General features: G+C 36.2%; 2 protein-coding genes across 3 annotated transcripts; one reads left to right on the forward strand and one right to left on the reverse strand.

Moving 5' to 3' along the window:
• The first annotated feature begins 1,474 nt into the window (after positions 1–1,474).
• Positions 1,475–26,663, forward strand: LOC121413059. The gene is made up of 17 exons (XM_041605820.1): positions 1,475–1,535; positions 1,830–1,949; positions 3,228–3,299; positions 5,429–5,533; positions 9,208–9,267; positions 9,708–9,812; positions 10,439–10,703; positions 11,069–12,740; positions 18,852–18,937; positions 22,059–22,276; positions 22,996–23,131; positions 23,573–23,680; positions 24,101–24,266; positions 24,527–24,698; positions 25,306–25,518; positions 25,629–25,779; positions 26,312–26,663. Exons 2-17 carry the CDS (start codon positions 1,863–1,865, stop codon positions 26,554–26,556), a joined length of 3,861 nt encoding a protein of 1,286 aa, XP_041461754.1. The 5' UTR covers positions 1,475–1,535; positions 1,830–1,862; the 3' UTR covers positions 26,557–26,663.
• A 6,646-nt stretch (positions 26,664–33,309) lies between these two features.
• On the reverse strand, positions 33,310–60,641 carry LOC121414289 (organic cation transporter protein-like). Of its 2 annotated transcripts, none has more exons than XM_041607417.1 (11): positions 60,346–60,641; positions 41,960–42,226; positions 40,674–40,777; positions 39,775–39,929; positions 38,644–38,812; positions 37,647–37,785; positions 36,566–36,657; positions 35,725–35,933; positions 35,107–35,215; positions 34,475–34,684; positions 33,310–33,809 (listed from the first exon to the last, which is right to left on the reverse strand). In XM_041607417.1, exons 1-11 carry the CDS (start codon positions 60,493–60,495, stop codon positions 33,695–33,697), a joined length of 1,719 nt encoding a protein of 572 aa, XP_041463351.1. In that variant the 5' UTR covers positions 60,496–60,641; the 3' UTR covers positions 33,310–33,694. The 2 variants fall into 2 exon arrangements, with proteins under 2 accessions (XP_041463351.1, XP_041463350.1); XM_041607416.1 differs by lacking the exon at positions 60,346–60,641 and adding an exon at positions 53,678–54,071.
• Positions 60,642–68,622: the final 7,981 nt, after the last annotated feature.

Below are 68,622 nucleotides of genomic sequence, written 5' to 3' on the forward strand. Positions count from 1 at the left end.
AGAAATTTGAAGGTCTACCAAGGGCATCTATATTGGGGACGGATACATAGAAGAGATTGGATTTCCATTCCTCGCAGTGCTAAGGCAGGGCCCTGGGAACAATTTTTCTAAAGGGCTTCCTGATGTAAATTTGACGATCAAAAGGAGAGTTTCACTTTATAACGAAGGTCATTTTGGTCCGGAGCCCTAGACAAGCCCCTCCCCAACAAAAAAGGTAATAATAATGATATTAATAATGAAAGATTAAACAAAATAGAAATAACAGTAAAAAATAATTGAAAAATATAAAATGTAAGTCATTTCGGTCGCGAGAAATTTGACGAGCACACAAAAAAAGATTTTTCATGTACAAAATGTAGGTCATTTTGGTCGCTAGAAGTTTGAAAAGCAAAAAAGGTTTCCATACAGAATGTTAGTAATTTTGGCTACATTATGTTCTTGATTTTGTCACAACGACCAGAATTCCAGGGGTGTTGGCTATATGGAGAATAATACACGTAGCACCCCCGATCGGGGGGGGGGGAGGTTGCCCCCGGGGGTGCCCAGGGCCGTGTGCTATAGTGGATTAACGTGGAGGGTCAATGCTCCAATGAGAGTTTTTGCACCGGTATACGCGGAATGAATCCTACAATGTAGAAAATATATTAAAAATACAAGTCAAATCACATGGACAGTTGGGAGGTTTCTATCGAAAATTGTCGGCGAATCAGAACTGTGGTTTGGTTGCAGACGAAATTTGAAAAAAAATGAAAAAAACGAAAAAATGCACTGTAAAAACTGTGGTGTTAAAACTGACACCAGTTGGTGTTAATAGAGGACCAATCCATAAGGTGTTAAAATTACACCCTATAGATTGAACGTAACACCAAAGAGTGTAAATTAACAACCAAATGTGTTGTATAACACCTATAGGCATGATAGGTGTTAAACTAACACTGTCAATTTAACACCGGTGTAAAATAACTGATGTGGTCCTCTATATACACCGGTTAACACCACAGTTTTTGCTGTGTGTCGTTTGTCCAGAATCCATGACCATTGAGACAAAACTGCCCTCTCGATTCACTGACCCTCGACAATAACTTCATTGTCATGAATGGCATTTGATAAAACATTATCTATGTTCCAGAAAGAGAACCGATAAGGGGAGGGGGGGGGGGCTCTATGAATAGAATTCATTTCAATTCAATTGAAATTGATATTTCGTGTGAGATATCGGCCTATATAGTTTGTACACCGCCCTATTTGCACTGAATCAAAGGGATAGAAGAGAATCATATATCATATTTTGATCTCTGGCCTAGTTATATAGAGCTGATAAGAATTTATGACACAAGCCACTGGGCGTATTACAGATCTAACCAATCACGTCACGACGGCTAACAAAGTAATACACATCTTAACAGAACAACAACCTTGGAATTTCCATACAAAGTCTCTGAAATACATGTTTTCTGTTAGTTACAGGATACATCTTCAGGATCATACGATCTCAAGAAGAAGATATATACTAGTCAGAACCCCTAGAATCGAAGGTATGAATTAATTGATACTTGTTTTCGTAACATGATTCACTAGATTATAGCCGAATTATTATTATAATTATTTTTTAGATATATAATCTTGTGAAGTATAAGAAGGCGAATGGGATAGGCCTACATCTGATGTAGCTCCTTTGTGTTTTACAAAGTCAGAAGCAATACTATTTCTAATGCAGCACCAAATGTTTTAGAAATTTAGTTTGCTAACGAAATGTGAGCCAATATTTGTTCCTAATTTCCAAAGCCTCTTGATTAAGCGTACATATTTTTTGTCTTCCTCTTCTTCAGAACTCCGTTTGAGCTGGCCAAGTAAAAGTTTACATGATGGCTGAGGTAGCTGTTCTCAATACGTGGGACTACGTCGCAATTGTGTGCTACTTCATGATCGTGATTGGAGCCGCAATTTATGTAAGATCGATATTTGTAAACGCTTGAATGTAGTAGAAAGAAATAAAACAGGGGAAGTAAGGTTGGCCCCAGACTCTAATACCACTCTCGATAGATCCCGCTGAACATACACCAGCAGTATAATTAGTAATCATTTACATAATATTCAAGGGCGGTTCAACGGGGGAGGGGGCGACCGATTCCTTATATTTCAAGCAAGAAATTAAGAGACAGCTAGAGAGAGAGAGGGGGGGGGAGGATAATCGGTGGCAAGAGGGAAGGAAGAATGGTATAATCAGAGAGCTATGAGCCGTCTAACGCTATAATACAATTGAGAGTTGGAAAATGTGACGCCCCCTTTAGGTTGCCCCTATCAAAATGTTCTGGGGCTGACCAACCATATAGGCCTGTACAATCTCTCCTTGAGCTATGGCAGCCGCTGATTAGTAGCATGTCATTCTAAACCATGCTAACGGTAATAAGACATCAGTTGATAGGAGACCAAATTGGTTAAGCCCATATGGAGTTAGACTTAACCGAATGCTTGGATGACCAAGTGACTATTGAACTTGGTAAGTAAGTAGTTTGTTTGTCTCGGGAAATGAGATACGAAAATTGTATGTGCTTTCTCCTAAGCTTTGCTTTGAACTGTAGAAGAAAAAACAGAAATCGGTAACTGGATCGCCACGGATTATAATTGAAATATCAAATAGATCCTAATCATTCATTTGTAACGTCTATATGACCATTAATTCATTTTTTCCTACGCATAGAGCTAATTATTGAGCGAAGAAATGACACATACGGTGATAAATGGATCTTGATACATTACATTGTATTACAATGCATTATAATCAAACAATTACGATTACCATTATGAAACTTGGACTTGACCTTGTCTTTAGTTCCCGCAAAACAGATCTTGAAGGGCATACGAGCCAGCAGGCCTATAACATCTCAAGTCCTCAACTTCCCAGTAGGTTTAACCATCATGCAACATTCTCGGAACTATAGTCTTTTAATAATAGGCCCATTTTTTTTAACGTTCACATTACAAAAAATATTTTACAAAGTGAACAAAGCAGGTACCTTTCCTTTAAAAAAACATTTTAATTTTTCTACACAACCACAATTGTAGGCTTGACCCAACCTCCTCGTTTCCCAATAGCCTATCTCCAAAGGTATCAGCCAGTCAATGTGGGACAGCACACATCGTGTATTATGTTCCCTTCCCCTTAAACACAAAGAAAAAAATGTATTGCCCATTCAAATCATGCTAAATTATTATTGTTTATTTAGGCGCTAGTGACGACAAACAGAGGGACTGTTAGCGGTTATTTTCTAGCTGGAAGGTTCATGACATGGCTGCCTGTGAGTATTCAACATTAATCACTTTTGAATTGGATGTGTGTAGGTGTGAGTGTGTGCGTGTATGGGTGTGGACATGACGTCACCCACGTGCACGTCGATTATGATAGGAGAACCGCAGAATGGATGTAGCGAGGTTCTCAGTTCTTAGTTTAGTAAGTACAGAGTAATTAAAATGTTTTTTTATTGTCATCTGATTGACTCTATTCACATGTATGACAGCAATTTCCAAACTCATTAACATTCATAAGTCACATGACCAGAGCTTTTAGAGGTGTAAGATTCTGTTCACAAAATTCAACATTTTTGCACATTTACCAACTTTTTGAAAAATGAATCGAACAAAACACAAATTCCAAAGATTGCTTAACCCTATGGGTAATTACGGATCAAACTGTGACATGATGAATTTTCAGATCTAAAGGTAAAAAAGTGAAATTTAAGACACTTTTTCCACACTTTGTAATTGTTTTTACAGGGACATATTTATGTACAAAAGACATATCAGCATGGAGACTTGTGAGGAACATAGTCTTGCACATAATTTGCACTAGTTTTGCTTCTTTGAAATGCTGTTGGACTAAGCCTGTTCGTCGATCAAAGTAGAATGTCGATTGCTGTTCTCCTTTGGACAAAATTAGATGCACCACTTGTGTTGGCTTAGAATATAGGTGCACACCACAATTGAAATTTTGATCTGACGACACTTTTAAAATTATTTCGTTCTTCAGTACGCCCAATATAACTATTATGCTAAACTTTAATTCTACTTTCTCATGAAATGACGAAATGATCCCCCAAACTAGTTAAGCTTACTGAGCCCCCTGTATAAGAGGTTTTCCGTCTACATAATGAGCCTCTACATTACGAGATTATATTTGCACAAAGTAATAAAAGAGAAATATTGGCCGACATCGTGGTCAAAGAAATGTCGGATATATATATTCAGTTCTATTTACTGTTACTTGTTTTTACTGTCTGGTCGTATCAAAATCGCATACGTGTGACCCATGAGCTGATATCAAGGGGTGGGAGTAGGTATGAAGACATCGGGAGAGAGAGAGAAAAGAAGAAAAAAATAATATAGAGGAGACAGTCGGAGACATAAAACAGACAGGAATATTAATTGTATTACGACCGAGTTTTAACTGAAATAACATTTTAGACACAACTGTCCTCCTGATATTGATCTTTTATATCACGCTCTTCAGGCATCCGTCAATATTGGACGTAATCCGGGAATGGGGTGCAGAGATCGACACGCCCCTAAAAATTATGTATTTGAGCACAAAGGCCGCCCCCCTCCCCAATTTTTATTTTTGTATTTATTTATACATTTTTTTGCGGTGAAATATAACTTGAATTCTGTACAACTTTGGCAAAAATGTCAGCAAAAGAATACAATGTATTTCATCAGGAAAAATAGAACTTCGACCTATTGGCCTATCTATAAAAAATGATGGTCAATTCACAAGACTGATATTTACATCCCCCCCCCCCCCTGTGTGCCGAAACATTTTCACATTTTAAAATGGTACGAGTAAGGAATAAGGTCTCCAAGCCGCAAACAAAAAAATAATACTTGATTAAAATTAAAGCGATTTCTTTCGCTGGGATATTGGCAATCTACCACTGGAACTGAAAATTAAAAAAATCCAAAAAATAGCTGGAAATCAATGGCTGAAAATATGTAGTGTACCTTTTCAATCATATTTGGTTTTACTTAAGTCCTTATTTTTCTTTTCAAGTAATTGACTGGTAAAACAGAGAATCGTTTTTGTTTTTGTTTTTTTGGTGGAGATGCGATAGACACATAACACGTTTTTGATAACAATCATGCAAGACTGTTACCACAAAAATGAAGAAGAGTAATTTATATATTTCTAAGTTATCCACCTTGTTTAGATCATCTTTCCCTCCAGGCTGTGGTTAGGGAATGCTAAATAGGGGCAAGACTATAATAACAAGCTTCTCAATACATGAAATGATTGTTTACAAGGTAAGTGATTGGGCCTACGTTCCTCAACGAATATTGAGTACCCCTTCCCAACCTACCAAAGCTTGTTCATTCGTTATTTCTGTTGATAATATGAATTTCTTAGGTATTTCGATGACTTACTCTATTTGTTCAGGTCGGAGCCTCAATCTTTGGTAGTAATATCGGCAGTGAACACTTTGTTGGTTTGGCAGGAGATGCCGCAGCCAGTGGTCTAACACCAGGAGCTTTCGAATTGAATGTAAGTTAAAGTACCTTCATTCTGCATGCAAGAATTGAAAGAGTAAGTGGACGGAGCTCATTACATACTGAAATGTAGACCAAGCGCCTCAAATTCTTGTACAACACAGTCAGATTTTTTTAAAACCTAATTCAAACAATTTATTGTGCTATCCCTTCGGGGAGTGATCAAGTGGAAAAGGATCGAAGACACACCTTTTATTATTATTTGCACCCTAAAAGGTGCATCTTTTCACCAGTCAGGGTGAATAATACTTAACATTTCAAAAGCTTAAAACTACACAACTTGCAAGCAGCTTCGATCAGTTGGTGTAGACTTATTGTGGAAGCATTCAACGATGCTAAGTTGGTCAATATTTCAATATTATTATTTTACATTCATGTTCACCATGTTCACGATGGTATTTCTCCAGTCAATGCAATCTTTATTTCTAGTTTATATTCCTTTACAAAGTCAATTAAACTGTCGAATTATCGTACTAGTTCTAGATTCAAAGGCCCTCTCGCATCCATGGCATCGGTGGCGCGACCACTGACGTTGCCACTGACCCGTATTTTTAACACATAATCTGATGATACACCATCGGCTAGTTTAGATTTGGTTTCAGTGATCTGAATTAAGTATAAACGAGACTCCTCTGGTCTCTATGAGTGTATTGTAAACATATAAATTTAAATATTACCCGAATTCACTATTGATTCAACGACCAATAAAACTCTTTGTGTAGTATACTGCATGAACTATGATCTATTGCACTTCATAAAACCATCTTCTTATCAGAGAGAATACATTGTTCATTTATTTATGAACATTGTCAGGAATGAAAAGAAGTTAACATGTCATTAAATGTTAATATATCGATTAAGGGGCAATCCATTTGGCATATAATGTAACCAATAAAGTTTTTTTATAACGGATTTTGTATAAGTTAATGTATTCTTTTATTCACATTCAATTGTATTTGTTTAAATCACTCATGCCTCATACTACTCGACAGTTTCTATTGTAAACAGAATCCATTATCATTATAATCAAAATAATAAAACCTACTTGCATGTAGCGAATAGATTGTTTGTATTTGCGAGTTTCGATTGTATCAATGTCATTACTCTTCGCAGTCTTCCGCCGTTGATTTGGGGTGCTGCACCGTTCATTCACTTTTGAACATTTCAGTTTACCCCTAGTAAACATCGTTTTATCATTATTAAACTCAGAAGTCATAATTGAAATACACTTTCTCTAAAATGTCATAGAAAAAATGCTGATGTTTTTAAGAGAAAACAGATGTTACTTTTTTTTGTTATTCTACAATTCGAAGGGATTTGAATTGAGCGTCGTTGGCGAGCTGAGAGAATAGACATAAATAGAGACAAATTTACTAAACAGCGCCTCTTAGTTTGGCATATGATAAAAGATGCCAAAGCAAAGTACTTGAAGGAACAGCTGTCCTATTGTAAAAAAAAAAGATAGCGGACAGTTTTACAGAGTTATTGATAGTGCTCTTCATCAAAAGAACAACCAAAATTGCCGGAACATATATCTCAATTAGACCTAGCAGAACGTTTCACTAATTTCTTTGTATCAAAATTATCCACTAATCCGGGATAATTTAGACTCAATGCAGGGTACCTTAGCTCATAGTGTTGAAGAATGTGATTCCTCACATACAGCTACTCCTATAATGAAAACATTTGAAATGACAACTGATAAAAATGTTAAGAATATTGTGACCTCTTATCCTGCTAAATCATGCTCATTAGATCCAGTTCCAACCTGGGTTCTTAAGAAACATATGAATCTGTTGCTTCCAATAAATCACAAAAATTATCAACTTTTCTCTTGAAACTGGTAATTTTCCTCATGATTTCAAGCAAGCACTTGTCACTCCTCTCTTGAAAAAAATCCTTCGTTAGACTCAGAGGAATTAAAAAACTATAGACCTGTCTCGAATTTAAAGTTTGTGTCAAAGATATTAGAAAAGGTTGTTGCTGTGCGTCTCACCAACTATTTCTTGGTTAATGAATTGTTTGAACCTTTTCAATCTGCATATAGGAAATGTCATGGGATAGAAACTGCTTTGGTTCGTGTATCAAATGATATTCTTCGTGCTTTTGATGACAACAAGGCTGTTTTTCTCCTTCTGCTTGATCTTTCGTCAGCATTTGATACTGTTGACCATGATTTGCTATTGGATCGTTTGAAATATTGTGGCATAGGAGGAGCTGTTCTTGATTAGTTTTCATCTTATCTTCATGATAGATCACAGGTTGTCAAGATTGGTGAAAATATGTCGTCTCCTGTTAAACTTCCTTTCGGAGTGCCCTAATGTTCAGTCCTCGGGCCGTTTTTTTTTGCCATCTTTTCCAGTCCTCTGGCAAAAATTGCGCATAAACATGGCATAAATATTCATATGTATGCGGGTGATACACAGTTGTATGTGTCGTGTGATCCAAAACGACAAATTACAAAATACAATAGATGATATGCAGTCATGGATGCTAAACAATAAGTTGAAATTAAATGAATGTAAAACAGAGTTGTTGATTATTAGTTCTAAATTAGAAATTCATTTGATTAAGGACCGGACTATACAGGTTGGGGACTCCTTGATTAAAGCCTTGTCTTCAGTTCGAAATCTCGGTGTCGTATTTGACGAACATATGTCTATGGATGCACATGTAAAGAAAATGTGTCAATCAGTATACTATAATATTCATAATGTTAACAGCATTAGGAAAGTCCTTGACCATAAGTCTGCTGCTATGCTTATACACTCATTTGTACTATCTCGATTAGATGTTGGAAATGTTCTTATTTATAATATAACCTCACGCAATGTTAATAAACTTCAGTATGCTCAGAATACAGCTGCCAGGGTTTTAACTGGTACGTCAAAATATCAACACATCTCACCAATTCTCCAAAAGTTACATTGGTTGCCAATCCGGAAGCGTATAGAATTTAAAATACTTCTTCTCACTTGGAAAGTGTTAAATGGTTTGGCACCAAAATATCTACAAGACTTTGTCACGCCTTATGCACCAGCCAGAAGCCTGAGATCATCACACCAGCAACTTCTTAACACTCCCAAGACACGTGTAGCATATGCATTGGCGGCGGAAGCCAATAAATTTAGAGGGTGTCCACCTGAAATTTTGGGATGGACACATGTAAAAAATAGGACAAGCGCCCCAAAAATTTTTGAGAAGCAAAAAAAAAAAGGTCATCAACCTAAATTCTAGGGGGGGACAACACACGTGTCAAGGGGGCCGCCTATGAGCATATGGTGCACGAGCTTTCTCTGCCTCAGCACCTTCTCTCTGGAATAATTTGCCATTAAATTTAAGAATTATACAATCACTGGAGACCTCAAATCCAAACTGAAATCTTATCTTTTCTAACAGTATTAGTTATGGGTACTTTGATACTCATCCAAACGTTCTCATTCTTTCTTTTCTTGTGCGCCTCGGAATAGAATATTTCTAGATAGATGGCGCTATATAAATGCCTATTATTATTATTATTATTATTATAATTTGTTGTGTTAATAGTCAGAAGTATGATAATTGTAGTCTCTGTTTTTTTTTACAAATTCTTCTATGCATTTAAAAAAAGGTTATAGTAATATCAAAGATGAATAAAATACACTATCACACTTTGTTCTCGATTTTTAGGCGCTGAGTCTTCTTCAACTAATGGGGTTCCTATTCATACCAGTGTACATTGCATCAGGGGTAAGAACTTTAACTTTGTGATTCCTATTGGACTGATCCCTTGTCTCAACATTTGAAGGGTATGATTAGGGACCAGATGAGATCTTTTGCATTAGAGAGATATAACTTTCTCATTTGATATTCCATTAATGAGTGAATTAGTCGTATTCTGACATAAACACACCATGTACGTATATATTTACAATTAGCACATGGATTTGATGAAATAGGCCTATGATTCAGAATTAATAAAACAAAATGTCAAATAACTCACAAGATACTGCTTTTGTGGTAAATGTTCAATCTAGAACACTCTGGCGAATCAGAATTATGAATTTTCTGCTAAGGGCTCGATTGGCACGAAAACTGACTACCCCAAAGGAAACAAACGTACATGTAATGCAAATAATTTCATTGATAATCACGGCATTTTGTTTTCTTTCTCTTCTCTTTTTTATTAGGTTTGTACATTGCCTGAGTTTATGATGAAGAGGTTTGGTGGGAGAAGGATTCGGGTCTATCTTGCGTGCATGTCAATCTTTGTTTACATTGTAGCAAGAATCTCGGTAAGATTATTCTAAATCTTATTAAGAGTAATGTGTATCCCCTTGAAAAAGACTATAACAAGAATCTTGTCAAGGGTAAGAGTGTGAACTTTTTTTCTTGTTCGAAGAATCATAAGAAAAATCACTTTCAAACAAATTCCAGTGTTCCGGGTGAAAACAATTGACGAGCAATATCCGGGTGTGCAGTGTGTCCCACAAAAATGTAAGTCTGTTTGAGAGTAAGATATCTCAATAATTAAATATGTGTCGATTATAAAACTAGCATTACTGGTACGAATGGAATCTCTCTTTGATTCGAGACGAAATACTTAGCTGCAATGGCCAGGAGATGATATAAGTTTATTGGCCAGTCGTAATAAGAAAGTTTGAATTCTGTCTGATTTATATCAACAGCCGGAATAAGATTTTTTGCCAATGTAATTTCTTTTTATTTTGAGTATAACAATAAATTTTGAATAATAGTACGGAAGATGTTGATCATCGTGGTAGCTGAATCTGAGTAAAGAAATAAATAATCTGTTGTCTCACGATGCGGCAAACTGAAATTGCGACGTTTCGACTGCTCCTGCTAGTCTTCGTCAGGCAATGAAGTGGACACTCGCTGCGCGCGCCTTTTTATACCGTAGGCTACGGGCCGTCGGTGCCGTAGAGATGTCAAGCACCGACGCATAGATAGTTCGGCAGTTGCAGAGCATGCTTGGAATGCAGATCACCCTCCCAATTGGGACGAGGTAAGCTGTATAGCGCGGGATAAGCACTGGTACACACGGCGTGTTAAAGAGGCTATCCAAATTCGTCTTCATCCCAATAATGTGAACAGGGATAACGGCATTGACATCCCTGAAGAATGGCTTCCGACCATTCGCCGACATGCGCCCCCTACGACCGCCCGTAGTTCACCGGTTGACCGCCCTCCGACGTCCGCATCCAACCCCATTAGTTTTTGCACAGCTACCGCGGTTCACTCCTCGACGTCCGCAAATTGCCCGCTTTCTACGCCGACTGCAGCCGACGGGTTTTCCCCGACGTCCGCAAGCCCCACGGCGATCGCACCGTCCGCGGCTTCTGATTGGTCGGTTGCGCCGACCAATCACACCACGGCGGTTCCGGCACCGACGGCCCGTAGCCTACGGTATAAAGGCGCGCGCAGCGAGTGTCCACTTCATTGCCTGACGAAGACTAGCAGGAGCAGTCGAAACGTCGCAATTTCAGTTTGCCGCATCGTGAGACAACAGATTATTTATTTCTTTACTCAGATTCAGCTACCACGATGATCAACATCTTCCGTACTATTGACCTTACGTATGGGCGCCCTGCCCTAAGGCTAGCACGTAGACACGAGCGCTGTTCGAAGAAACTCGCGAGATTCACCAACCACCTGACGTTCCTTACGCGCTGCATCAAGAACTCCGTCATCCCGAGAGACCTGAAGATTCGCCCGCCAGTTCCTACCAAGACAGCAAGACTCATCGCTTTGAATACCTCCCGCCGCTTTCTCCGAGAAAGAATCCGCCTGACTCGCATGACTCTGAAGAGCATCCAATCCGAAGTAGAATCTACTACCGCGAAAATCAAGGCCATACTCAACAAGGAACTTTGCGACATGACCCTCCGTTACAATGGCAACACTTACCGCGCCGAGTTTGAGAAGTGCAAAGCCCGCCAACAAGGCAAGTATAACAAGCTCACTGAGCAGGGTAAGTCTGATTCCGCGTGTACCGTTTCCGACACTAGAGTAGTCAACTTGTCCTCGCGTGTGTTGACTGCTGACGAGACCGCGCTGCTTAGCAAAGGGCTCAACTTTGCTATAGCTCCCAAGCGCATACCGGCTGTTGAGATTATCGCTAAGATCGAATCATCCGTCCGTTGCCGTGATGCCGAAACCATCGGCTCAGTTCGCAGAGAGGTCAACGCGATCCTCGCCTCCGCCAAACCACCGAAATCCAATGTTACACCCGGCATGCACAAAGCCTTGAAAGCGCTCAAGGAAGATAGCACCATTATGATTCTGCCAGCCGACAAAGGCCGCGCTAGCGTGGTAATGGATACCAGTACTTACCGTGATAAGATTTCCGAACTTATTAGCTCGGGTCCTTACCGCGCCTTACGAAAGGATCCTACCGATTGTCTTGCTCGCAAGCTTGCAACCATTCTCCGCGATTTACACAAGAATGGTGATATCGACGATGCGACCTACAGGGTACTTAGACCCACGCAAAAACAGCCTCCTAGGATTTATGGCTTACCGAAAATTCACAAACCCGATGTTCCGTTACGCCCGATTGTTTCATGCATAAGCTCTTTCGCTTACAACACTTCTAAATTACTAGCCGACATACTCGCGCCGCTTGTTGGTAATAATCAACATGCCGTCCGTAACTCCGCTTCTTTTGTGGATTTCTTGCGCAATCAGACCGTACTTGAGCATGAAGTCATGGTCTCTTTCGACGTGGTATCTTTGTTTACCAATGTACCCGTTGAAGCAGCATGTGATGTCGCCCTCCAGCGCCGGGAGGCCGACGCTAGCTTACCCGACCGTACCGATCTTTCTCCTACCCAGGTCACTGAACTTCTTCGTTTCGTGTTGAAGTCCACGTATTTCATGTACGATGGACGCTTCTATGAACAGCAAGAAGGCGCGGCCATGGGTAGCCCTGTTTCTGCTGTTATTGCTAACCTTTACATGGAATCCTTTGAGGAGGATGCGCTTCACGCTTGCCCACCCGAATTCAGTCCGAGAATTTGGAAGCGCTATGTTGATGATACTTTCATTGTTACCGACAGGTCTACAACCGATTGCCTATTGAATTACGTGAACGCGCAGCAACCGTCTATCCGTTTCACTATGGAGAGAGAAGACAATAACCGCATTGCCTTCCTTGACACTCTTGTACACCGGGATGATGAGGGCCGCCTCACCACTACAGTGTACAGAAAGCCTACGCATACAGATCAATATTTATGGCCAATGAATTGGAGTCACCAGTGAGCTAGGCTTTGCATATTTTATGTTTTTTTTTAGTTCTTCTATAAGAAAGTAATCTGAAAAGACTGAAAGGGAAAAAAGCCAGCTAGACATCGATTTCTTTTTTAAAGTTAGAGCTATATTTCCTTCAGCAAGAAACTGATCCACAATGTGGTGCACTCAACCCAGGTGAGGTAAATGGGTACCGGTAGGAAGTAATTCCTTGAAAAGCTGTGTGCGCTATGAACGCCTAGCTTAGCCGGGTAATATAGGAGCGCCTTGAGCACCTAACAAGGTGGATATGTGCGCAATATAAATACCCTATATTATTATTACTATATCTTTGTAAAATTATCCCAAAGAACTTTTCTTTGATAGTGTTTTGTAATATGATTGGTGTAATTAAAAATGAAATATTATCTGGAAATTTCCTGTAAAATAATGCGTTTATTATAATTTCATAGTTTATGGCAAGTGCCATTAGCGCCCAATCAAGCAGATTGAACTTGGTGTATTAGATTTACTTTCTTCATCTACTTCGAGTTATCCTTAGGCCACATTGAATAAAGCTCTTTAGGCTAAAATGATTCTTTGCATTTATTTCAGGTGGCCTGGCAGCAGTAATGTATACAGACACAGTGCAGGTCTTCATTATGATACTTGGTGGAATGACGCTCATGATTCTTAGTAAGTAATATCTATGGTAATATACAACAGCAATAAACTGAAAACGACTTTTGTATCTAGGTTTATATATAATATATATAAACCTATTATATACATATATATATATATTTATATATATTTATATATATTGAAACATATCAGGCTAACAAAAACAGTTTACACATCCAGCATCCAGGTTATGGTGGTTTTGGAAGGTAAATAAAAAAAAAACAAGTCAGGGGACGTTGAAGAAATGCACATGTTTATGAATTGTTTGAAACTTTTTTGATAATGACTAGTAATGAAGAATAATTTACTATAAAAAAGGTCTACATTTACACTCAGTTGCAATCAGGCGCGCCGGAACACTTTCAGTTTTGGGGGGGCAAAATCCCGAAGGGGGCACAATATTTTTGACAGCGTGAGATACCGAAGCGATCGAGGGGGAGAGGGCGTGGGACCCCCCCCCCCCCCCCCGATAAGGACTTTGTGTAAAAATGGAGTTTAAAAGTTGCGTTTCTAAGAGAATTCAAAAATAAATTTCTTGAGAATTAAACATAGAATTCACTACAAGACTATACTCAGAGTTTATGAGAACCTATAAAATCTACGCGCAAAACGATCGCTTAATTCGGAATGTGGTTTTCGTGTCTGATCAATTAAATTACGTAATACGCTTATATTGACTCAAAATACCAGAAATTACATTTTTCATGCAATATCCTTTCAGAAATATTTATTTATGTACATTTACATACACGGACGACTCGAGAGAGCGCAATTATCATAAGCTTCAAGGAGTGTATTAAGCAGAAGAAGCGTATAACAACAGAAACAAAATACATTCTAATGAATGTCTTTTTAAATTCAAAATGTCATACTGTTCTGACGTGGCAGACGACGATAAGCGCTTAAATCCCCATTCTATTTAAATCATTTCTGACCTCAGCATTGGAGAGAGTCCCTGATTATCCATGCATAGGCAAAACGTTTCATATTTTGTAACTGGAGGAAAAAGAAATATGACCTGCTTAATTATTGTCTAACAATTTAAAACTTTTCTGAAAATTTAAAACATTACTCGATTTATGTGTTACCTTTGGCATGTTTTGTATGGCTGGGAAGCACTGTTGGATGACCCCTTCAAAATCATCTTTTTTTCTTTACATATTTTCTGGGGAAAATGTGACCACAACTAGGAAATGATGAATATCAAATTCCAGGAAATATTCATTTGTAAATAATCATGAACTAACAAACTACGGCAGTTCATAATGTATATTATGTAACATTATTTAGAAGAAAACAATTACATTCCAACAGCGGGTGCGGTTGACGGTACACCATGTGGAGTTTTCGAAAAAAGTGGATAGAGGAAGAAGTAAAATTGATAGGAGGAAGTAGACAGTTGATAGTCGAGTAATTTTTTGTTCAAACGAGCGTAGTCCTGATAAAGACAGTAAACCAGAAAAGGTTGAAGAAAAGGCTTGATTAGTTGATAGAGGTACTCCTGCTCTGCACTCCATTCGCCGACTCAAGCTAGCATCTTCTCATTTATCCAATAAGCAACTACTCAATCCTCTATAACTCTTTAAACTATTCGGTTTTACAGCTATTTCCAGATTCCATATGTTGCTCGAGTAACTAGCGTTCACGCGCGTTGGTGATATCGGGTCCGGGAGCGTTTCATGACTTGTAGGACGTTTTATCCGACAAGTCATGTTTTATCCGACAGTTACTATGGTAACAATGCCTCTCAACCAATCAGAATACAGGAAACTTGTCAGATCTTACAACTTGTCGGACGAAAATATTGATGAAACACCACCCCGGTCTGAGCGTTTCTGGGCGACCGCGCGTTTGTTAGCCGACACAGCCAGCATGCAAATTTATTTTGAAATGTATTCATTAATAGGCCCCCATTCCACAGAACGGAAACCATTGAAAGACCACTGAAAGACTTAAAATTGGTGAGGTCTTACAGCGGTTTTCAAGATCATTGAATATGAAAGTCCAAAACATCCCCTTATCGGGCAAGATCATGCTAATGTGACGCACGCTACTGGGTATATGGCCAATGAATTGGAGTCACCAGTGAGCTAGGCTTTGCATATTTTATGTTTTTTTTAGTTCTTCTATAAGAAAGTAATCTGAAAAGACTGAAAGGGAAAAAAGCCAGCTAGACATCGATTTCTTTTTTAAAGTTAGAGCTATATTTCCTTCAGCAAGAAACTGATCCACAATGTGCTGCACTCAACCCAGGTGAGGTAAATGGGTACCGGTAGGAAGTAATTCCTTGAAAAGCTGTGTGCGCTATGAACGCCTAGCTTAGCCGGGTAATATAGGAGCGCCTTGAGCACCTAACAAGGTGGATATGTGCGCAATATAAATACCCTATATTGTTATTACTATATCTTTGTAAAATTATCCCAACGAACTTTTCTTTGATAGTGTTTTGTAATATGATTGGTGTAATTAAAAATGAAATATTATCTGGAAATTTCCTGTAAAATAATGCGTTTATTATAATTTCATAGTTTATGGCAAGTGCCATTAGCGCCCAATCAAGCAGATTGAACTTGGTGTATTAGATTTACTTTCTTCATCTACTTCGAGTTATCCTTAGGCCACAATGAATAAAGCTCTTTAGGCTAAAATGATTCTTTGCATTTATTTCAGGTGGCCTGGCAGCAGTAATGTATACAGACACAGTGCAGGTCTTCATTATGATACTTGGTGGAATGACGCTCATGATTCTTAGTAAGTAATATCTATGGTAATATACAACAGCAATAAACTGAAAACGACTTTTGTATCTAGGTTTATATATAATATATATAAACCTATTATATACATATATATATATATTTATATATATTTATATATATTGAAACATATCAGGCTAACAAAAACAGTTTACACATCCAGCATCCAGGTTATGGTGGTTTTGGAAGGTAAATAAAAAAAAAACAAGTCAGGGGACGTTGAAGAAATGCACATGTTTATGAATTGTTTGAAACTTTTTTGATAATGACTAGTAATGAAGAATAATTTACTATAAAAAAGGTCTACATTTACACTCAGTTGCAATCAGGCGCGCCGGAACACTTTCAGTTTTGGGGGGGCAAAATCCCGATGGGGGCACAATATTTTTGACAGCGTGAGATACCGAAGCGATCGAGGGGGAGAGGGCGTGGGACCCCCCCCCCCCCGATAAGGACTTTGTGTAAAAATGGAGTTTAAAAGTTGCGTTTCTAAGAGAATTCAAAAATAAATTTCTTGAGAATTAAACATAGAATTCACTACAAGACTATACTCAGAGTTTATGAGAACCTATAAAATCTACGCGCAAAACGATCGCTTAATTCGGAATGTGGTTTTCGTGTCTGATCAATTAAATTACGTAATACGCTTATATTGACTCAAAATACCAGAAATTACATTTTTCATGCAATATCCTTTCAGAAATATTTATTTATGTACATTTACATACACGGACGACTCGAGAGAGCGCAATTATCATAAGCTTCAAGGAGTGTATTAAGCAGAAGAAGCGTATAACAACAGAAACAAAATACATTCTAATGAATGTCTTTTTAAATTCAAAATGTCATACTGTTCTGACGTGGCAGACGACGATAAGCGCTTAAATCCCCATTCTATTTAAATCATTTCTGACCTCAGCATTGGAGAGAGTCCCTGATTATCCATGCATAGGCAAAACGTTTCATATTTTGTAACTGGAGGAAAAAGAAATATGACCTGCTTAATTATTGTCTAACAATTTAAAACTTTTCTGAAAATTTAAAACATTACTCGATTTATGTGTTACCTTTGGCATGTTTTGTATGGCTGGGAAGCACTGTTGGATGACCCCTTCAAAATCATCTTTTTTTCTTTACATATTTTCTGGGGAAAATGTGACCACAACTAGGAAATGATGAATATCAAATTCCAGGAAATATTCATTTGTAAATAATCATGAACTAACAAACTACGGCAGTTCATAATGTATATTATGTAACATTATTTAGAAGAAAACAATTACATTCCAACAGCGGGTGCGGTTGACGGTACACCATGTGGAGTTTTCGAAAAAAGTGGATAGAGGAAGAAGTAAAATTGATAGGAGGAAGTAGACAGTTGATAGTCGAGTAATTTTTTGTTCAAACGAGCGTAGTCCTGATAAAGACAGTAAACCAGAAAAGGTTGAAGAAAAGGCTTGATTAGTTGATAGAGGTACTCCTGCTCTGCACTCCATTCGCCGACTCAAGCTAGCATCTTCTCATTTATCCAATAAGCAACTACTCAATCCTCTATAACTCTTTAAACTATTCGGTTTTACAGCTATTTCCAGATTCCATATGTTGCTCGAGTAACTAGCGTTCACGCGCGTTGGTGATATCGGGTCCGGGAGCGTTTCATGACTTGTAGGACGTTTTATCCGACAAGTCATGTTTTATCCGACAGTTACTATGGTAACAATGCCTCTCAACCAATCAGAATACAGGAAACTTGTCAGATCTTACAACTTGTCGGACGAAAATATTGATGAAACACCACCCCGGTCTGAGCGTTTCTGGGCGACCGCGCGTTTGTTAGCCGACACAGCCAGCATGCAAATTTATTTTGAAATGTATTCATTAATAGGCCCCCATTCCACAGAACGGAGACCATTGAAAGACCACTGAAAGACTTAAAATTGGTTAGGTCTTACAGCGGTTTTCAAGTTCGATGAAATGAAAGTCCAAAACATCCCCTTATCGGGCAAGATCATGCTAATGTGACGCACGCTACTGGGTATATGGCCAATGAATTGGAGTCACCAGTGAGCTAGGCTTTGCATATTTTATGTTTTTTTTAGTTCTTCTATAAGAAAGTAATCTGAAAAGACTGAAAGGGAAAAAAGCCAGCTAGACATCGATTTCTTTTTTAAAGTTAGAGCTATATTTCCTTCAGCAAGAAACTGATCCACAATGTGCTGCACTCAACCCAGGTGAGGTAAATGGGTACCGGTAGGAAGTAATTCCTTGAAAAGCTGTGTGCGCTATGAACGCCTAGCTTAGCCGGGTAATATAGGAGCGCCTTGAGCACCTAACAAGGTGGATATGTGCGCAATATAAATACCCTATATTATTATTACTATATCTTTGTAAAATTATCCCAAAGAACTTTTCTTTGATAGTGTTTTGTAATATGATTGGTGTAATTAAAAATGAAATATTATCTGGAAATTTCCTGTAAAATAATGCGTTTATTATAATTTCATAGTTTATGGCAAGTGCCATTAGCGCCCAATCAAGCAGATTGAACTTGGTGTGTTAGATTTACTTTCTTCATCTACTTCGAGTTATCCTTAGGCCACATTGAATAAAGCTCTTTAGGCTAAAATGATTCTTTGCATTTATTTCAGGTGGCCTGGCAGCAGTAATGTATACAGACACAGTGCAGGTCTTCATTATGATACTTGGTGGAATGACGCTCATGATTCTTAGTAAGTAATATCTATGGTAATATACAACAGCAATAAACTGAAAACGACTTTTGTATCTAGGTTTATATATAATATATATAAACCTATTATATACATATATATATATATTTATATATATTTATATATATTGAAACATATCAGGCTAACAAAAACAGTTTACACATCCAGCATCCAGGTTATGGTGGTTTTGGAAGGTAAATAAAAAAAAAACAAGTCAGGGGACGTTGAAGAAATGCACATGTTTATGAATTGTTTGAAACTTTTTTGATAATGACTAGTAATGAAGAATAATTTACTATAAAAAAGGTCTACATTTACACTCAGTTGCAATCAGGCGCGCCGGAACACTTTCAGTTTTGGGGGGGCAAAATCCCGATGGGGGCACAATATTTTTGACAGCGTAAGATACCGAAGCGATCGAGGGGGAGAGGGCGTGGGACCCCCCCCCCCCCCGATAAGGACTTTGTGTAAAAATGGAGTTTAAAAGTTGCGTTTCTAAGAGAATTCAAAAATAAATTTCTTGAGAATTAAACATAGAATTCACTACAAGACTATACTCAGAGTTTATGAGAACCTATAAAATCTACGCGCAAAACGATCGCTTAATTCGGAATGTGGTTTTCGTGTCTGATCAATTAAATTACGTAATACGCTTATATTGACTCAAAATACCAGAAATTACATTTTTCATGCAATATCCTTTCAGAAATATTTATTTATGTACATTTACATACACGGACGACTCGAGAGAGCGCAATTATCATAAGCTTCAAGGAGTGTATTAAGCAGAAGAAGCGTATAACAACAGAAACAAAATACATTCTAATGAATGTCTTTTTAAATTCAAAATGTCATACTGTTCTGACGTGGCAGACGACGATAAGCGCTTAAATCCCCATTCTATTTAAATCATTTCTGACCTCAGCATTGGAGAGAGTCCCTGATTATCCATGCATAGGCAAAACGTTTCATATTTTGTAACTGGAGGAAAAAGAAATATGACCTGCTTAATTATTGTCTAACAATTTAAAACTTTTCTGAAAATTTAAAACATTACTCGATTTATGTGTTACCTTTGGCATGTTTTGTATGGCTGGGAAGCACTGATGGATGGCCCCTTCAAAATCATCTTTTTTCTTTACATATTTTCTGGGGAAAATGTGACCACAACTAGGAAATGATGAATATCAAATTCCAGGAAATATTCATTTGTAAATAATCATGAACTAACAAACTACGGCAGTTCATAATGTATATTATGTAACATTATTTAGAAGAAAACAATTACATTCCAACAGCGGGTGCGGTTGACGGTACACCATGTGGAGTTTTCGAAAAAAGTGGATAGAGGAAGAAGTAAAATTGATAGGAGGAAGTAGACAGTTGATAGTCGAGTAATTTTTTGTTCAAACGAGCGTAGTCCTGATAAAGACAGTAAACCAGAAAAGGTTGAAGAAAAGGCTTGATTAGTTGATAGAGGTACTCCTGCTCTGCACTCCATTCGCCGACTCAAGCTAGCATCTTCTCATTTATCCAATAAGCAACTACTCAATCCTCTATAACTCTTTAAACTATTCGGTTTTACAGCTATTTCCAGATTCCATATGTTGCTCGAGTAACTAGCGTTCACGCGCGTTGGTGATATCGGGTCCGGGAGCGTTTCATGACTTGTAGGACGTTTTATCCGACAAGTCATGTTTTATCCGACAGTTACTATGGTAACAATGCCTCTCAACCAATCAGAATACAGGAAACTTGTCAGATCTTACAACTTGTCGGACGAAAATATTGATGAAACACCACCCCGGTCTGAGCGTTTCTGGGCGACCGCGCGTTTGTTAGCCGACACAGCCAGCATGCAAATTTATTTTGAAATGTATTCATTAATAGGCCCCCATTCCACAGAACGGAGACCATTGAAAGACCACTGAAAGACTTAAAATTGGTGAGGTCTTACAGCGGTTTTCAAGATCAATGAAATTTGTCATCTCTGTGGAATGGCTCAGAAAGACCCCTCAAAGAACTCTGAAAGACTGATGGATATTTCTTGTCGTACTGGTCTTAGACTTGTCCTCTCGAGATCTTTCAATGGTCTTTCAGAGATCTTTTATGCAATAAGTGATCTTTCTTAATTCTTTCCATGGACTTTGCCTGGTCTTTCAATGGTCTTTCAATGATCTTTCAATAATCTCTCATGAGTCTTACAGTGATATCCGCAAAAATCTTGAGAGACTGCCGAAAGATCAATGAAAGACTATGAAGACCTTTGAAAGTTCATCGAAAGACCGCTGAAAGACTGCTGAAAGACTACTGAAAGACAATTTTCCTGTAAGACCGATGTAAGAGTGTTTTGAACCGTTTCAAAAAGTTTTGGAGCCCATGAAGACCACGAAGACCACTGAAAGATTGGTCAGGACTCGTGTAAGACCTCAGAGACCATTGTAGGTTCATTTAGAGACCTCTGAAAGATCAACCAAAATTCATGGTCTTTCAAAGGTCTTCCAGCGGTCTTGTTCTCTGTGGAATGGGGGTTTAAAAGGTTAAACGTTATCACACTGTAATAAGATGGAAAAGGGGCTTATCGAAGGTATGTTTCACAGAGGGGCATGTTCGTCAAAAGACGCAAGGCTTACTAAGATGTGTAATTGCCCCGTCAGGGGCGAAATTTTTTCATTTTTGACAAAAGAAATGACAATACTTAGGCAGAAAAGTGCCTTCATCGTTTACATTTGTCCTTAAATAATATAATTTTTCTACTTTTAGGGGGCACATTTGGGGGGGGGGCAAAATCTCGTTTTGCCCCCCCCAAAATTTTCTTTGGGGGGGTAACTGCCCCCCCGCTTCCGGCGCCCTTGGTTGCAATATAATACACATTGATTTTACATGCAAACAAGAAGGATAGACAGAGTCAAATGTCATTCCCCTGAATGAAATTCCTTTATCATATACACAATAGGTAACGTTTTATAATAGAAATTGTAATGACTAGGGTCTCACCTGAAAAGAATCCTGGCAAAACCGATATCGCATTCCTGTCAATCGTCTTTTAGCGCATTTTGCTATGTTATTACATGTTAGATGTACCTGGACGTTCTTCATTGTCTGTTTTTTCTATCTGCAGGTTTCGTTGAAGTAGGAGGTCTTCATGAATTGAAGGTCAAATACTTTCAAGCGGTTTCAAACGGTACATTAAATACACCTAACTCGACGTGCGGTTATCCGAGATCGGATGCATTTCAAATGCTTCGGGGTGCACATCCGTATAATTCCGATTTCCCATGGCCTGGTTTCATCATTGGCCAGAGTATGACTTCAATTACTTATTTCTGCGCTGAGCAGGTAATATCAAATAATTCCTTATCTATTTAAATGGTAATTCGTGGGTGCGTCGTGGTCTAGTGGGTCTGTCTCTCGCCTTTGAAACAGAGGGTCGTGGGTTCGAATAATAATAATAATCATTAATTATTATCAATCATAAAGAATAAATTAATAAGGTAAATCAATTCGACTTCATTTCAGTCAAGCACAAAAAAAATATAAAAACCTGATGCTGTGAAATTTCAATGCATATTTTAGAATGAGAGAAATCGTGTGGAAATTGGAGGCCTGCATGGTCTACATGCTACAGTTTATATTTAGAAATGACTTATGATTCTGTCCGGTGACAAAATGGGCATCTCAAAGCGATCATGGTGATAACAACTAATATGTACTCCATATGTAGCAAGTTTGATTGGCAGTAAAGGGTGTATTAGCTATAACTGAACCAATTTACAAACAATTTTATAATTTGGTCGTAAATTTAGAAAACAATGTTTGATAAAGGATAGAGTCTGAAAAAAATATCGAAAAAGACTTGAGACTTTGTCATGAATATGGGAAAGAAATAAACATAGAAGTGTGGACTAAAGTTCTTGTCTTGTCTGAGACATCGCAAAGTCGTTTCAGTGTTGATTGAAAATAGACAAAAAATTCATCATGAACCACAATGAGTGCTTCGTAAGTCATAGTTGAAGGATTCAAATTTATACTCAGTTCTTCATTTCTATTATCATCAGGTAATGGTACAGCGCACTCTATCGGCGAAGAGTCTTTCACACGCCCAAGGAGGATGCATCTTTGCTGGATATATCAAGATATTACCACTCTTTATGATTGTTATACCTGGCATGATATCAAGAGTTCTGTTTACAGGTATGTTCGATGATGATAATGATAATTATGGTGATGATTTTGATGAAAATGATGATGATGAGTACGATGATGATGACGATGACGACAGTGATGATAAAGGTGATGGTGATGACGATAATAATGGTGACGACGATGACGATGAGCATGAGGATGATGACAGTGATGACCACGACGATGATAATGATGATGATGACGATTACTGACGATAACTGATGGTGATGTAGTTGATGGTGTTTTATTTTGAACCATTTTCAAATGTTGGTGTAATGAAAACCAACATTTTAAAAGTGCATTATGTTAATGAGTTCATGATAAAATATATCAAAGTGCATGATTTTCATCGTTGTATTTGTCTAATTTGTCGACATGGAAATAGACTACAATTCTTGAATCTTTCCTAGGGTTGAATACAAATATATTACTATTATCCTTGTTCTCCAGACATTGTAGCGTGTTCATCAGCAGAGGCATGCCAGGCAGCATGTGGGAACCCCAGGGGATGTACCAATATGGCATTCCCTTCGCTGGTTCTTGGAGTTATGCCGAATGGTAAATTTATAGTTGCCTTTAAAGACGTTTCGTTCAGAAAAAAGACCAAAAACATAGATTTCATACCTTGCTTTAATGATTTCTAAGTATCGTTTCTATCAAAATCAATGCAATCCTACCGATGCGGTACAATGAACGTTTCAAGCTGTAAACGGGACACATATATTGTAAGATATGGATGCCTTTGTAGCCAGAAATAAAATTTGCAACAAAAATACGGAAACACATTGGATATGTCTACACAAAGATAAAGGGAAGAGGGAATCCAGGAAGAAGATTGAAACCTACAATAAGAAGTTATAGGGAATGAGAAGAAGATGAAGAATGACAAGAAAATAATACGAAGGAAGAAGAAATACACAAGAAACTAGATTTCTAACGCATCTATTTTCATTTCATTTTTTGTTTATATTTATACAGGTCTTCGTGGGGTGATGCTTGCTGTTATGTTAGCAGCTATTGTTAGTAGCTTGACGTCGTTTTTTAACAGTATCAGTACTCTCTTCACGGTCGATATATGGAACTACTTCCGAAAGAAGTTTTCTAAGAAAGATCCTTCTGTTAAAGAAATGATGATTGTCGGAAGGTGCGTTTTATTTGTTTTATTTTCGTTAAGTTAGAAAGAAAAATGTAATTGTTTAAGAAATTAAATCGCATGAAATTCATGTTTCCGACAACAATTCTTTTTTTTTTCCAATCGATGTTATGGTAATACATAGGGAAATGATTTTCTGAACATCATGATGACATAAAATTTTCCCGACATTCCAGATCACATTTATATTCATTACCTTGATATTGATAGATGAAAAACAATCAAGACTAAGTATTAATTTCGGTTTGTAGATTGATTGTGCTCGTCATGACGGTTCTCAGTGTGTTGTGGATACCTGCTATTGAACTGCTGCAAGGCGGTGACGGATTAAACCGGTATTTTACCCGGATAGCCGGTAGAATAACTCCCAGTGTTTGTGCAGTCTATCTACTCGCCATTTTGTGGCCAAGGGCCAATGAACAGGTATTATGCAACCAAAGACAATTTGATATCAACATACATAAGAGAAATGTCTGCTTAAGACAATTTGCAAATATATAATGGAAAAGATTCAAGCTTGTAATGATGTGAATTTCTTAAGAGGGGTCAAGCTTGTAATGATGTGAATTCCTTAAGAGGGGGGTATTTTTAAACGAGGAAAAGAGCAGACACAATAACATTTTCTAGAGAGCTAGGTAGAGCGCCAATTAATATGTCTATGGTGCAGGTTCATTCACTCAAATATGAACATTACCAATTATGTAGGATAATCTAGATGTGTTGCGTATGTATTTCGACCAAGACGACGTAAGGAGGGGCGATGGAAAAGGATAAATGAGACGGGACAAGACAATGTAAAAGATGAAAAGATAAAAAACCGAACAAAATAGGACAAGAATACGAGAAAAATTATTTTTTTGTTCAATCGTTGAATCTGGTTGTCTATAGGTAGAAATATTTCTGAGAGGTGTTACATTTAAAGCTTGATGTTCTTTTTTTATATTTTCAAATTGGTACCAGAGTAAGGACAATGCTCTTACTACATCATATTTTTTTTTTATGAAATTGAACTTGATTCTACCCTTCACAGGGTACGTTCTGGGGACTGATAGCGGGAGCGCTGACCGGTTTCACCCGGCTTATACTGGATTTCATCTGGCCTGCACCGGTTTGTTGGGAAGAAGATAACCGACCTCATATCCTCAAGCTTCATTACTTCTACTTCAATATGATCTTATTTGCCGTGGTGTTTACAGTGGATGTAACAGTTAGTCTTCTTACAGAACCGCCTCCACCGGAAAGGGTGAGTTCATTTTCCTTTATAAATACAAGGCCAATATGGATCTAATAGAATAGATTTAACAGGATTTACATAACAATAAATTGATTTATTCTATACATTTGTTTAAGCAGCTGATTCGTACGACATTTTGGACCCGTTTTAGCAAGGCTAAGCGATCTGATGAAGACGAATTCAACGATACCTCTGATGATGATGAAGGGGCCATTGATTCTAAGCAATTGGATCTCGAGGATAAAGACATACCTAAAGACAAGGCGGAAGGTATAAAATTCATTCGTTACTTTTCCCCCTCCCTCTATTCTAATGATGATATTTCGGTCTTTTTAATAAGATCAGAGCTTATTAATACCACAGTTTCACCGATGAAGTCGCTCAAAACCGAATATATTCCGGTTATTTCTAAGGAAATGTGATCGGTCATTTAGGGGTCAGTATCAGTAGTGTGGCTGTATGATATCCAATTGCTAAACGCGGGACAGTATCGTCCACTATGATGGCATTAGGCAATGTGTGATGGGTTGTTCTAATCAAAGACATCTTTTTTAAATTTCAACTTAAACTGAATTGGTTACACTTCGCAATTCCATAAGGGCGAAAGCATTTTGGCTTAATATTATAGACCTCTTAAGTTTTCTAGGAAAATGTTAGTTTATCATAGAAATAAATGAATAAAAGAGAAGAAATGGGAATGATTGTTACCTTCCTGGCTTCCTAAGTGTAAATTTTCTTGACCAATGTTTGTCACACTTGACGGGGAGTGATAGTTTTCTGACCCTTTTATATTCATAAATAGATTCAACTGCTAAGGTAACAGAGGCAAAAAGCGGCTGCTCCCGGGCCATGACTTGGTTCTGCGGCTACGGGGACGAGAGCGATGAGAGTCAGCGAAAAGCAAGAGCAGAGGAGAAGCGAGTACGTCAGATCACAACATCGATTGACCAGGACCCACAAGCCAAGAGATTCATTCATATTAACATGATAATTCTCCTTGGTGTTTCTGTATTTCTTTATACTTTCTTCTCCATGGACTGGATTTAAGATATTATGTAATATCAGGAACAATTTAAGAATTCCATTTTGAATGATGAATCTTGTGTGCCATCTGTAAATATATCACTTACTTGTAGTTCTAGTGTTAAAAACATGTTATCAACATGATCAAGAGCCGAATTGTTTGTGGAGAGAAATATTTAATGAAGACAATTAGAATTCTTGGTTGTTGACACTGACCCTTAAAAGTATTCAACATAATACCATAGACCATATCAATTTTAATTTTAGGTATACTTACTATTAAGTCTCTCTAACTTAAAAAGTTAGAGGCGTCGTGGTGTAGCGGTTCTGACTCTCGCCTTGTAATCAGAGGGTCGTGTGTTCGAATCCTGCCATGGCCTTGTGTCTTTTGGCAAGGCGTCAATCCACACTCTGCCACTCTCTACCCAGGTGTTAAATGGGCACACTGTATGATGCGAAAGCCTATGTAGTATGCCCAGCAATTCAGTCCGTTGTTCCCCTAGGGAGTGGAGAAGGTGCATGCATTTTATGCTATGCGGTCATATATCTGTAAAGCGCTTAGAGACGTCGTATTAAGCGAAATAATATTAACATTACTATCACGAATTTGAATTTAAAAGAGACGGATATTTGCAGAGAGTGCAAACAGTTGAGCCATTTCATACATCTGGTTTGGTTATGTACAGAAGTTCAAAAGTTGTGGAAATGCATGTAGACAATCATAAGAAGATGTTTAGTTCATTTGATAACAATGGTAATAATAATTGTGATATCTTATTGAGCGCACACACCTTCCAGAGCCGCTCATTGCGCTAGCCTAACATACTAGCATTTGCTTGAAGCCTCTGCGTATTGTTTACGGTATTGAACAAAATATATGTATTGTATTAGGCAATGTTTCCAATTTACAAGTGTCACAGGATTTCAACGAAAAACATTCATTTTTATGATTTAAAATTATATACTTCTGAAATATGTTGAGAGATATAAACAAAAAGAAAACGTGGATATGACTGATACGAAATGGCATGCAACACTGACTATTTTGTAAGCATTCGTATGTAGATATATGTGTGTGCATTTTATTCAAATAAAGAAGACCAGTATTGGTTTTAAAAAAGTCATATGATTATGATGAAGTGTGGAGGGAAGTGTAGAAAGATTAGTCCGTTTATAAACGAAATTCAAAAAAATTAACACTCACTAAATAAGATAACATTAATGTAAGAAAGTATATACATCATGCAGTAACAATATAATTCATATCATCGAAAATCATCTGCTTGTGAATCCCCCACATATCATACATATTGTCACATGTACACAACGAATTACACAAAAGAGAGCACACATGTAAAGAAATCGATTTTTTTTATTGATTTTATTGTCACATGTCAGGAAAGATGATTGGACGCCAACAAAATAACAGATTGGAATGATATTAAGTTTAAACTCTGGTTATTATCAGAATGCTCATGAATAAATGCTAAACACAAATTTACAAACCATTAAATATCGATAAAAACGTTAAAGTAAAAAAAGATCGTGGAAGTATATTAGCATTAACTGTATGGTTTCGCATTGCACATGAAACCATGTCATTTACATTGACTGCATATGTAGTTTAATATTACTATGATCTTTATGGAAGGTGGTGAAACCTAAATGTCAGAAAATTAGCAGTTGTCACATTAAATGAAGAGTTTAGTAGCAAAAGGGATTAGGTCCACTTTTTACCATTCCGAGAAAAACCGTGTTTTTATTCTCACTCACTGCAATACTCTTATGAGAAACTAAATTGTCCGATGTACTACCCTATCATGTGAACATAAAATTGGGTATAAAAGAAATCTACCTGTCTTCATTTTTTTTTCTATAAATTCTTTACAAAATTATTATTGTGGACCTAACCCCTTTTGCAACTAAACTGAAATGAATTGATTGAATGATATTTTTATTAAAAAGGTGATTTTTCTTTGCCACTTTTTTTCACGTATTCATTTGAATTTTAAATGTTCATTGTTTTCATCAGAATGACTAAAAATTTAGAAGTTTTGAGACAGAAAACAATAAAATAATGAACAATGGACCTAACCTCTTTTGACAAATTAGCTCTTCAGAACAGTTTTTCAAAGGGGCTAGGTCCACTCCAAGAAAATCATTTATTTATTCTCCCATAATGCAATATTATTATGCGAACCTAAATTTTCTTGGTACCCTACCATGAGAACATAAAATTGGGTATAAAAGAAATCTACCTGTCTTCATATGTTGAAAAAATATTCTTCCCCCCCAAAAAAAAAAAAAAATCCTCTGTGGACCTGACACCTTTTGCACCCAATCTGAAATTGACCTAACCCCTTTTGAAAAAAGGTGATTTTTCTTTGACATTTTAGATCACTTTTTAATGGGAATTTCAACTTTTCCTTGGGATCACTTTATAGAGCTACTAAAAATCTATACATGGAGACCAAAAAAAATCAAATTTGATGAAAAATGGATCTAACCCCTTTTGCAAGTGAGCTCTTCAAATGTTCTTTGCCTTCGACAAAACAATTTGATGAGTAGTGGTGGATCTATAGTGTTATTATTTTCTTTTCAATACTAGCTTCGAAGAATGGCCACATTTTGCCGAAGGGTGACTCTTAAACGTTTCCAACCACAAAGAAGTTTGATGACATCATCGCTCACATAGCATTGCCAGGACCACAAAGTAATATTGGCCACTATTTTCGTCACACAAGAGGGGGGGGGGGGTCTGTCTAAAGCTACGTAACCCTTCGCTTGGCTTTATTCAACAAGTTCTAGTCCCAAAAGTGAGAAGCCACCTGTAACTACAATCCAAACTTCCATAGAAAAAGATATTCAAATAGTCTATACGACACATAAATACAATTGTAATCAATCAAATACTAGCAAAGGTCACATTTTACTTACAATTCTACTTACAATTGTAACTGTTCATTACACTTCCTAAGTCATGCATGTTCGATAACTGCCATTATTTTTAGATGAAATAAAAATAAATGGCAGGTAAATCGGTATGAAATACCTATATGAAGTCAAAGATGGAGGTAAATACTTGTTATGATGAATCAAATACTACCTATTTGTAGGTAAACCTGCTCTAAATCAGGAATAATCCTAATGGAAAATAATTTATCAATCACCGCTTTTTACATTTTATTTCTGTTTTTACATTCAAAACAATCGAACAAGGTGGTATAGTAACTTTGAAGACAAGACAAATGTTGTTTACAATTTATTGAATTGAATTTATTTTCATGCTTCACAAGATAGCAAAATAATAACACAATACAAGAAATACATTTGATTATATACTACAAAATACAAAAGATAATAGCAGTAAATGAAGTGAAGTATGAAGGAACCTGCATAAGAAGCAGAGCTTGTGTCTGCAAGTTCCTTTGGTAATGATGAGCTTCAAAATAATGTCAGCAATACGACTTAAAACGAGTAGACATGAGAAAAGTCATTCCTCTCTGACAAAAAAAGTCTGCCAAATAGCAAAAAAAAAAAACCGATAAACCCCTGACACACAATATTGTCATATTTTTCAAGCAATCTGCTTACGATGACAGTCCTCCTGCAAATTGTGAATATCATATAGTTAATCATTTTTGTTTGGAATTATCTTTTTAGTACTATTTATTTATGATTCATGCCAAAAATGCTATTACATATTGTTTATTATGTTATGAAAAATGTATTATACGAATGTTATGGATGCAGAAGAAAACAATAGATCAAATCAAATCAAATATTTCACTCCTGATATCGAATTGATTTTCTGACAAGACGCTTTCATATGTAATTTCATAATGTTTTAATCAACGTACCAAGAATATTTCATTTTATACTAAATTCATGATTTAAAACAAACAACCGCAAGATTGAAGGTTCATTTACCACAAGTAAACGGTTCGTGCAATATTGCAAGTGATGGTGCTCTCACAAAGCATAGATTGTGAAAAAAAATCGGGATAAGCGAAAAAAAATTGTTGCTGTTCTTGTTGGTGGTGGTGGTATTTGCATTATTATTATTCATAAAAGCAAAACACGTACGCAGTCATCATCGCCAAAGGCTAAACGTTTCATAAATGCCCACATTCAGTAGAAAGAGATCTCATTTAAATTTATAAATGTAGAAATTTTTATCTAATTTGTCTTTGTGTAATTTAGTGAGAACATGCTTTCACATTGTATTGCCGAGAGTGTTTGCGAGCACTTACATTGACGAGTGGATACCATGCGCGACCAAAAAAACACGTAAAAAGGATGTCTTTTTCACGATAGGGCACGTTACGTACGTAACGTGATAAGGGTGTCAAAAACACAAAAATAATGAAAAAAGGGTATCTATTTCGCTAGGAAAATTACGTGTTTAGGGTCGGATTTGCGGGGATGATAAAACAAAATTCAAATGTTTTATAAAGGATGTCCTTTTTGCCCCAACACTTCGTGTTTAGAGTCCGATTTGCGCGAGGTGTAGAAGATGGGGTCGTACTAAACCAAATAAGGTAAAGCCGACGACCGAAGGACCCGTAACAATAAAACATTCCTGTACTTGTTTAGGGGTTCATTTCAGGGAATGTTTGCCAAGAGTATCGTTTTGTTTCCAATACTTGTTAAGGGTAGGGTTTCACACGCCAATACTTGTTAAGGGGTGCATTTTCAGAATATGGAAATTACGTGTTTAGGGTGCTTTTCGAGACCCCATGGTCGCGCATGGTATCCACTTGTGAATGGAAGTGGCCCCCGGGTTGCAAGTGTATGATGGTGGTTAGGGGTGTGTGGAAGGAGATTGGGAATGTGTGATGGCAGTTGGGAGTGTGTGGTAGCGGTTTAGGAGTGTGCAATGGTGATTTAGGAGTGTGTGGAAGGGGCTAAGAGTGTGTGATGGCGGTTTAGGAGTGTGTGGAAGGGGATGAGAGTGTGCGGTGGCGGTTTGGGAGTGTGTGTGGCGGTTCGGGAGTGTGTGGTGGTTCGGGAGTGTGTGGTAGGGGTTTGGGAGTGGGTGGAAGGGGATTAGAGTGTGCGGTGGCGGTTTGGGAGTGTGTGGAAGGGGTTTAGAGGGTGCGATGGCGGTTGGGGAGTGTGTGGTAGGGTTTGGGAGTGTGCGATGACGGTTTGGGAGTATGGTGGCGGGTTGGGAGTATGTGGAAAGGGTTTGAGAGTATGCGATGGCGCTTTGGGAGTGTGTGGAACGAGTTAAAAGTGTGCGATGGCGGTATGGGAATGTATGGAAGGGGTTTGAGAGTGTGTGATGGCGGTTTGGGAATGTATGGAAGGGTTTAAGAGTGGATGATGGCGGTTTGGGAATGTAAGGAATAGTTAAGAGTGTGTGATGGCGGTTTGGAAATGTATGGAAGGGGTTAAGAGTGGGTGATGGCGGTTTTGGGAGTGTGTGATAGAGGTTTGGGAGTGTGTGATGGCGGTTTGGGAATGTATGGAAGGGGTTAAGAGTGTGCGATGGCGGATTGGGGGTGTGTGGAAGGTGTTTGAGAGTGTGTGATGGTGGTTTGGGAGTGTGTGGAAGGGGTTTAGAGTGTGTGATTGCGGTTTGGGAGTGTGTGGTAGGAGTTTTTATATAAATTTCTCAAAATTTGTTGTTCGATCGTATGTCAGTAAATACGACTTTGCTTACTAGTATTCTAATCATGAATTTTCTATAGAAATTAAAAAGATTTTAATAAGGAAGGAATATATTCTAATAGCCTATGGATCAAATATCGTATCGATACTGATTTGTGTACGGAATGTTGAGAATGTTGTATGTGATTATGTTTTCATGAGGAAAGAAAAAATAGACTGTTGGAAATGTTCAGTTCGCGTCATTCAACCCGAATATAGACATATAGAGGAGGGCACGACTCAAATAGGTTATGGCCTCCTGTCTGCCCAACATTTCCCTAGAACTGATATTAGTTTTATTTCTTTTTAAAAGGGATTTAAATAGATAAACGAGAATGAAGCTGAGATGTATTTCAGTCAAGAACTATTATATTTCAGTGAAGATTGACTGGGAAAAGTCAGATTTTAGTAATCATGTGACACTAGGTAAAGATGACAACATGTACAACGTGAAAGTGTTTTAGATCCGTTCATGTAGTAATTTTAACAACTGTAAATCAGTCTTAGTTAAATATAAATGGTATATGACAAGAATGAAGTATTTTGGCTTATTTTTGTATAAAAATATTATTCTTTATGATTGCCAGAAAATACATAACACGTCACTCTTCGAGATACACTGTCTGCATAAAAACCCTAATTATCTAGAATGCTATAATTAGAAGTGTATTATTTAGAAAATACACCTTGGCAGGTTCTTAAAATCTCAATAAAAACTCTTTTGGATTAAGAAACAGATTATGGTTGCCTGATTAGTTCTTACATCTGGCGTCCCTGTTAATTAAAAAGGTGCAATCGTTTTGTTCCAATTAGGCAATAGAAGTAATATATACACTAAGCACCCGGTATTCTCGTGGTTTGTTTTCGTCTGATTTCTTCTTTTTCTTTTCTCTTCATCTCTATTTTCTCTAATACATTTTTAATTCACTATTGGAAAAAATAATCGCAGTTTGCTACCCTACTCATCCAAACAAATAGCATTGCGCCTGTTCCTTTTAAAGACAACTAAATCGTTTCGAAAATATTTTTCAAATTTGCATTAAAAGTAACTCATCGAAACTGACCCCAAACCAGCATCAACGATAATAATAATGATGATAATAATATTGATAATAATGATTTGATTTGATTATTGATAATATCAATTATCATAATACATTTTATCATTATCATTTTATCACTTTATTTGGCAGATACGATATCCAATATACAATATAATACAAATCAATTGCCACAAACTTCAATTACGAGAGAAAAATAAATGAATTTGACGCATCTGGATGAGCAGCCAGGTTTTTAACAAATTACTATAGTTAGCAGACCAACCTAACCCAAACCCCGTTCAGGTGACGTAATGATAGAATAAATTTGCATAGAAACTTATTTACACATGAAAAATATTTATATTTTTCAAAAATTACTTTTTACTGAGAATCTAGAAGATTTTTTTTTCATTAAAGGGTGAAACAACCTTCTTCGACGATCACGCCAATAAAACCCTTCACGATTAAACTTTTCCGTTTTCAGTTTCCCGATCGAATGCATTGTTGATGACGCCACTCTCTGCATCTTTCTTGTATTGAAACTTGGGCTCTGTCGTAATCTCGTACTCCTTCTCTTTGCTGTATAAACGACAAAAAGAGAAAACATGAGGGAAGGAAACTTTGGTGATTTCAAGTTCAGTGTTGGCCTTTTTGGTGGTGGTATTAATGTTATTTTTTTACATGAGTATAGCACCAAGCTCTACAGTCAGTTGGACTTTTAAAATTGCCGTCTAGTCTACTACGCTATTTGTTAACCACTTTGTCTAATTGCCATTTTATGTAACTACCAGCTGTTCTAAATCTTCTATGTCAACTATTCTTTGGGAAATCAATGACGTTCATTTTTAATATTAGTTTACTATTATTGTTTGAACTATTTCTCTTCGATTCTTATTTAATTCAAACTTGCATTAACAACAGGAAATAAATCAAATATATCCCAGTCATAACCAAGAGCGGAAATCCCAGAGGGGACAGGGGGACGTGTCCCCCCCCCCCTACCAAAAATAGTAGGGGGACACAATATCAAATGCCCCCCTACTATTTTTGGTGGAAAGAAATACATCATTCAAAATAGAAATAGAACATGTATTTGGAAAGAGATGACGTTACCTTTTGGGTGATAACCTTTTTTTTTCTTTTTTCTTTTTTACTTGTCAAATTTTCCAGCCCTTGCCCCCCCCTACCTTTGGGGAAAGATTTTCGCCCTTTGTAACAACATGCAGGTTCATGCAACATCTTACGTTCCAAACAGTTCTCCTTCTTCCAGCGTCTCTGGTAGCTGCTCCCCACGAGTCTCGGGTAGGAGGAGGACAAGGACACCGGCAGCTATCGACAATACTCCAAAGACCAAAACAGGAAGGGGTTTCCATGTTTTATCTAACAGAAGTATGATAGGGGCTAAGATCCCAGCAATACGAGCGCTCATCGAACATATTCCAATACCTACACTCCTGTTAAAACAATCAGAAAAGAGAAATTACTTTTAACCTGTTTCGAAAATGTATACATGTATATGTATTCAATTACTGAATCTTTTTTTTATTATACAATGATTAATTTTATCAAAATGATGTCAAAACATATTTCTCTTTTTCAAGTATGCTTTTGTCATTTGTTTTTCATTTAATAATACCAAAACCTACAACACAGAAACTAAGTATCATCGAACCTATAATGAAGCTTATAACCTTTGAAAAAAACATTTTGAGTACGAACACAGTCAATAATTGTATGAAGATCAAAGAGCCATTAGATATGAAAATTGACTCTTGTATACATAATGATAACAAGTGTAATGAAATTACAAATTTCTAAATTTCTAGGGAACTAACACACTGGGTATGATGGGATTTTCGAATGGCTTGTTAGTTACCTGACAGGCGTGGGGAAGATCTCGGCTGAGAAGACATAGACTATAGCAAACGATGCTGAGATACCAAACTTTCCAATCATCGCTACTGTTGTACGCCATGGTCCAATAGCTAAAACGAATGGAAACATTCATTTTATATCAAAGAGGCTTTTCATACATTGATTTATAATCATAACTCTGATATCATTGAATATAAAGAACGATGCCAACGATGCGTTCCTTGTATAACATGTATAACGAATAAAACATATGTTTGGCTAATAATTATGCTGGTAAGAAATGGGGAAAACAGAATTATACAAGATCAAAATATTATAAAATGGTATTTTGTAGGTATATTCAAATTTCTACCTTGCAAATCAAATTAAAAATCGGAAGATCGGTCGATCATCCGTTCATTAGAAAGGTATGCATTAGGAAACGCATGAGTCCGTTTCCTAAATCATTCAGTCAATATGATGTAAGGAAGTTCAGATTGTATTCATATTGCAAAGAATTTTAAAGATTATTTTGGATACTGTTTTTTATTATCATTTATGATGATATTGTACGATGATAATGATGGTGCTGCTTAGGATTTTTCTTTTTTAATTACGAACAATGAATTCGGAGACTCACGTGTGAAAATGGTTAAGAGACACGCGATACCACCTCCGACCATGTAACCAAACATGCTCCACTTTCGTCCAATATATTCAATAGCAAATATACAACTAAGATAGGCAGGAAACTCGACAGCGCCAGATATGAAGAAAGCAATGTAGACATTAACACCAAGGTCAGAGGTGCTCAGTGATAGTCCGTAATAAACCATAGTGTTAACGAACCTGAAAAAAAATAGATTGTAAAAATAGATTGTAAAAAAAATAACTAGTGTTAAATTACCACTACTTCCTCTATCACCAACATCATCATCATCATCACCATAACAACGACCATCGACACCATACCCATCACTACCTTACATGCCCCTCGGAACATATGATACTGGACAGCTCAACATCGGACATGTTGGATGAATAATCGGGGGCAGATTTAGCTTTTTCCAGGGGGGAGAGGGTAGTTGACCGAGAAATTAAACAAGCCCCCCAAAAAGGTTTCACTATAAGATGAAAATCATTGTTGGTCCGGGAAATTGGAAGAGCACAAAAAAATGTTGGCTCCAAAATGAAAGTCATTATTTTTATCAACTTGGCAGTCCAAACACTCTTAACCCCCCCCCCCCACACACACACACAAAATAGACTCGCCACTGATAATTTGTTGTTCCCTTACAAAGAAAAGGTGTATAGAAACAAACCCGAATTCAAGTTTGGGAAAGAAGCTACAATTAAGAAAAGTTGTTAAGAATTTCACTAAATTGGATATTCGCTCTCTATATCCACCTCGCATATACTGTGATCGTATTCCTTAATAACATTCATTAAGATTATGGTCACACTAGAAATTGATATCATACCAATTGAACATGAGATTAAGTGTTCGAATCCTCAAGTTTGGAGTGCGGAAGAGATCGAGTGCTGTAGCCTGGGGACCACTTGCTGCTGTCTCCTGCACAATGATAAATATTAATCCTGGTATTCATTGGTTTACAATTCCGAAATAAAATAAATGGTTAAAAATATATGTAGTGCATTTTTGTCATTCATCATTTCATTGGCAAGTCTGTACATTAAAAAAGGGACATAATTCGCAATGGACACTTTTCTTTCAAGGTGAAAATGCAGGGCAATAAAATTCAATACAATGGGCCTTTTTAATGATATTAGTATTTCAGAGCGAGAGAAAGGGAGTGAGAGAATAAAAACCCTGCAAAACAGCGTTATTAAAAAAAAAAAAAAACCGTTGTTGTTGATATCAGTTATAATGCTAAGCACCATCGTCAAGATACTGCTATTATCAGGTCTATTAGAAGTTGCGTCAAGTTCAAGTTTATTCAAACCAATCAATCAAGAGACATATTTACACAGTTTGACAATAAAATAATAAGACATGATAGGTTTGGGACCCAATAAAAGCAGGTATTGTGAAAGGGGGCCCTTATATATAGTTAACTACATATTAGTACGTACAGAAGCAATGGCGTACATATTGGGGGCTTTATAGGGCCACGTACCCCCTCCCTGCGTCTCCATCAAGTTTCAAGACCAAAGAACAAAGGATAATGAAACGAAAGGAAAATTGTTCAGATTTGAAATTATTGTCTAAATGTGTTCATATCTATCACAAATACATATTTTTTCAGTATAAAAAAGTTCAAAATTTCTGCTCTCTCGCTTCGCTCTCTCGGGACCTTAGAAAAGTGTCACATTTTCCATGTCGTGCCCTCAACACCCTTTTTGGCGCATTACGCCTCTGTACAGAAGAAGTAGTAAAGTATGGTGTCAGTAATATCAATGGAAGAAGCAGATGTAGAAGCAATTAGGGAAAAGAAAATATTGGTTTGCGCTTGCGCGAAACAGGTAGACCCCTACTTCTCACAGCTATGCGCATGCGTTCCAAATCTAATTCATTCAATATCACCTTTAAATACCCCTTACCTGTTCCTTGACGTCTTCTTGTGTGAATATTGGTTCAGGTAACTTGGCTTTGTTCACATCTGCTGCTTTCTTGATGATCCTAGTAGCTTCCTCAGTACGTCCCTTACTAATCAACCATCGAACAGACTCGGGAATAAACCTGGGTTAAAAATTACCGTCATGTAAGTGGTCATTGTAAGATGAAGATGATCGAATGATGATGATACAAGATTAATAAAGATGAAAGTACTCTTATATTATTAAATCCATCATTATTTTCATCATCCTTATTATTTGTTTGCTAACTGTTACAAACACTTTGTTTCCTATCCAATAGATATTATGAACATAGTAGTGAACCCTACTAGAAAATAAACACATTTCAAGTGGAAAAGTTCTGCAATGTTTCAGATATTTAGTTGTGAAGTAAGGTCATGAAATATTATATACATTAAATAATGCTTGTTTTCTCTGGGCTCACCGATTAGTGTGGTGTTGTTGTCTAAATTCAACACTCACTCATGTTTTGGTGGGGTTCATTAACTTTGATAATAATGATAATAATAACAATAATAACATTATTATTGTCATGAATATAATCATGATAATTCTCGTCACCTTCATCATTCCTATCCTTAATTTACATGTTATAGCTAATATTGTATTGAGAGACGAGAAAAAATAACATGATGAATGTGTCATAAAAAGAAGAGAAAATGAAAATCGCTATATCTTAAGGATAAGCATGCTAAGTGTAGGATGCTTTTAAAATATTTGTATATACTGTAATAAAGTGGTTCAACATAACAGGTAGCAATACCACACTTCAAACGTTTCACGAGCCAGTTTAATAACGACGCCGCCTGGTCGCTTCGTTCTCTCACTCAACTAAAAGTACATTTGGTTATTCAGGGTGGGACATTATTGCACTTTCCTTAAACATGTCAAAAGGGCGTATCTAGATCATCAATATGTTTCGGGCTAATAAATAGAGTTACTGAATAAAACTATCACTTACGGGAAGAGAGCAAACATGAGAAGAATAGGGGCAGTGATGACGAGTTGTAAGATCCACCAATCACGAATAAAATAAGCAAAAACAGCTAGGAGCATGTAACCAACGGAGAAGAACAACATTATCACAATACCTGCTATCACTCGCTTACTTGGACCAACAAACTCCGTACCTAGATTGAAGTAAAATAAAAAAAAAAAACATTGTGTTGATATTTTTTTCTTTCGAAGTATATTAACAATATTTGTATCGTTTCTATCGTATTCACCTCGTCAGCTATCAATCATTAATTTGGCTGCCAGGTTTCTTAGATTTGTCTTTAAGAGGGAAAAAATATATACGCCTGCGCAGAATAATTATTTCTTAAATTAGTGTGTTTCTGGCCAATTTGGCCAGACTGTTTTGAACATTTTTTTTTACATACTTAAACACGTTAGATTAATATTAAGCATGAACACTTTTATTTAGAACATTATCTGTATTGCCTATACTGTATGTGATGTCAAAGTCACTGTTCGTTTATTGAATACTCCATCTTCTTTTTAACGTGTCTAAAACTATAATATACACTAAAACTTTGACCATAACAATCTTTGTGAATACTTATCACACTGTAAAAAAATGAAGTGATAATGACTGCACTACGAGTGCTGATTTTAGAAATCAGCACTGGTAGTGCAATCACTATATAAGCACTGGAAGTGCTAAATTGGCACTTCATTTTTTACAGTGCATGTTTATTTTTTTCATCAATAGTACATACATATACCCAGTATTCTTAACATGTTAAACAAACTACACTTGAAGGTAAAGTCCACCCCATAAAAACGTTGATTTGAATAAATAGAGAAAAATCAACTAGCAGAACTGGAGATCTGGTATTAAGCATGGAGTAAATTCGTCTCATATCTAGCTTGGAGGCATGAGCATTGATGCGGAGGACTAAGTCAAACCTCACTAGTCATACCAAAGCTTTAAAGTGCAATCGATTTGCCGAGGTAGCGAGAAACGTTTTCTCACCAATTCGACTTTATATGAAAAATTGTGTTTTAACAATGGCATGACATGCATATTGCAACAAAATAATATATATCATATAGATATTTATATGAATATATGAGAGTCTGTAGATACCGATGACAAATGCAAGTAGAAAAACACCCATGTTTGCTGAAGCCAAGACTATCCGGACTATGGTATAAAACCAATAATTGGGTGAAAAGGCTACAGCCAACCCACATCCGAACTGCACCACCAATGCAACGAATAGAACCTTACGACGTCCAAATCTGTGAATCAATCAAAATAAAAATATATACAATATTCATTAATTTTTACCACATTCGTTCACACAGAATCAGTTAATTTACCAATGAATTTACAAAGAACTTTCGGAGACTTTATTTTTTCAAAGTTTATAAAACAATCCGCTAGAAAATGAATGCTGATTTTATTAATAGTTCCACTACTACTACTACTACTAATACTACTACTACTACTACTACTACTATTACTGCTACTACTACTACTACTACTACTTCTACTACTACTACTACTACTACTACTACTACTACTACTACTACTACTACTATTACTGCTGCTACTACTACTACTACTACTACTACTACTACTACTACTACTACTACTACTACTACTACTACTACTATTACTGCTACTACTACTACTACTACTACTACTATTACTGCTACTACTACTACCACTTCTATTACTACTAACAATAATAATAATAATGATAATAATAATAATAATAATAATGACAATAGTATTGATAATGATAATGGAAATAATAATGATAATAATCATAATCATGAAAATAATAACAATAGTGATAAAAAATAGTAATACAATTATAAAGATTGCAATGAAAACAACAATTAAAAAGAGGAGGAAGAAGAGAAGGAGTATAAGAAGAAGAAGAGGAAAAAAAGAAGAAATGAAACAAGAAGAAGGAGGAGAAAGAGGAGGAGGAGGAGAAAAAGAAAGAGAAGGTAAATATAAAGGAGGGTACTTACATATCTGAAAGTCCGCCGTAGAGCACAGAACCAATGAGAACTCCAGCAAAGAAAAGTGATTGTGCCAAGCTATCACGATCTCCATAATTGCACACCAAGTCAAACTAAACAAAAAGAAAAGAAAAATACGATTTCATTAAAACTTTACCGGTAATAGTAAGAATTGCATTAACGAAGCACGTTTAGAGCAGTTCTTTCATAACTGCGGTATTGTTGAGGGTGTCTTTGCTGTTTCAACAGTAACAAGTTTGAAATTATGATCCCCGAGCATTCAAATGTTGTGTCTGATTATGTTTCATAAGATAGCGTTATCCTTGTTATTCATTTTCTCTTAAGTTTACTTCTCTATGTCACAAATTATATCGCAGTGTAACATTCGAAAAAAACAATCAATGCATTGAGAAAAAAAAGACCAGTAAATACAATGATTCAATCGCAATAAAGCAATAATCATATTTGAATATGCAGATTGGGGATACATAAATGTAAAGCTATTTTAGAAGCATTTTTTTTTAGCTTTGTAGTTTCCCGATGAATGCCTCGTGAATACTGTAAATTTGATCGTCGATGATTTACAAGAACATTACATGCATTATGGAGCCGTGTAAATATTAATCAGGTATGTTAAAAAATTGTAGGTCTATGGTTTAAGATATAGATATTAACTTTGCGTTTAAAATGAGTATATGAGTTTTTTTAGGTCAGCTTAGAGACCAATTTTAGTTGTGAAACGTTATCATCTACGATGAGTTTCTTGGGTTTTTTTTCTATAATTCCGTCAATATTAATGTCTCCTATTATATCATTCATCAGTGCAACCCACTGTTAGGAGTGAATGTCGGAGAGAGAAAAAAAGTGAGGGACATCAAACTTTTTCCTTTTATACGTAAAAAAATCTTGAATATTTTTTATCAGATTTTAGTTACGCAATATGCTTTATTATCAACCTCATGAAATGTGATTAACTATTTTTTCGTAGATGTTTAGATTGGCTGTGCCATGCACGGGCGGTGCGTTGCACGGGCAGATATTTCGTCATAACTTGGTTTTGTATAGATAAGTAGCCATCTCGTCTATTTCTTAGTAATCTTTTACCAGCAACTTAAAACAAATTTAAAGTTTGGGAGGAACGTCTCAACAAAGGGTACCGTTAAAGTGTTCACCAAATATCGGCTCGCCTATATACCGGGTGTCCGCCTAGCATGAAATAACGGGAATTATTTGGGTGTGCGTGTGGATGTGGGTAAGTGCGAATGGATGGGTGTGTAACTGAGTATCTACATTACCTCAGAAATGATGGACGATTTGTACTGAGAGGTATCATATACCCAACCATCGTTACAGCCAATCAGATCGGTGTCGTTATAATTCTCAGGATCTAGTCCTGGATGGAAGTCCAGTTTATCAGCGATAGCATATTTAGAACATTGGTAGATATTACCATCTTCTTCAGTGTAATTTAGACGTAAACTGCTAGCGTTACGTTTTGCTTCCATGCATTGTTCCGCCGTGTAGCCCCATCTACTGCAATCCTCGTTCTCCCATCCAGCAACCTGGGGTAATCCAATTAATAAAAAGGAAAAGGCGAAGTGTCACATACACTCTTAACACAAATCAGTCAAATTGTCTAGACCAGTAGTCAGCTGGGTGCAACTGATATGTCTTGTCACATTTCTGACATATATTCTAGTCAGAAATAACTGTGAATTTGTTCTATTGAGGTATTTTTAAAATGTGCACGATTATCTTTGACACTGAACTTGTTGTGACACATCCAATTTTACATAGTTTATGTGTATTGAATTATAGGCATATTTAAAGGATGTGAACAAATAAGAACAGTGCCATCAGCAGGCAAATGAATGTGACGGATCTTTATACAGTTCACTAGGCCATTGACATAAAGTAGAGTAGTACCTAGACGTGATCCTTGGGGCACGCCAAGATAAATAATTGACTTGCAGGAAAGTTCTCAATTAATAGGTGTCCTACAAAAGTCCTTCTGATATGTAGCTTTGGATGGATAACCATGATTTACCAGAAACTCCAAACTTACCTTTATGAGATTGGGGTGTTTCAGGCATCGGGAGAACCATGAAAAAATCGGGAGGATGTAAAAAAATATATATTCCCAGGGGCGGATCCAGCTTTCGCCAATAGGGGGGGGGCCGAAAAATATTTTCATCAACATTTTTCTCGATTGGCCCGCCATAATCTGATTTTTTTTTTTTTTTTGGGGGGGGGGGTTCAGGGGGTAATCCTAACTAAAGACTGAAGTCTTAAGTATATGTTAGTTTTTATTGTTATAAACAAGATAAGGTATCTCATGTGGTCTTAATATATAATGCGAACGCGAAGGGCGAGCTAAAATTCTTTGATATTTTATGTCCTTATAGAACTGAAGATACTGAGCAGTTTTTATAATCATGAACAAAGATAAGTATCCAACTAAACAATGCGAGCGCGAAGCGCGAGCCGAAATTTTATTATAGTAACGTGAAAAGGGACTCAATTAGGACTTTTTTGTGATTAATGAAGAGGATACAAGTATCACCAATTGAATAATGATAGTGCGAAGCGCGAGCTAAAATTATTTGATATTCCGACCTGAAACTGGACAGTCTAAGCGCGTTTTTATTTAAATAAACAACAAGCTGTGTGTCTCAAAGAATTTAATGCGAGCGCGCGAAGCACGAGCTTAATTTTTTTTATACTGACATAATAAAGAAGCATTTTGATAAATTTTGGCAAGAATTTCCAAACAGGATAGGTATCTCACAAATCAAACATAACAATTTGGGTAAATCAAACAAAATCAAACATAACAATTTGTGGAAATCAAACAAAATAATGAAAGCTTGATGTGCGAGCTAAAATATTGTGTGCAAATTGATTTCAGAACTGGATATATGAAGTATCATTTAATCCTCTTAAATGGGATTCATTACACAGGCAATGCGAGCGCGAAGCACGAGCGAAATTTTTTATATAAAGTCTATTTTTCAATTCTTTCCCTCATCTTTTTCTTGTTTCCTTTCGGGGTCGGGCCGGCCGTTAACGAGGCTGTAAATTGCACATCATGGGTATAATACCTCTTTCTTACTTTTCTTTTTGTTTTTCTTAGCTACTATTAAGATAAAGAGTACACTTTTTTCTGCAGGTTGTCAAAAAATAGGGGGGGGGGACCGGGGCCGGCTCGGCCCCCTCCTGGATGCGCGCCTTATTCCAACATTTTAGAAACCGAGGGTGTGTCAAAAATTGAAAGAGAGCTCTTACTCTCTTTGTCACCTTTGTCTACGTAGATTGGGACAACCTTAAACCTTTTCAAATGTCGGAACAAAATAACACTTGACAAAGATATGTTGATGAACTTAGAGATATTTGATTTTTTTTATCCATGTAGCTCTTAATTAAAGGTACAATTACTTTGTTAACGAACTTTGATTTTTTCATTTTATTGATCAACTTGTCTCTTTTGGAATTTTATCAGTGCTGAGTAAGACGTGGACAACATATATGCATAGTGAGTAAATTGTGAAGCACCATGTTCCTGCAACAAGGCGATAAAAAAATGCTCAATGAATTGGATTGGAATGGAAAGATCACCAAGTCATCAATAGTCGACCATCCTACTCTATCCTCCGGAACACAGAGGTTACCGATTAATTATAACAATTCTCATTGGCTCCTAGTCTACTTAGCGAAATTATGCGCATGCAAGGGTGATCCTGATTGGTCTGTTCATTTAGCGGTTTATCGATAACCTTTATGTTTCGGGGCCCCAGAAGATGATACTGGTACCACATGACAACTTCCCCAAGAAAGCCTTATAAATAAAAATAAAACAAAATTAGATCTGATTTCTGATCACCTCGTAGTGATTCTCGTGCAATTATTCAGTTTGTCGTGTGCTTTTATTTTTCTTCTTTGTAAGTTAATTCATTGACAATTTTGGTTAACAACACTTTTCTGATATATACGTTAATGTTCATTTATCTATTGTTCTGCTTTGTCTTGTGCTTTTTAGTTTTCTTCCTTGTAAGTTAATTCATTGACAATTTTGGTTAACAACACTTTTCTGATATATACGTTAATGTTCATTTATCTATTGTTCTGCTTTGTCTTGTGCTTTTTAGTTTTCTTCCTTGAAGTTAATTCATTGACAATTTTGGTTAACAACACTTTTCTGATATATACACTCTAAAAAATGAAGTGCTAATGTAGCTCTTAAAGAGCGTGTATAGTGACTGCACTTCGGAGTGCTGATTTGTCTAGTAAATTAGCACTTCTTTTGTAGAGTAATGTTCATTTATTTATTGATCTACTGATAGAAATTGCGTTGAATTCAATCAATAAAACAGGTACCCGAATGTGACACTTCTTTGACCCCAACATCTCTCTCTCTCTCTCCTATCTCGTTCGCATTCTCCCTTCCACTCCTCTATATATTTCACTTTTATCAACAACGTAAAATAAATTATCATTGTACTTCGAAGATTCAAGTGATGAAGATTGTTTATGTATAAATTCTGCACTGTTTACTACTCGCGTATATTGTCGGTTAAATTTTGATAATAAATTTACACAGCCTCCCAATACACATTAAATCATAGATAAAATATCTAATTTGGGTTTATATAGCTGTCATGTAAATATGGTTGAAGCATACATGAAACGCCAGTAAGAATAATAAGTTTTCATGTCCGTTGCACTTTGTACCAGAGACGGGAATCCAGTCCGACTGTTGTAATAGGGTGAGGTGATAGCAGTAAATTGAGCTGAAATGTCAGACTTTTGGGGGCACCCCAAATCAAGGGCTAATCGAGGGGTACTTAACGTGTAAATATACATCTGTTATATTTTCTTTTGTGATGTCATTTTTGATATCGACAAAACATTTTTTTTCTCGATCAATAAGCCATTTCGTAGTTCCTTTCTGCGCATGATCAAAACATTCTACGCATGATCAGAAGAAGGTCATTTGCACTAAAGTGACATGGTGCTTTAAAATCTAATGAGATAAGCACCAACTTTGATGTCTTGATTATTCATATATTCTTTTGAATTGTCGTTTTCATTTACATCCCAAAAAAACAACAATGCTTCCACGAACGACTGGTATTTCACAGTTTGTCAAGTACATTGTGCAACATGCTAAGATATGCATTCAAAGTAGGAATGCAACAAATACCTTCATTAAGTGTTCATTGGTGTGCTATTCTAGTCACCTGGGCTATTCAATTTCTTCATCCTGCTATGTAAGGCAAGCTTACGTAATATCTTGCTTTGAAATCTGCCTATCATGATGAAAGAAATGAAAGGTCATTTGACCAAAATTGCCCATGAAGTAACTACGAACTGGTCTATTATTTCACAGGTTTGGTTGGTTTTAAAATCGATTTTTAAAATCAATTTGCGAGGAAGCAAAAACAAAAGCTACCCAGATTGTTGGGATTTCAATAATGTCTGTCAAGGGTTGTTAGTATATAGGGCCCTCATTTATAACTAAATGTAAGTTGACAGGTGAACGATTGGAGAGATCGGGTATTTAGAGAAATTGCTTTGAATCGGTTTAGTTCACGTGAGGAAAGTATTAAAGGGTCACCTATCGATAACAAAATAGATTTTTAGAAATAGAAAAAGGATTAATGTGTTGTATTCAAACGATGAAATCAGGTTGAAATGTTCAATTCCCCCCCCCCCCAAATAACACTCAGTGTTATATCATAGTCAGAGCTCAAAGTTTTGCGACGCAACAGCGAACGGTCGTTGTTGCGAAAAGAAAAGGAATATTATACATTGTAAAACACTTTTTAGAATTTTAAACACGTGTTTAAGCTCGTCACTCTAACAAGTACTGTTGAAACTTTTCAAACAACTGTTTAAACTTTTTAAACAAGTTTTTTTTTACGTTTAAACAATTACAATTATAATTACAAAACAGTTTAAAGTCTTACACAGTAAAAAAATAGCAAGTTGTTTAAGCCTCTCACTCTAACAACAGGGGCCTGTTGCATAAAACTTTTTACCTGAGAAAACTCTGGTAAAAACTGAAAACTAAGGTTAGTTTGATTTCTGCCATTGACTTTAACACAGGGCATAAACTCTGGTAAAAACAACCTGAGTTTTCTCAGGTAAAAAGTTTTATGCAACGGGCCCCAGGTTGTTTAAAACAACCTGTTGTTAGAGTGGGAGGCTTAAAAAATAGCATGTTGTTTAAGCCTCTCACTCTAACAACAGGTTGTATAAAACAACCTGTTGTTAGTGTGAGAGGCTTAAACAACATGCTATTTTTTACTGTGTAAGACTGCATTCAGAAAGTGAATTCGGTGCACCACAGTCTGCAATGCGACTTCTTCACAAGTAAAAAAAAGCATTAGATCAATGGGAATAGCTCCACATATTACACGCTTATCATTTTGATTATTGGATATGTGTTTTGGGTGTATATTCCCCTTCATTATAATGGTTTTATCAATTATAAGATGCATAATAGTAGGTGCATGCGTAACAGAACTTCGTACATAACACGAACATTGATATGCATTAGAAACATTAACAACAGAGCCCGCACGTATGAAAAAAGGTATGACTATGTTTCATTTGATATTTTTACTATTTGTGAGTAACAAATAAAACACAAATAAAACGATACCGTAGATGCCTAATAACAAAATGCACGTCAACTAATATAACCATGAATATAAATAAAGCGTGAATAGGGGGTGTGGTTAGCCTTTAAGTAAACAAGATTTAGAAATAATTAATAAGAATGTTTGTATCAAAGGTTGAAAGTTATTGGCCCCTCCTGGTCGACGGGTTGTCAAATAGATATTGCAAATTTGAAAATAAAGATGGGTTATCTTTACTACATGAAAAATATTTTATTTAAACACAAAAGCAAATGGAGAGCACAAAGGAAATTTAGAAAAAAAATGAAAATAGGGGAAAGGTAAAACAGAATTACACCAGTCAAATATTTTACAACGGAGAAAGAAAAGGAAGAAATGAGTATAAACAAGTGGAACGCCCCGTAATCTTCCTAACATTTTACTATAGCAGCAGTGTTGACTTAATGAAATTGAAATATCGAATACAGTCTCTTCATGTATATTTACCTATGAATACACAATGTAATAATCCAAGGCCACGAAGGGGCAAGGTTGTTGATGCTGGCCAATGTTCCTCTCATCGGCCGCATCGGTTCCCATTTCGATTTTCTATTTTTTTTTTGCTGTACTAAGTCCATATAGCAGAATGGCCTTACCATGAAATTATTGAAACACCTCAAACATTTTTTAAAAAGGAACTCCAAGTTGAAAATGATATGATTTGAACAGATTAAGCAAAGTAAAACAAACAAAAAAAATGAAAATTTGATCAAAATCGGACAAGGAATAACAAAGTTATGGCAAAGCATATAGAAAAAATGATGTGGTAATTAAGCACTTACAGGGCTTGTATAGTGACTGCATACTACGAGTGCTGATTTTCTAGCTTAAATTCAAACTAGAAAATCAGCACTCGTAGTGCAGTCACTATACAAGCACTGTAAGTGCTAAAGTAGCACTTTAGTTTCACAGTATATTCCGGTGAAACAGTCCCAGGCATGTCTTCAGAAATATTCAATGAGCAAACTGATGATGTCATATCCCCACTTATTCTTTAATATTTTATCATATGAAACTAGGTTTATTCATTTTTTCCTTCAAGAACCAGTAATATTGGAATAACAAGTGATTAAGTGCATTAGATATTCATTGCTACAACTTATTTAATTACAAGGGAAATGTATCATTCATAAATATGGAAAAATAAAACAATTATGATTTCATGTAATACTAGTAACATACGAAAAAGGAAAGTGGGGATGTGATATCAACCGAATGAATATTCATGATGATGTGCATGCATGTGTTTTCACAATATATTGCTAAACTTTAAAATTTAATAACCTCGCTATTTGCTATCAGACTTTGATGACATTTTCGGCACTTTTCTCTGTGAATTTCTTCTTATTCAGTTAGACATAGATATTTTCAACTCGGAGCATCACTTTAATATGTCAGATAAACAAACTTTAATGAATGAGGGGAATGAATAGTAATGACCATGAATTAAGGAAATCCGGACCAGATTTTTATTTAAGTTTTTGACGTAAATCTTGTCTTTGACCTTGATCCAATTACCTGATATTTTACTGTACATAAATACTTGATAATCCTTATACACCTCTTTTTGTTTAGGATTAGAGAACAAAAAAACAACAGTAGCTCGATAAGAAAAGAAACGAAATTTATTTGATATCCATGCATGTCATTCATTTCATGTTAACTTTCTAAGACAAGGTTTTACCTAATTTGATTACTGCTTCGAATAACTGATATTTATATCTTTATTGATTAATCTGAAATGACCCTTCACTCATGTATTCTAAATTACCTGATTTTCTGTAGAAAATGGATTTATATTTTCCAAATTTCCCTTGTTAAATTTTTCATGTTGATATGTTTTGAAACTAAAAAAAATGATAAACGGCGTTTGATCACTCTAATGTCAAAGTTTCATGAATTATATTCTTCATCTCTAAAAGTTATGATATATATACAAACCCTAACTAGGCCGGGCTTTTTTTGCTGTTCTCTGGTCGGGGGGGGGGGGGGCTCGGCCGCCGATCATGCGAGCGCCGCAAAAATTTGCACGCTGGTAGTGTGTGATGTAATCTGTATGTATGGTAAAATTTTCAAAAAGAATGAAATTTTAACTTATATGAAATAATTATGCTAATATATGCATAAATCATACTTGTTGCTCTAATTCACTAAATAAAGCTCCTAGAATGCTAATTTTTGGTGAAAATATTCTTTGTAGCATTCTTAACAATGGCAATTGAAAAAATATTCGTTTTGGAAATCAATTTCTTATGTATTTTATTGTTTTTATAAATTTCTTATGTATTTCTTTGTTTTTCAACCTTTTGTTTTTCTTTTTTTTACACCAGATTTATTGCAGAAAATTTTTGAAGCGTGATTATGCTACAATCAATTGCTTTCAGCTGTTTAAAGTAAAAATAATCATAGCTTTGTGAATAAGATGAGAAAACTCAATTTGCATTGACTTTGTACACAAATTCACGTTTTGGAACCATTTTTTTCTGACATGAACTTACGAAATGTTGCGTATTTTTTAACCGCGTACCCGGGTGTCGTAAATTTGGTCTCAAAAAATGCGCGAGACTTATAAGTATAAACTCTGTGAGTGGCGAGGTCAAAAAAAAACTTCGCGCGGCGGAATGATCGCAGAAATATTGAGGGGGGGGGGTTGATTCACCCCCCGGCCATTTTGGGGTTAAGATTTGATGTTGACGTCGCTGTCGTCTTCGGAAAAGTGTCTTACTTCTAAAATGCAGACATGACAAAACGGAGGACTGAGTCATTTACGTGTTCTTTAAACAGGATAAAAAAAAATCAACATTTCATTTCGCTAAACATGATTGTATTGGCAAACCTGAAAAAAATTATTTGGGGATTTTCCGGTCATAGATTCATGAAAGTGTCTTCATAAATAATTATTTTCGTTTCCTTCCTATGTAAACAATATTACAGCACGCATTGATTATCTTTGAAAAAACAACAATAAAAACCTTTGTAATGCAGAAGACTTTCCTTCTGAAAGTCTTCTTGGTCGAGACCTATATGGGCCTATCGTGACTTATAACTGGCAGTATATTTCATGAAACCGTCCCCGTTCTAGTTAAGTCCCGTTGATCTGATAAGAGATGGTTGGTTAATAGTTTTACCATTACACCCGTCCTGTTTTCAAGTATAAGGTTAAAACAACATCGTCCAACAAGCAAGGTTAAATACGCCATGGCTAGGTTCATTATTAATCGACAAGTAGGCAAATTTGGGGCTGTATTTTACCCAATGCGGGAAGCATATTGTCTAGTACGGTTAAATAAATAAGCAGCAATTTATTTAGAATGGGCAAACTTTTCATCACACTGGATAAATAAAAATGTCCAATGTTGGTTGGACATATAATTATCCTCCAGGAGCATTTTTATCCAATATGTTTTTAGAGTGTCGATGGGGAAACTGCGTTAACGCCCATAGTGCAACACTCTTTTTTTAAAGCTATTAATTCAAATGATGGTAATTATAGAAGAAAATATGTAGAAAAAGATGCCTACGATACTATCTTAGAAAGACATAAATGCTTTTGACGCATACATATTCATCTAAAAAATTGCTCAAAACCAATTAAATGTGTGCAATAAGTCATTCTTTCATATTACTTTGGAAAATGCAAAAGAATCACATGTCAAGCCCGGTCACATGTCTCCCTCGCTTTCTAGTGGGGGGGGTTACGGTTTTTACACGGTTTTGGAACAAACGAAGCCCGTTTCCGTGGTGCCTGTCACCAACAGCAGGTGAATGGCATGTACTTTGTCGCTGATGATCAATCTAAGACTCGTTGCAGAGAGATGTGCAATCGATCGCAACTCTCAAAATTCAATATGGATTCTCATCCAACCAGAATCACTTATTGGGGACTTGTGATTAACTAGTTTTTAAAATTCAAATACAAGTTTATTTGCAGCAGGTCCCCGATCATGATGAACAAAATCAAACGTCCGGTTAACGGAACAAGAAGTAAACTTCAGAAGAGAGTAGGCATTTTGGTTTGATACGCACGCTTATACAGACACACACCAAGGAAAACTATTCGAACCGACAGAGAGGATGTCATTGAGAATAAGGACATAGATGATCGATCTGGTATCGATTTCACAGGTGTGAGTGTTGCATTGTGGGGGAATGGTATTTCGATTATACTTCGAATGAACCACTGACTCACTGTACCAGTGAAACGTGACATTGATGTTACTCAATTCAAGTTCTGGTGATAGAATATCGGTATTATATACATGAAGATGTAATACATATAATATTGATGACGTAAGAAATATTTCTTTGACCACTACTTCTAGTCTAAGTACTATACTTGTACTATGCTTTTAAATTCATTACTTTTTATTCACATTTTTGTTCTTGATGATAATGATAAAAAAAATAATATCATTAATGCTAATCATCAAATATCATTAATGCTAATCATATTTATCAATTTTCCACCCATATTACTATCATTTGATTATTATCATCATCGTATTATCGTTATTTTTATCTATTTTCTTAGTCGGAGGTGTTCCTATCAGAACAACCCTCGCTTATTGTTCATGAACATTACTATATTACAACCAAAATATTCCACATTGCTCTGGTATCTTCAACGCTGCATTTCAATACCGAGGAAGAGTCGTTAATAATAATAATTATAATAATAATAATAACAATAATATTAAAATAATAATGATATAAATAATATCTCCACAATTGGAAATTGACCTCGCTTAATTCCATTGATGAAAAGAAAACATAAGCCGATGATGATGATGATGATGATAATGATGATGATGATGATGATGATGTTAATGATGATGATGATGATGATGATGATGATAATGATGATGATGATAATGATAATGATGATGATGATGATGATGATGGTGATGATGATGTTAATGATGATGATGATGATGGATAATGATGATGATGATGATGGATGATGATGTTGATGATGATGATGATGTCATTATAAATGGTTAATGTCAACTGTCTCGTATGACACATATTAACCCTCGTGCTGGTTAGAATTTTACCCCATTTTATCCCATGTATAAAATTATTCTAATCTTCTCCTTTTTTAATTTATAACATTTATTTATTTATTTCATTACTTTTATATGTCATTTTGTTATAGCAATTGTTATTGTATATATTTTGTATTTTACCTTGTACAGAATTTCGCAATTCAGCCTTTGGCTGCGATGAAGTTTTTTTTAATAAACCATTTCAATTTCAATTTCAATTTCCAATATTTTTTACAGTGGGCCAATAAGTACCAAATGCAGATAAATGTGAAATGGCAATTATATAGAAGGCGACAACTAAAAAGAATTTGGGATAAATACATAAAACTTAGCAGATTTATTTATTCTACGATTCACCCAAATACTTGCCATGTATAGAAAAATGGTATCGTGGTGAGGGGCTGCATGGCATTGCCCCCCTTTCGGGGTCACGATATGACCTAAATAACCATGATCATTATCAAAGATTTATATTGTGTTTTCATGACATGAATAAATCCCTATGACTTATACATATATTTAAAGAAATTTTGATGAGTGTAAATATGTTGAGAATTATCGAGTGGCAGAGGAAAGTACCAAATAAAAAAACAGATCCTCAAATTTCGTTTTTTTAAATTCCCTCATAAATGATACTTTTTTATCCTACCCTATTATATGCCATTTTTCAAATCATCAAAAACAGAATATATATATTTTTATAGGGAGAAATTTGATATATTTTGTTTTTCCTAGCTGATAGGTGCAAGACTTGATGACCTAACACACAATAGCGCGAGGCCGTAACGTATAGTATATTTTGTTTTGAAAGCATAGTCGATAGTGATGCCTTACGTACATTCCAACTAATTTAAGGGTATAATAATGGCATACTGAATGAAAACAACTGAATTAATGTAATCAGGTGATCTAACAGTTTAGACCACCTCTGTATGAATATTCATAGATATGATTTATATTATTCATTACACTGTAACAAAAAAATGAAGTGCTGATTTAACACGTACAGTGTTTGTATAGTGACTGCACTAAGAGTGCTGATTTTTAGGGTTTTTTAAAGATATTTTTACAGTGTACAAACAAAGATATATATATACATGTGTAAAAACATTAATCCGTTAAACATAACACACTTTTAATATCAAGACACTTAAATACCATGAATACTAGAACACTTTTAATACTTTTATTTATCATTACTTGATATCACACTTTAGAATTTTAACATAATTTTAATATTCATGTATTACAGTATCATCGACAAACAGCTGAGCGGTGATAAACATACCTTGCACGAATGCGACATATGACCAGCCAAAAAGACTTGGGCTAGCATATGACAGGCTACTGTGGCGCCGTTTATGCAGAGAGCATAATAGACCAGCTTCTGATACAATCCAAACTCTCCAATCTCACCCAAGATATCATCAAACTTCATCTTGGTGACAATCCAGTACTTAAGTGTTAGAAATATATCAAAGGCTTTGATCGGTTTGATAAACCTCAAAAGTCCTGCCTTCTAGATTAGCTTCAGCAGTCAAATCAAATCGACGCTTTCCTTCTCGTGTTACTATACTGAGATAGATGAAGGTTTGTCAAAAAGAAAATCGCTAGAATTATATGAATATATCTCACCATGAACTTGCCAACCCTATTCTCATACTCAAACTTCCGGCTGTTTAACAGAAAAGGAGAAAGGGGTCATTTGCTTTGTATGGTTTATTCTTTGGAGTTATATATCACTAGGTTTGATTTGCGTTCCACTTTTTAACCCCTTGGAACAATGTAACAATTCTCATTAGCACTTAAACAATGAACAATAAGAATCAACCCCGAAAAGAGAGCGTACTAAGAAACGCAGGAACCTATTGTGTGAGAAAACAAAAGAAACATATATAATATTTGATAATTTTATTAGATTTCAGACCCACATTACAAATGCAAAAGGAATATGATATTCTAGAAGTCAAAGAGACAATTTAAAATATATTTTAGCTGATAAAGAGACTACCTGAATGTAGGCAAATATTCACTGCTGAATGTTACGCGCCGTATAAGCTCAAACAACAACAAAAGAAGATCATCTTTGATTCTTTACAGATTCGACAAGTCTTATTTTGAGAGTGAATCTCTTCTTGTTTTTTTATTCTCATTTCAAGCGCGGAAGCCTTGTTTAACGGAATACTCATGTAGCAGAAGAATGTTGATTCATATCTCTCTTTTGTTGATTATAGCCTACAACAGAGAAGAACGTTGTTTGGAAAGCTTGAAAATAATAAAATTTGTTTGATGCTTCCAACTCCCATTCCACGTTATCAGATGCTCGAATGATATCAAAGTCACCTTATCCCTAGTCTGGCTAGTCATATTAAGAATTAAAAAATAATAAGCATTACGCTGAAAATTAGAGAAATAGAATTATGAATGAGAAAAAATGACTCCTTCAAAAATTAGCTACTAAGAAACTATAAACAGTCGGAGAGGAGAAATAATATCTGTTCGATAGGCTTTGTTTCAAATTGTTTTAATTTACCTGAAAATGACCGGTCCCCCCCCAAAAAAAAAAAAAAATAAAAAGAATAGAATAGAATAAAAATAAAATAAAAATATTAATAAACACACACCCACAAATTGATGTTCACGCACACATACACCCACTCACACACTCGTCCAAATATGAGGACCCTCTCGCGTAGCACATCCGCAACTCATACGAGGTTCACTTTTGTCTGTCCCTACATGTCCCCGGTTGTAACCACAAGCAAATACACAACCGACAATCATTGGCGGCGGAAGCCAAAAATTTTAGGAGGGGACAACAACAAAAATTTTGACATGCAAAAAAAAATTTTAAAAAAAAAGGTTCTCAACCAACAAATTTTAGGGAGGACGTAGGCAAATAAACTGACAAGCAAAAAAAAAAAAAAAAAAAAGGTCATCAACAACAACAAATTTAGGGGGGACCGTCCCCCCCCCTCCCCAAATTTAGGGGGGGACACGTCTCCCCGTCCCCCCCCCCCCGCTTCCGCCGCCTATGCCGACAATCATTTCAATGTGCAAATATGTGATGGTTCAACAACCCGAAATTTAACCTGCTCACGTCTGGCTTATAACCGTTCATATAACCTCACAATCATGATAATGAAAACTGTAACAGATATAGATATCGACCCACACCATTCAGCACACACAAGCACACACGCACACACACACCCAACCCTCACGCATCCTGACTCACACCCCCCCCACAACACACACACCTTATCACTCACACACAAAGGCGAACACGCAAACATCCTCAAATTTCCCGTACGCAGTAACACCGCTGTTTGAAAATTTTTTATACAACGCTTCTTTACTATAAGAACCTTATACAGTAGTCGTACTTGTTTAGATGGTTTAAACAAGTTATCTTAATCAACTGTTAGTACAACTACTGTACGCTTTATAATAATAAACAGCTTTGTATAAGATTCTATACAGCCTTTTAACTGTGTACAGGCACTTTAACCATCTGCAGCTTAACCCCCCCCCCCCTCCACCACCACCACCGCCTTGCATTGAAATACGAACTATACACTCTTCTATATTCTGAATTATATAGCCAACCTTATACCAATTCTGATTACACCTCTGCGGTCAAGTTTGGAATATAAATTAAGTTCAACCAGGTTACCAGTTTCGTGTGAAAATTGTAAAAATTTTCCTTTCATCGGCGCTATCTCGCGCTCTGCGCATAGCTCAACCCTGTAGCGATGTGGAGCCAAGATTAATCCCATCTTGGTTACTATCTGGTGAAATTAATACTGTTAAGAAAGATCTCGTGACACCCATCGAAACTTAATAACAATCATTTTAGACTGATCCTGTGAAAGTGGATGATATTTTGTTCTAATTGTTGTAAGTCGATCAGGGTTAATCGTATTCTAGCATGTATAGTGAGGATATTTGTCTTGACCCAGTTTACGTGTCGCCATTAGTAATTAGACCACGGGCTGCGGAGGCGGTGACACGACATTTGATCCTGTCTTCAGAGGGCATAGGTTAGAGTTAGGATTGTAATAGAGTTTTCGGTTCAGAATAATGTCAAGATAATGATTAGGGTAGTATTCAGTTATCATGTTTATGGAGGTTAGCTTGACTTAACGTGCAGAATTTCCGTCGGAGCAATTGTCGCTGGAGCAAATGACATGGGGCAAGTATACGTCCCCTTTAAATTAGTAGTGAAAATAAAATCAAAACAAAGAGTGAGAAGAGTGGCGAAATAAGGAAGAAGAGATCTTGGTCTTATCCCCTCAAATTCCCGATATTCTATTGACAAATATGACATCATTATTCGGTCGTCTTGCCTCTCCCCCCCCCCCCCCCCCCCCCCCCCTCCCGAATTCCCCTTCCCTTCAATCATCCCGGCGCATCCAACGCATTAGACTATGGCCTATCTTTTTACGAATGAGTTCATTAGTCCAATCTTTGTAACTGGGACGTGAGAGTTATTTTCTTATTCCAAGATAAATGTTTCAACATGTTCATCACTGTTCATGTGGCATGAATGTAATTTATAGGAAGGTGATGAGATCATGCAAACATCCTCATGATTGTGTATAGACATGATATAGATTGTAAACGGCTTTTGAACTCAACCACCTCGGAAGGCACTGGCGTAAATCCGGTCCGAGCAGGGGGGGGGGTTGAAAGCAATATATATTGAGCTTAAAATTAAAAAAAATTGGGGGACACCGGCCCCCACACCTAGGGCTATGTATACGGCTACATTTCGTAATTCCGAAGATTTAATTCCGAAACACATATATTGCCCATACCTCGATGCTCGTTAATCCGAACATCGTGGCGTTATTCCGAAGGTTCGTTAATCCGAAAAATGAAATAATCGGTGGCGAAGCCGGGAAAACCGGAAGGGTAAGCGTGGTGGAGGATGGGGGGATACCGTTTGATTTGTTATGAGGATGGGGAGGCAAAAAGAAGGGCGGCGCAGCAAAGTAAAATAAAGTAGAGAAAAGCCTTTTTAAAGTGATTTCTGATTATGGTAAGATATATATTTAGGCGAGAGTGTGTAACGAGCGAGCAGTTTGGAAAGAATTTCAAAGCTGATGTTGTCAAACCCATTTTTGTCAATTATGTTAAAATAACATTCTTGGGAGGTGTTGAGAGCGTGAATCGCAATCTCAAACTTTTGGACATTTCAATAAGAAATGAATATAAACAATTCTGAGCAATTTTTGCAATCATTAAAAAGATGTGCATCTAACTGAAGAATTAACACGAGCGCAAAGTGCGAGCTGAAATATACTGACCAGAAAAGGAACCTGTTAAGGACTGCGTTTAGTGACTCATGAATATGATACATCAAATATAAATGTTAGTGCGTTGCGCGAACTAAAAAGATATTTCAGCCTGAAAACTGGAGATTCTAAGCCTTTTTATGAAACGGTGAGTATCTTACAAAACAATAACTGATAACAATAACCAAACGAAATTGGGATTTTTTAATCTAAGATGTAAACTTAAAAAAAATATTCATTTTGAAAAACGCCACATTTCATTGGGGGAAAACATGGAAGTTTCCCATTTTTGGAAAATAGTATTTCGATCCTATGGGAATTTTGGGGGATGCAAGTGCCCCCCCCCCCCCACTTTACCGCCCCTGTGGGAGGGGGCTGATCTATCGTTTCCAGGGGCGTTTGCGTACGCAGAATTCTCTCATAGGGATGATCATAGGCTTATGAGGCTAGTTCATGTTTTTCTCTCATTGCTAGACCTTCAAATATTTGTTTTATTATTCATTTTATTTATCCGGTTAAACATAAATTGATGTACATGATACAAAGGTACAAGGACCAAACTTAACATGTTCACAATAAGTAAAACCTATAAAACAGACTACTGAACATCAAACAAAAAAATATAAATGCATTAAACAAGAAAATTACTATCAACCTATTAACGAAACCAGTATAAGAGAAGAATTATTACCATGTAAGTCATTCCAATATACCAATTTCTACATTTTTCATAAACATAAGTTCATTAAAAAAATCAGTTTGCCATGAATAAAATAAATATGTACATGTTTAGTTTATAGAAGGCGTATACCCTAAAAGCATATGCTTGTGGTGGGATACGCCTATAATAATGATAATAGCCAATTTTTATAAAGTGCTTTTCCCAGAATGGCCCAAAGCGCGTTACAGCATATTATTACCCCGGTCATTGGATCCATTTCAATCAAAAACGAAAAGTGCGCAATTTTCACTCCCTGGGGAGCATTCCTTGCATTCGTCGCAGCCACATTATGGCGCTGGCAGAATCAAACATACAATATCTTTCGCATCCTACACTGTTAGAAAAAATAAAAGAAGTTCCTGCAGCAGAGTCTCGAGAACACCTGTAATCTTACCGAATTGCGTAATAATCATTCTGTAAATTCATAAAACAAGAATTTTTCTGCAATTTAACAGAACAGGTCTGTTTAAAAAAGGGTGTTTTATTCAAGGAAATTTGTAAGATTCCATACATCAAATAACAATTTCCTGTAAGATTACGCAATTCGGTAAGATTACAGGTGTTCTCGAGACTCTGCTGCAGGAACTTCTTCTATTTTTTCTAACAGTGTACCGGGTACCCATTTAGCACCTGGGTCGAGAGTGGCAAAGTGTGGATTAACGCCTTGCCAAAGGACGCTAGACCGCGGTGGGATTCGAACACACGACCCTCTGTTTACAAGGCGAGAGTCAGAACCACTACACCACGGCTCTTCCATAGACGTAAATATAAAAGTACAGTAGACATTAGACAATACAAAGAAGAGACGAAGGGCTAGAAAAGGGCAGAGAAAAGAAGGGAAGGGAACGATAGAGGGAGACGTGATCGGGGAGGCGGGCATGAATTATGAAATAAAATAGAGTGCTCAACAAATGTATCCGTGGGGGGGGGGGCAAAATATAAATGCCGCAACAATAGTTGTAAATGGTTCATAAAGTCAAAAGGAAACGAAAGATGGAAGATATTCATATATAGGATGACAAAAGCATTTTTACATTTTATACTTTAAGCTAATTGTTGAGATTTTTTTTATGTAACCCGGAATTTCGTTCCATATTCTAGATTTTTTTCTATGTTCGGGAATAAATATTTGATTATTTGAGCGGGTACAAAAATGATGTATGTTGAAACATGCGTAAACAAATCACGAAATTTTGGTGGAAATTTGAGAATTTAAACACCTGTAGAGAAAATTACATTGTTAAAGTTTGTTGATGTCGTCTAATTTTAGCAATTTTAGGAAATGAAACAAAATTTTAGTATTTGCTAGTGGCATCTTGTCGTCTGAAGAAAAAATACGTACAGTTTCATTTTGAAGGGAACCTAATTTTGTAACATGGGTTTGGTATGCGTTAGCCCAGCCCAAATTACAATAATAAAAATATGGCAAGATTAAGAGCAATATAATGTACACAATACAGTTTTAGGCAAGTGAAAACTTAGCCGATATATTATTCAATTTTTTGACAACTTTGTTCTCAATTTCATTAATGTGATGTATCCATGTTAAATTACTATTTTCAGTCTCGGAATAATTCGGTTGTTTAAGTTAACCTCTACATATGACTCATCAATATATAATGTAATTGCATTTTTATAATCTTGTTTGCCCAAAACGATTTACAAACATTAATTTGTTGTTAGTTCAGTATTTACAGCTATCTATCTATACGGTATACCTATCTATTTATCTACCTATGTTTCTATTTACCTATCTACTTATATATCTATATATCTATCCATCTGTCTGTCTATCTTTCCATCTATCTATCCATCTATCTATCTATCTATCTATTTATCTATCTTATCTATCTATCTATGTATATATATATATCTATCTACATGTATCTATCTATCTATCTGTCTACCTATTTATTGAATGGTGTTGATACTTACCTGACACCAGTGATTCATTTTACTTCCTACGAATACCTGAGCCATCTGATGCCATGCCACGGGTAATGATACAAAACAAACCATGATATAAACCCATATTTGATAGCGACCAAACTCTCCAATAACTCCCAAAATATCATCAAGTTTCATCCTTGTAGCTTGTTTCTTTACTTGGCTTGCTCCGACTCGACTCACAGTAAGAACTGATATGAAATATAAGCTCAGCTATATAGCAAGTCTGTCATGTCAGTCAACACTTTTCTTTTCTTCATTCCCATATTACAAACACATTGTGTAAACACGGTAAAAAAAAACTTTTCAATTTAGTTCTCTTCACACCCCCGTGGCAAGGCATAAGGTTCACTTGTGTGTATGGACGGCATACTGATGGGGCAAATATACCTGCAATTTGAATGGAATCAACCTACAAATATCACGTTCGTAATTTCCATTGTTAATCTGAATAAGTAAATAATAATTTACTCCATGATTAGTGTAACTTGATAGAAGTATGTAACTGAAACATCAGTAGGTTATTGAATATCAACAAAATGAAATATTGAATGAAAATGATAACCAAAAGTATTTCCATTTCCATTTTATTTCATTTTCCTTTTTTGACTCTATATTCCAATTTTATAATCAATTTAAGTTTGGTGCTAGTTGATATTTCCGATTTTTTTATTCATATTTTGATTTCATTCTAAAAGTGTTTGATATGAAAGAGTAATTTTTGCTTGAGATGATTTTTTAAATGAACTCTCGTTTTCAGTTTTCCTAAGACGTTTTGAATTTTTGAAACATACAATTCATTTTGTCTTATGTCATGTACAGTCAGATCCGTTGAAACTTACTCCAGTCTATTAAAGCTATTCGTGTACTTAGATCGGTTTGGGATCCACTTCCTTCCTTTGACTGTTATATTTATTGTCCTTCAATATTTTGTTTGTTCTCATTTTTATTGAATATGGCACTCTCTTTATTGTTTTATTATTTATTTACTTTTATATAAACTAAATCGGTTGTCTCCTGATAGTCATAGCTTAGTTTAACCTGGGTTAACTCAGACCATACTGCCAGTTGCAAACCCTTCGCCAATAAAAAAAATATATCCTGCTCCCCCAAAATAAGAAAAATAAAATGCAGTCGTGAGCAGGAAAATACAAACTAAAGTGAATTTCATTTAGTTAACTGTGACAGTATAATTGCCACAAATATAGAACAAGCATTATAAAGCCATTCTATGTTGAAGCGTGGTTTGAAATTTTAATTTAGACTATAGGGTTAAGCCTAGGTTTGATTTATCAGAATACAATCTATTGTATTTGTGCTTGTTTTTATAAAGTTTGGTATACTTTTCATTGTTTTATAATCACTAACACAAGTTGTTTCATTTTCATCATGATCATGTTTTTAGGAACTTCATAGATTTTAGCCGGAATGGTAGCCCATATTCCTAATGAGTTAAACTGCTGTTTTATGACCTACATGAAAGATATGCTATACCGTGTGAAGATAATGAATCAATCGATTGTATTAATTTCCCTATGGATGACCATGGTCACTTCCATGTTACCATAAAATAAAACAAAGAAACGATACTGATTTTAAAGGGACAGGCTTATATACCATGTATACCATGCAGAAATTACTAATTTTATGTAGAATAAACTTCAACGAGTGAATGAAACACTCAAATTGTTGCAATATTATGTGAACACAGATTATGTATGCTGTCGTGAATATGCAATTGGTGAGGAGACATTAATTGCCATGTCCCTTTTTTGTCCCATTAGCCATGTTAGCGTTAGAAATTACTGCAAATGCACACTAAGTCATGTTTAGTTGACTACCTTTAGTGTTTTAGAAATGCAATTGTCTTTTACTATTAAATTATTAAACCTGGCCATGCTATAAGATTATATCGTTCACGCGGATCAATGGAAAATGATAATCTTAGAAGGAAGGGTTGTTCAGTTGGTAAAATGAATATGATTTGTATAATGCAGACTAGCATAAAAGGGCTCGAAAAGGAATGGCATCAAGAAGAGACAAGATCATATAATACTATAAATGCTCATTCATTACCTCCTCAATATCAATGTTTAGTTCCTTGCCCTTAATTCAAAAACCTTATCCACCCTCTCTATAGTTTTAAAGGGGAACTTAAATCAAACGTTATGTCCATCTAATTTTAAAATGTCAATGGTTCCTGTGATACAAATATCTTAATGACTCCGACTTTGTATGCCTTTCTGTATTCTAATTTCATTTCATTTAATTGTCCGTTAAAACGGATAATTGTATAACTTGACAAAAGAATTCACAGAAATATGTATGATTCATATAATGTATATTTTTATCACTTGTATCTAAATGTTTTTATGCTTTTAGGGCCCCTTTTGATATGACTTTTGTCGAAAGGGCACAATATTTAGATATTGTTTAAATAAATTAATAAAATAACTAGAAACTAAACTTTGTTGGTGTCTCCGCACGACAAACATTGATGTAGCGCCATCAACTTATTCAATAATCACGTTGAGGGATAAGTACAAAAGTCGGAGAGGTGACAGAGAGGGCTGGTGTGAGTTGGAGAGATAGGGCTGGTTTGAGTATGAGTTGACAGAAGGCTGGTTTGAGTTTGAGAGTTGACAGAAGGCTTGTTTGAGTCGGAAAGTTGACAGAAGGCTGGTTTGAGTTAGAGAGTTGACAGATGGCTGGTTTGAGTTAGAGAGTTGACAGAAGGCTGGTTTGAGTTTGAGAGTTGACAGAAGTCTTGTTTGAGCCGGAGAGATGACAGATGGCTGGTTTGAGTTAGAGTTGACAGAAGGCTGGTTTGAGTCAGAGAGATGACAGAGGGCTGGTTTGAGTCGGAGAGATGACCGAGGGCTGGCTTTAATTAGTTGGAGAAATGAAACTCTTTAATAAGTAGTTGAGATAGGGCTGGTTTGAGTGTGGAGGGGTGAACAAGACCTTAATAAGTAGTTGAGATACAATGTGGAGCGTTGTGGCCAAGTGGATTAGTCTTCGGACTTTGAAACAGAGGGTCGTGGGTTCGAATCCCAGCCATGGCGTAATTTCCTTCGGCAAGCAATTTATCCACATTGTGCAGTTGAGGTGAATGGGTACCCAGTAGGATTTATTCCTGGAATGCTTTAGCGCCTGTATGGCCGATCAGTTACAGCGGGGTAATAATAATATACCAAGTATATTTCAGCGCCTTGAGCACATAATCAATGAGGATTTGGCGCTTTAGAAATACCTTATATTATTATTATTATGTAGGGCTGGTTTAAGTTACAGAGATGAGAAAAGGCTGGCTTGAGTTGGAGAGATGAAAGAGTTTTAAGTAGTTGAGATGGGGCTGACTTGTGTTTGAGAGATGAGAAAAGGCTAGCTAAAGTCAGCGAATGAAGTTGTATAACAGGAGCTGACTCAAACCAACCTTCTTTCATCTCACCAACTACTCAACTCAATCCTCTCAATTCTTTCTGATTTACAGTGCTTTCAAGGACTGCAATCATTTCCTGAATGTGGTAAATAGTAGATGGTAGTGATTTTTTACCCAATTGCTAAGATAGCATGAATGCTTGCAAGCAATCAACTAGATGACCTACGTATTAATGCCTTAATGGCTGAATTAGTCTCCATCTACTCTATTTACATGTAGGGTTAATAAGGATAGTTGACAAGACTTACTGAATTTGTATGTAACAACCTAAAAATAAAGCTATTATGATAATGAAAATAAACTGCAAATTCATGACAATCATCTTGTTTGCATATCCTAACAACTATTACAATGGGGATCTCCCAGAGCTCTCATGAGTATTTTAGGGGGCCACCCTGATCCCTGTTTTATTTTTTCACTGCTCTAATCTAACTCACCAAGATTCAAGGACAAGGTTTCCAAAAATGTGATCCCGAATCAATGCATATACCCCCTCTCTATTATTTTTTCTTCTGAAAGTTATACATAATGAACATTACCTGACAATTCTTAATACTAAACGGGAAAGTATTGTCAATCATGATTTTTTACAGGTGTGGTTATCAAAATCCCAAATATGCAATATTGTACAGACCTGATCAGTGCCAATTGCTCTTCAAGCAAACCTTGGCTTCCTATGTCTAATCTTTGGACTTGGCCTCAACACTCTGTGCCCCTTATTACAAAGAGTTGCAATACACTGAAATCAAACTGTAACTGCAATTGATCTATAATTTGTGTAGTTATAGAGATACATTCAACCGCAATATGAGTTTGATTTAAATCTTTGACCTTGCCTAAAGCACTGCCTGGCCCTAAACTCTGAATAATGACGTAGTTTCATAAAGATGTTCAGATTAAGAGAGACTTTACGACGACTGTTGACCCTTTCTTAAGAACTTCATGTAAACTCAACATCAATGAATATCTTCGGATACAAGAAAGGATCACCAGTCATCCATAAAGTTACTCATATCTTAAGATACGAGTATGAAACACCCACAATGTGCAATAGTGTTCAAGGCATATAAACAAGGCAAACTTATTATTTACCAATTACATAACATTTGGTTGTACAAAACTGTTTCATTTTTGTTGGTTTTACTAAAAGAAAATTTATTTACAAGTGAGCTAATATTAAGACTTGTGCCAATTTCAGCATTTAATTTTTAAAGTTAAACTGCTCTACATGTAACTGATTATAATAAAGAACTAATATCACATTTTATAAGCCAGTTCCCATTTAGCTCATGCACATGAGTTAATGGTCATTTTGAGATAAACCATCAAGGTGATTATCAAATTCACTGATACAGTGTAACTATCCATGATTTGATGATTATTCATTTATTCCTTTTAAAAACATTTTTCTCATTACACCCACTGAAGAATAACAAAGTGTTCACAATCTTTGGTATTGAAAAGTAATCCCATATGATAGTCATAGAGCAGGAGCCAGGAGGGGTCAGCATAGCTGAAAAGGTAGACAATTTTCATGATTATGACATGATTTCCTGTATCACACAATGCAATGAATGGGGCGTCTGCCGTGTCCTAAGTGGTGGGTGTGGCCGTGGGGGCCCTTAAAAGAGGGCCAAAAAATGAGCTAGCTCAGCTGGAAAGGTAACCACCTGAAACCAACAGGAAAATATTCGGCATAGTTCACTTGTACATGAATGACACTTAACTGACACTTTAAGTGGTGGGGCACCCCCGGCAGACGCCCCCAATTGGGGGCCCCAAATTGAGCTAGATCAGCTGGAAAGGTAACCACTTAAAACCAACAGGAAAATGTTTGGCATAGTTCACTTGTACATGAATGACACTTAACTGACACTTTAAGTGGTGGGGCGCCCCCGGCAGACGCCCCCAAAACCCCGCCCCCTCCCAAATTCAGCTGGATCAGCTGGCAAGGTAACCACCTGAAACCAACAGGAAAATGTTCGGAACAGTTCACTTGTACAAGAATGACACTTAACTGACACCTGAAGTGGTGGGGGCACCCCCGGCAGACGCCCCCAATTGGGGGCCCCAAAATGGGCTAGATCAGCTGGAAAGGTAACCACTTGAAACCAACAGGAAAATGTTCGGCATAGTTCACTTGTACATGAATGACACTTAACTGACACTTTAAGTGGTGGGGCGCCCCCGGCAGACGCCCCTAAAACCCCGCCCCCTCCCAAATTTAGCTACAATAGCTGGAAAGGTCACCACTTGATACCAACTGGAAACTGTTCGGCATAGTTCTCTTGTACATGAATGACACTATATTTGATACTTTAAGTGGTGGTGCATCCCCGGCAGACGCCCCCCCCCCATGTTGAGCTAGGTTAGCTGGTAAGGTAACCACATGGAACCAACAGGAAAATGTTTGGCATGATTCAGAGTTACATGAATGACATGCTCCAGGCTGAAAATAATATGATTTATTGATAAAGAAAAATCAAGCAAACAAAACACCGAACATTTGATAAAAATCTGACAACGAATAACTAAGAATGGCATGTTAAAGATTGGCATTCCAGTGAAACAGTTTCAGGCATGTGTTCATGACTATTGAATTAGTAAATCGGTGATTTGATATCCCCTCTTATTCTATTATATGTATTATATGAAATTAGGTTTATTTAATTTTTTTTACCAAGAACTGAGAAAAAGTTGGATTGACGACTGATTTAAGGCATCTTATATCCATTGCTGCAACTCATAATAATAAAGGAGATATACATATGTCATAACATAAGAAAAAGGAAAGCGGGGACGTGACATCATCAGCCCACCTAATGAATATTCATGATGGTGTGCATATAACTATTTTTACAAAATATTGCTAAACTTTAAAATGCTATAACTTAGTTATTTGTTATCTGATTTTGTTGAAATTTTCAGCACTGTACTCTGTGAATTATTTTTATTTATGTAAATATTTTCAACATGGAGCACCCCTTCAACTGACATTTTGAGTGGTGGGGAGCCCGGGAGATGCCCCCAAATCCCGACCCCCCCCCACCACTGAGATTGAGCTAGATCAGCTGGAAAGTTTATTAACAACATGAAACCAATTAGAAAATCTTCTACATCAGCTGTAGAGGAGCTGGGGGTAGTAGATTAAGATGAATTCGATGTTTTACTTTTTGTCAATTTCGTTTTATCCATGCCATGTTTCCCATCATGTACTCATCTCCACTATCAAATACGAGGACACCTATGCTACTTACTCAAATGTTTTATGATAAATGAGTGAATTCATTGTATCATAACTTAATAATTCAATGAATGAATATGAATTAGAATTTTTTTAAAATATGATAGTTAAAAGAGGACTAGGAAAAGGAAGGGAATGGGAAGGGGAAAAGGAACATAAGAGAAAACCAGAAAAATAATAGAAAATAACCTTCACGCCTCCAAAGTCATGTGTTGATTGCTTCAATGCAAACAAAAATTAATGGGAATAAAGCAGAAATTTAACATGACCTTGAAGAAGTAGGAAGTCAAACATTTAATTTTTCTGATAAAACATATTGCCTTGCATTAGAAAACAGTAGGAACATATCTAATTTTTCTGAGCTACGAAAATACAATTTATAAGGACGTTCCACAGTTATGTTTGTGCTCATCTTGATTTGCGCATATTTTACACTCTGCGCACTGACGTCACAATGGATGGACATGTGATTAATCAGCTGCAGGTATGAGCCGATTTATTTACTACGCACTCTAACAAATCCAATGTTTTATTCTATGAAGCTAATAAATAATATAAACTGGAATTACTCCATAGACCAATTCCTAAAAATACTTCTACAAATTCAGAAAACTTTACTCTGTAGTGCTGGAAAGAATAATGAATATTACCACAAGTTTGAAATGGTAGAGTGGTTTCATATGTTTACTCACACAGATACAAAGCATTTGGCGTATTTTTGTAGTTTTAAATTTTGCTCTAATAAAAGCGCTGACAGTTTGAAAACAAGCACATGAACCCCTATCTTTTAATGTGCACCTCTTAGGTATATGATTTCCTCTACAAATTCAAAGTTTGGTAAAAATGACATGGGTTTTGAATAAAGTGCAGCATTTATTGTATTTCTCAAGTTTGTTATTGAAATCTCAGTCTCACAGACTGGGTTTTGGTATCTTTCACATAATTTTAAAGAACTGACAGTGCTGTTTAGATTTCAAAGAGCAAACAAATAGCAATATGAATAGATTCTACATCTTGAGCATACAATTATTAACTATGTTTCAAAATTTGATGAAATTTTCATAGATGTTGACTGAGTAATAGAGGTTTAAACTGATTGTATTTATTGCATGAAGTCGAAAAAGGCCATTTTTTTTAAATCCGTGATTTTTAAAAACATCCATTTGGGTGAAGTTTGAAGCTCTATAGCAGAAAATCAAGCACATTGACCCACATTATATTTTGCATATTCAGAATATCCAGGTGTTACATTATCTCTGTGTAAAGTTAGGTAAAAATGACATGGATTTTACTTTAATTGTGGAACATCCTTACAATGTAAATTCAACAAAAACAAAACTAATAGTTTTAGTTAGCCTCATATGGTAGACAAAGAATTCAATTCCAACAATACTTTGCCTGAGAATGTTGAAGTAATGTGATAAATCTGCAACATTAGGGTTAATAAAAATTATTTACAGATAACTTGTGAATACCGTGGCAGTTTGAATCATCATATTACCACGATTACAAATTTTTCAGGTGTATACTCGCTATCATTAATAATTGTTGGCACCAGTGGGTTTTTTTTCTCTCTCCG

Source organism: Lytechinus variegatus, chromosome 4 (genome assembly GCF_018143015.1).
Source record: "Lytechinus variegatus isolate NC3 chromosome 4, Lvar_3.0, whole genome shotgun sequence".
Classification (NCBI taxonomy): domain Eukaryota; kingdom Metazoa; phylum Echinodermata; class Echinoidea; order Temnopleuroida; family Toxopneustidae; genus Lytechinus; species Lytechinus variegatus.

Excerpts from the sequence above, each read along its gene's own strand:
- LOC121413059 (XM_041605820.1), top strand. The coding sequence starts at position 1,863 with ATGATGGCTGAGGTAGCTGTTCTCAATACGTGGGACTACGTCGCAATT. Across the intron at positions 24,267-24,526 it reads GAAATGATGATTGTCGGAAG|ATTGATTGTGCTCGTCATGA; the intron begins GTGCGTTTTATT and ends TTCGGTTTGTAG. Across the intron at positions 25,780-26,311 it reads ACCTAAAGACAAGGCGGAAG|ATTCAACTGCTAAGGTAACA; the intron begins GTATAAAATTCA and ends ATTCATAAATAG.
- LOC121414289 (XM_041607417.1), bottom strand. The coding sequence starts at position 60,495 with ATGAAACTTGATGATATTTTGGGAGTTATTGGAGAGTTTGGTCGCTAT. Across the intron at positions 37,786-38,643 it reads CTCATGTTTGCTCTCTTCCC|GTTTATTCCCGAGTCTGTTC; the intron begins GTAAGTGATAGT and ends TTTTTAACCCAG. Across the intron at positions 33,810-34,474 it reads GAAGGAGAACTGTTTGGAAC|CAAAGAGAAGGAGTACGAGA; the intron begins GTAAGATGTTGC and ends TCGTTTATACAG.